This window comes from Miscanthus floridulus, chromosome 8 (genome assembly GCF_019320115.1).
Source record: "Miscanthus floridulus cultivar M001 chromosome 8, ASM1932011v1, whole genome shotgun sequence".
Taxonomy (NCBI): Eukaryota; Viridiplantae; Streptophyta; class Magnoliopsida; order Poales; family Poaceae; genus Miscanthus; species Miscanthus floridulus.
In genome coordinates, this window is record NC_089587.1 from 194,334,631 (window position 1) to 194,406,719 (window position 72,089).

At 45.2% G+C, this 72,089-nt stretch overlaps 2 protein-coding genes, 1 long non-coding RNA gene and 2 pseudogenes across 3 annotated transcripts; 1 reads left to right on the plus strand and 4 right to left on the minus strand.

Annotated features, from left to right (window-relative positions):
- Nucleotides 1-8,904: 8,904 nt before the first annotated feature.
- On the minus strand, nt 8,905-9,563 carry LOC136470437 (uncharacterized). Its single transcript, XM_066468286.1, has 2 exons — nt 9,230-9,563; nt 8,905-9,134 (listed from the first exon to the last, which is right to left on the minus strand). Exons 1-2 carry the CDS (start codon nt 9,561-9,563, stop codon nt 8,905-8,907), a joined length of 564 nt encoding a protein of 187 aa, XP_066324383.1.
- A 4,081-nt stretch (nt 9,564-13,644) lies between these two features.
- On the plus strand, nt 13,645-16,110 carry LOC136477823 (cold-responsive protein kinase 1-like; annotated as a pseudogene).
- Nucleotides 16,111-18,036: 1,926 nt separating this feature from the next.
- Nucleotides 18,037-26,529, minus strand: LOC136477824 (uncharacterized). Its single transcript, XM_066476084.1, has 3 exons — nt 25,108-26,529; nt 19,358-19,504; nt 18,037-18,314 (listed from the first exon to the last, which is right to left on the minus strand). The coding sequence occupies exons 1-3, from the start codon at nt 26,306-26,308 to the stop codon at nt 18,253-18,255; spliced, it is 1,410 nt and encodes a 469-aa protein (XP_066332181.1). The 5' UTR covers nt 26,309-26,529; the 3' UTR covers nt 18,037-18,252.
- A 2,068-nt stretch (nt 26,530-28,597) lies between these two features.
- On the minus strand, nt 28,598-30,883 carry LOC136477825 (uncharacterized). The gene is made up of 2 exons (XR_010764119.1): nt 29,918-30,883; nt 28,598-28,875 (listed from the first exon to the last, which is right to left on the minus strand). It is a non-coding gene; the product is annotated as an uncharacterized lncRNA (long non-coding RNA).
- A 10,766-nt stretch (nt 30,884-41,649) lies between these two features.
- LOC136474421 (cold-responsive protein kinase 1-like) lies at nt 41,650-44,074 on the minus strand (annotated as a pseudogene).
- Nucleotides 44,075-72,089: the final 28,015 nt, after the last annotated feature.

Sequence of the window (72,089 nt, forward strand, 5' to 3'; positions counted from 1 at the left end):
TGCGCCTACGGCCGACCCCTTCCTCTCGGCCCTCGCCCAGCGACTCCTACACCATCGCTGGCCTGTCCCCGCTGAAGGGTCGAGATGGCGGACTAGAGGGGGGGGGAGGGTGAATAGTCTTTTCTAAAACTTAATCGCGTCGGCTAACCGATACAAATACGGAATTAAAACTATCGGTCTAGCCAAGACAATACCCCACTATATATGTTCACTAGCACCTTGCAAAGATAACAATTATGCAACAAAGGTGTCGGGCTAGCTAGAGCTCTCCTAACCAATTCTAGGAGCAAGGTCACACAAACCTATGCCACTAGTACTTTAAGCAACAAGGGAGCTCCTACACATGCTAGTAAGCTAAAGCACAAAGCCAACTAAGCTCACTAGCAAAGCTCAATAACAAGGCAACCAATGCCTAATTAGAGAGCGCAAATACTTAGCTACACAAACTAAGCAATGTGACTAACAAGGTTACTAAAACCAAATTAGCCACGCAAGGGAGCTACTTCTATGCTACACAAGCAAGAAGGTAATTAGCAAGCTACACAAGCTATCTAATTACAAGAGCAACTACACAAGCTTAATATGTATAAAAGTAATTGCAAGCTTGTGTAATGGGGATGCAAACCAACGGGAAGAACAAGGTTGACACGATGATTTTTCTCCCGAGGTTCACGTGTTTGCCAACACGCTAGTCCCCGTTGTGTCGACCGCTCACTTGGTGGTTCGGCGGCTAATTAGCATCACCCGCTAAGCCCGCACGTCGGGCGCCGCAAGAACCTACCCCTTGAGTGAGGGTAGCTCAATGACACGCTTTACTAATGTTGCTCTTCGCGACTCCCGCGGGGCGAGCACAAGTGCCCCTCACAAGCACTTCTCCGGAGCGCCGCACAAGCTTCTTGCGCGCTTCGACGGAGACCACCACCAAGCCGTCTAGGAGGTGGCAACCTCCAAGAGTAACAAGCACCACCGGCTCGCAACTCGATCACCTAGTGCCACTCGATGCAACCTCACGATGCAATCGCACTAGAATCGCTCACTCACACAATCGGATGATCGCTATCAAGTATGTGTGTGATGGAGGGCTCCCAAGCACTCATAAGCATGGACACTAAGTCCCTTGAGGTGCTCCGCACCAGCCATGGCCGAGGGCCACTTCTATTTATAGCCCCAAGGGCTAAACTAGCCGTTACCCCTTCACTGGGCAACGGTCGGGACGACCGGACGCTCCGGTCGTGTTGACCGGACGCTGGACCTCAGCGTCCGGTCGCCCGCAGACGACCACGTGTCCCGATTCCAATGGTCACTTGACCTGACCGGACGCAGCAGCTTCAACTGACCGGACGCTGGACCCTCAGCATCCGGTCGTTTCCAGTAAGCTCCCGAGCATGATCGGACGCGTCCGGTCGAACGCGATCGGACGCAGCACCAGCGTCCGGTCACTCTCCAGCTACTGCTACACTCCACGTCAGTGCGACCGGACGCAGCCTGCCAGCGTCCGGTGCATTCAGATCTAGCGTCCGGTCAGTTGACCGACGCCAGCATCTTTGCGACCAACTCGTTTTCACTTCTAACTTCTTCACCCTTGCTCCAATGAGCTAACCACCAAGAATTTGCATCCGGCGCAGTAGAAAGTAGGCATTCCATTGTAAATGTGCCAACACCACCAAGTGTACACCACCATGTGTATGTGTGTTAGCATTTCACAATCATTTCCCAAAGGATGTTAGCCACTCAACTTGCCACGCCACTCGATCCTAGCGACAATGCAAAGTTAGATCACTCGAGTGGCACTAGATGACCGATATGCAAACAAGTTTGCCCCTCTTGATAGTACGGCCATCTATCCTAAACCCGGTCATAAACTTCTCTACACACCTATGATCGATGAAATGAAATGCCCTAGGTTATACCTTTGCCTTGCGCATTCCATTCCATCTCCTTCAATGTCGATGCAACACATGCACCAACACGATCAACAATGATATGATCCACTTCATATCATCACATGATCATATTGGTTCATCGATCTTGACTCTACTTGCTCTTCACCTTTGCCATCGTCCATCGGCGCCAAGTCTTGCTCAAGCTTCACCGCCACGCGGTCCATCACTCCAAAGCCTTCGACTTGCCCTTCACGTTTGCAACTGGTCCATTAAGCCAAGTCATGTCTTGATCTTCTCCACCTTGATCACATGACTCAATGTCATGTCTCATGTGCAATAAGCTCCTTCATCATCACATGTGTGAGCTTTGCAACATCTCCAAGCCATTTTCACCTTCATGGCATATGTTGCTCACACACATGTACCTGTGGACTAATCACCTGTGTATCTCACATAAACACAATTAGTCCACCTAGGTTGTCACTCAATTACCAAAACCAACAAGGACCTTTCACCCGCCCCCGTCCGCTCACCTCTAGAAGGGGCCGCGATGGAGCTACCCTCCGCCTGCCCATCCCCTGCTTGCGCTGCGTCGTACGGAAGAAGAAGGGTGAAAAACACATGTTGCAAGTGTGGCGGGTATAACCCTAGGTACCCATGGCAATGGACATGGGCCGCACCATCAAAGGTGGCCCAGCCCACAAGATCATGGTGTGCACCGCAAGACTACATAAAGATGTGATTTATTGTATAATACTAAATATGATATTTTCCTTGTAACCCTACCCCTCCAGAGTATATAAGGAGGGGCAGGGTCCCCTAGACGGGATATCGAATTTGATACACAATCAATACAAAATAACAGAGTACAGGATGTAGGGTGTTACGTCAAGTTGACGGCCTGAACCTGTATAAATCTTGTATCTTGTGTTTCTATTACCATCTGGTTCGTATCACGCGCACCTCCATCGATTCATCTACTACCGTGGGTATACCCCTCGGTAGACTGCCAACCAGATTTCATCAACAGTGGCACGCCAGGTAGGATATGTGCGTACTGATTCTATGATGAACCATATGGGAATCTTTTCTTCAACCAATGTCGCCGGCAACTCAACATTCGGTGGCAACTTGACGTTGGCATGCAGCGGATCACTTTCCTCGGTGAATGGCCGCACGTGCTGGAGTCCGACGCCTTGCCATGCGCCTCCAACAGACGCAACACATGACAACAAGATCGGAGTCAAGCAATCCAAGAAAGCTAAGTCAAGTCGCTTCCAAATTAAATATTGTTATTATACTTCTAGATATATTCGTATGTCTGCATGATTTCGGTTCGGAGAAACCTAATCACATCTTGTTGTTGCTCGTGATTTCTGATCGGATATGTAAGATTGTTTTCATGGATCACTACAACCAGCAATTAGGAAAGGCGCCCGGCGATAATGTGATGTGGAGTAGTGTTTCCACCAAAGATGTTGGTCGGCCATACAAGCTAATTGGAGTAGTTAAAGAGATATACAAGCACATATGCATCTGGATCTACACCACCATGCAGGCAACCTCACGTATCTTAGGCATGCAAGGAAGATCTTGGACTGCGCCCATGCCTCGGTCAGACATGCTCAAGGACTTCGCCTCCCCACGCAGATTGACTCTGTCACGCTCCGATTATGTCCGTTCACCTATGACTCCGCGTACCTGTCCGAGCAGTCAAACGAACCGTCCGAGCCATCAAGCGAGCCGCTAAGCAAGCTGACCGGACTACTCGTTCTGATCGCCTACAGCATCACAATTATCACCGCGAAGAACGGCGTTATAACGACCACGACCGCCGCCATGACGATAGGCTAGAAAGCTCGAGGGCCAGGCAATTTCATCGCCACTGACCAGACGTTATGTCTAAAGATAAGTACCTTTTTATATATGAATATTTAATAAAGTTTTTGCCATGATGTTTCTTCATACTATTCTCTACATGATTATTCTCTAAACGACTTTTCTCCATGTATACTGTCGGTGTTTCGAACAGTTGACTAGTAAATTTGTATATTGCACGTCTGACCCGGATGGTGTGCTAAGAGGACACAAGGATTATACTAGTTCGGGCCAAATGTCCTTACGTCTAGTTTTGGGTTGCTCGTGTTACTAGCATTGAGTTTGTAATAGGGGGTTATAAACTGGCGAGAGAGGGAGGAGCTCTCAAGTCTCTGTGGTTTGATTGCTCATTGCTTCTACTGCTCGATCTATCGATCGATTGATCTGAACAGTGCCCTACCTTCCCTTTTATAGACCAAGGGGAGAGAACAGGATACCAAAGACCGAGAGAAGGGAAGAGGGAAAAAAGAAAGAGAAAATAAGGCTCCTAGGAGTGTGCCATCCTCCTCTTCACGTGGGTCCCACTGACCCTATAGATCATGTTGGCAGCGGCGTCGTACCGAGGTCCTGTTGGCCATTGAAGCATACATGCGGGTATCGTGCGTCGTTCTTGTCTTCCATCACATCTGAGGGGACGGAATGGTCAAAGGGTCCCTTGACAGAGGCCATATGGGGGCTAGCGATACAGTGCTAGTCAACTGACAGCCAGTCTACTAACGTTGGACAGTGGTCAGGCAGGGAGTTGGTAGCACAGTGCTGGCCTATTGACGTGGTGGGCGACGTGAGTCTCCCTGCATGGCCTGATATGACCGCCAGTCGCATCAGGACACTACCCTAGACGTGCTCCCAGGTGTGCTCTCCACGCCATAGTGGTTGAAGAGGTTTTGGTCCCACCCTGGGGCCACTGCTTTTGTCCAGTGGCAAATTCGACCCCCAGGGAACATGCGAGGTGGAAATCCTGCCCTAGGGGCCGGGCGAGACGGAATTCAGGCCCTCAGGGGTTCGAACGAGGCAGAGCCCTCCCTATGGGACCGGATGAGTCAGAGCCCGCACCCTGAGGTTCGGACGAGGCAGAAACCTCGTCCTCAGAGTCAGAGCCCACACCTTGGGGTCGGATGAGGTGAAAACCTCATCCTCGGAGTCGGACGAGGTGTGGCCCGACCCCTGGGGGTCGAACGAGGCCGTAGTTGCGTCCTTAACCATCAGATGAGCCGACGTGACACTCATTAATCATTTGGCTCAGATACCCGAATATAGATATCCTGACATATACCATCTTAAAGATGACATATGCTTTTGCCTCAACAGCTCCTCGAACAGCCACATTTATGCTTGTGCTCTCTAGAGATGGCCCTGTCTCTGGCTTCTCCCTACACATGCATGAGCGCGTACCCTCTGCGTTATGGGTGGTCAGTAGTGGCTCCTCAGTGATGCTTGTCTTCCTACACGTACACGAGCTCCGGCGCTCCGCATTACGGTTTACGGGCTAGCCAGGGCTTGGGGGCTCAACCAACAAACTAATGGCTCGAGGCAGTTTATATTTAATATAAACACATCTCCAAAAGACAACTTAATGTTTACAATATATTTAAGATATTCTTTATCAACTCACCGACCAGCCACGTTCTCACTTGCGTTACCAGAAACAGCCCTGTTCTCGATCTCACTCCTACACTGTGCACGAGCGCCAGCCCTCTGTGTTATGAGTGGTCAGCAGTGGCTCCTCGGCGACGCCTGTGCTCTTATGCGTAAATGAGTGCTAAGCATTCTACGCTATGGAGTATGGGCCAATCGGGGCTGGTGATGCGATACAGAACCAACTGGCTAGAAGTTACTCATATTTAAAATATGAACACTTCATACAAACATAATGTCTATCTATTCCGCTCTGCTGCCTTCATCGCTGAGTTCATATATTTATTTTTACATCATGTACTACTCATTCTACATATTTATTATAGGATCATCGTCTAAGTGGTCGCACCACCTAGCCTTCGGTCTTCTCTGCCAATCAACTGGTTAGGACCTCTAGGTTCATAGACTTCGTCACCAGCCAGTTGGTCGGACTGTTCAGCGCTCACTTCTACTTGGCGCCCACTTCACCGCCGACCAGTTAGTTGGGCTGCTCGGTTCTTGATTCTTTGCCAACCAACTGGTCGGATTGTCCGTCGCTTCATCGTCAGCCATGCTGGGGGCTCGCTAGCTAAGCTAGGGACTCCTCGGTGTTCGGATTGTTCATCGCTTTGTCGTCCACTACACTAGGGGCTCACCAGCTAAGCTGGAGACTCCTCAGCATTTGGATTATTCGTCGCTTCATCGCTAGCTAAGCTAGGGACTCAGCGTTTGGATTCTTCGTGCAAGAGTCGCTAGCTAAGCTGGGGACTCCCTTGGCGGTCAGATCTTACTATGTATCATCGGTGTGCTATCGCTTGCTCCATGCTATTCGGATCAGGGTGCTGATCTTGGGCAGCACGTTTGGGTCTTGATACGCACATGTCACATGATGTCGACAAGCTTTCAGATTTATTTTCTTTGACCCTGCTAAAGATTCATTCTTCATCTTCCAGCAGGCTCAGGGGACTAAGTGGCTACACTTCACCCTGACGGTGAATGTAGTGCTTATTTCCTAATTTACCATCCTTATTGACTAAGTTACGGATGATATGACCTCGTAAACAGAGTCTAAGTGGCTACACTTCGCCTAAGGTGGAGAATTTTCAAATTTTTATCTTGAGCACCTTACATCCTTCTGGCAAGCCTTACTTGGTTAAGTCCGAGATCTATGTACTAGTTAAACCGGTCAGCTTCGACTTTCACCACTCAGTTCACCAGTTAAACTGGTCGGCTTCGACTTCCACCGCTTGAATCACCGATTAAACTGATCGGTTTCACATTAAACTGCTCGGACCTGCTCAAGACGGCGTTGCTCAGTGGATACAAGATGCTCGGGGACTAGCTGTGGGGTGTATAACCCTAGGTATCCATGGCATGGACATAGACCACACCATCAAAGGTGGCCCAGCCCACAAGATCAAGGCGTGCACCGCAAGACTATATGAAGATGCGATTTATTGTATAATATCAAATATGATATTTTTCTTGTAACCCTATCCCTACAGAGTATATAAGGAGAGGCACGGGGCCCCTAGATGGGATGTCGAATATGATACACAATCAATACAAAATAACAGAGCATACGATGTAGGGTGTTACGTTAAGTTGATGGCATGAACCTGTATAAATCTTGTGTCTTGTGTCTTTGTTACCATCTGGTTCATATCACGCGCACCTCCACCGATTCATCTACTACCGTGGGTATACCCCTCGGTAGACTGTCAACCAGATTTCGTCGACAGCAAGCCTATGCTTCAGATGTTTCATAGGTATATTTCAAATATTTCATAAGAATGTTGCAAAAGCATATCAGGATATTGTATATGTTGCAATAGTTGTACACAGTATGTTGCAAGCTTATGTTCCCAATATTTCATCTATTTTTAGATGTATGTTGCAAGTGTATTTATTTAGATGTTGCATATGTTTCACACATATGTTTCAAGAGTTTTATCTGGATGTTGTGTATGTTTTAAAATGGTTTTGAGGTGTTTTTGCAAATATTTCAGATGCATGTTTCAAGTGTTTCATCTGTCTTAAGACGTATGTTGTAAGTGTTGCATCTGGATATTTTAAAAGTAGATCGGGTGTTGAATCTTGCTCCCTTTTCGTCCTTTCGGCTACCTCGCCTTGGTGTCTCCACCTTCTCTTGGCGCCTGCTGGTCATCTGAGCCATCTGAACCAGAGGCACAGGTGGGTGCTGCCCCCTCCCCTTCTTCTCGATGCTAGCGGCTCGCCGTGGGATGGTGGCGTGGTGGGGGACAACTTCTCCAATACTGCTAACTTTTAGCATGGATAACCCCACATGATATTCTCCCATAATCTTAAAATGTGTGCAAGAGCTTAGCTCTTAAAGAAGAGTTAGCTTTTCTCTCTCTTCTATTAAAATATGGAAAAAATGCTTAGAGCTAGCTTAAGAGTCAATAGTTGGAGCTGTCCTAATACATAATGAGGGAGGTGACTTCATTTTTTTTGCCACAAACATTACTTATTAGTAGATTAATTTTAAGTCAAAACCTTGTCTAATTGTAATGAAGCACGCCATGTAATTCCAAACAAAGGGAGTATTGTTAGGGCCTCTTTGGTATGGATTTCCTGGATCTCGCTCCTATTGACATAACTAATGTAGAGTCACTGTAGATTAAATCTATTTCTCTCTCTCTCATCTCCTCCTCTCTCACTGACACGCAATGAGCTCTAGTGAATAGTAACACTCTAGTGAAAATTGTGAGCCTGTTCGGCTGGTATTATCAGCCTGGAAACGACTGCTGCTAAAAACCAGCTGCTACAGGAAAAACCAGCCAACCAACCATCTCCATCCAGCCAATAGCTACAGCTGCCAGCCAGCAGCCAAAACATCAGCCATGTAATGCCATTTGCTCATTTCAAAAAAATGGTGCCAACACCACATCCATTCAACTGATGGCGTCAAACCACAAGCCATTCAAATTATAGTACAACATAATTCAATACAACAGCTGAAATAACAGTTTGTTAGGGGCTACTAGCCGTCCATTAGAAGCTAGTCAACTAGCAGTTCAGTACACATAACATGTTCCTACAAGCCATTACGAATACAGTCACATACAATAGTTCAAATTACATACAACAGTTCAAATTACACTTCTTTACAAACATGACAACTTCTTTACAAACATGGCAACTCCCATGCAACAGGCACTTACCCAGCCATGTTTGGGTCATGCCATCCACCAATGCAAATTAGTCCTCTCCTCCACCACACGGCCTTACCTACACTAGTAGAACACAGTCACACCGTGCATGCACACATGCATGGGACGACTATCTTTAATTGAAGTACTTGGCATCTTAATTTTAATCACCTTTGCTGCATCATTGTCCCTAGAGAGCCACAGATATGTACTCCCTCACAGCGGACATAGTGCAATTAACATTGATCTGAACCCAATACGACGGTGGGTATGTAGGCGAACCAACTCCAATCTCACGATTCCGTAAAAAATTGTGCATTGCAAAGCATGACATAATAATCATCTTTTGTTTTTCCCTATGGCAGAACTGGTACCCCATCCAATATGTGCCAACGGCCTTTGAGAACCCCAAATGTCCTTTCGACGATATTGTGGAGGCTCGAATGAGTGAAGTTCAATTTCTCCTGTCGAGATAATGTCTCCATGTCTATACCCCTAAAATCGTCCAGATGGTACCTTGTATTTTTGAATGAACCCATGTAGCCAGTCTCCAGCGCATATCCAACGTCCACCAAATAGTAGCATCCTGCAACACATGCACCATTTCCACAATTCATTTTCAGTTATCTTCAAAAGCAAGTACAAAGATGGTTCAACTATTGCATGGCACTAATCACTAACCTTGTGGTGGATGCGGGAAGGTTGGTTCCCGCCAACATTCTCTTAGTATGGCCATGTCATGCACTGACCCCGCCATCCTGGCCCCGACAAACGTGAAGCGCATATCCATGTCCACAATGGCACAAACATTAATTGTTACATCTCCTTTCCTGTTTATGTAGTCACGTTTGGCATCCTTGTTCACCGAAACTTTAATATGAGTGCCATCCAATGCCCCAATGCAGCCATCAAAAAATGGTGCATATGTTAAAAACTGAGCGTGCACTCTAGCATAGCTTCTATCAGTTGAAACTAGAATACTGTATGTCCCATCTACAAATAACCTCGGCCACATGAGTAACCTCCCTACTAACTGTATCTAAAGACCGTTCAAATCTATCCCTTTTCCTTCTAGCTGCCCCGTTGTGAGCACAAGCCCACACATATAATCCTAAAGTTTCTATGGATACTATCTGTTGTGTACCCTTCAATCCATACTCAAGTAAATTGTTGTGCAAATGCAGGAAAGCATCAGGAGACATACGCAAGTTTTCTTTGCACTTTTGTTCGTTTTGTAGATTCAGTTGCATCCACTGTCGCCCGCTCATCTTTGGGAAGGGGAGGGCAGGGTTCACCACTGGAGCCGCATTGGCCACTACTGCTTTTAACCTTGCAACGAGGACAACAGCAACCGCAATGTTGTAAATTTGCGTTCCTTCGCTGGAGTTTGTCACTGATGTAGGAGTCCTCAGAGTAGCTCATCTGCAAGAGCATGAATTAGTACTAAATTCAGTCCGGCTACTTTGTGAGCAAATGAGTTTATCAGGTATGACATATGAACCTTCAAATTCATTGGGTCCAAAGAAAGGTTCTGCAGTTGGTGCTGAACCAAGAATACCAATTAATAGAGTCTACTTAAGTTCTAGATCTACTCTGTTACAAGGATGCAAACAAAATGAAAAGAGTTGTTCAAAATGATAAAGCCACAAATATCTTAGTCTGCCACTATATGCACTTCAAATTCTAATAAAAAAATAGATGGGCGGGATGCAAATGTGATAAGAAAGAGGATGATATATCATGCGCCAAGACGGATTTTGCAGTCAAACAGTAAATCATAATTATACATGGGTCAGAAGCATACCCCAAGAAGAGTGACTATAATCCGTGCACCACTGCAGCCGATAGGATGGCCTAGAGAAATAGCACCACCACTTAAGTTTAGCTTTCCCTGAATGTATAGAGATATTTATTGGATCATGCAGAGACAAATAGAAATACTGACTACTGAATTGTATATACAAGTAAAAATCAGTGACTCACAAAAGGGATACCAAGAAGCCTCTGATTAGCTACATCAACAACCTGGCAATATCCATAAGTACAGTTAAGTCTAGAGTTGTGCTTCAGCTGTAAGTACTATTGAAACTAGAAGACCAAGAACTTACAGAGAAAGCCTCATTTAGTTCATAATAATCAATCTGTGAAGTTTGAAGAGCTGCATTTGATATAGCCTTTGGAATAGCAAGAGCTGGACCTGTCGTAAACAGCTATGGTGCCTACATTAGAGAGTGCACACAACAGAGATAAAATGATGCTCAGTGTGATAAGTCGCAATAAGCGAGATTTCAAGGTAACCTAGAACACCAATTAATAGAGTCTTGTCTTGTTAGGAAATGTAGGATCAACCTACAACCAAGATATGTACATTATAGAACACAATTTATTTCGATTAGGAAAAAACAACGAGCACACAAAGTTCAGGCCACATGCCACAACACATCGATGCAACTTAACCAAACAAGTGTCCAGGGAACATTACAATGATAACTTCAAACGAAACGAACATAGGGCAAAGATACATCCTCAACATGCATAGTTCGAACATAAAACTAGATAAACTGCCGCAGAAGGAATGTTGGTTGGGATAACGACTACTTCGATCTGGCTCTCAGAACCTCCCAGCAGGCCTCAATCAAGTTCATGCGGCCCTCTTTCGTTTCCATGCTCAGAAAGTTCCTATGGTCCACTGTGTTCTTGAGAACAACTAAAGCATGAGCAAACGCAGGATCAGACTCGGGCAAACCATCTTGTTTCAAAATCTGCTTCACTTTAGGCCATCTCCTCGTAGTGCTTGCTTGACCCGGCCTTCTGCTGCCTATGGTATTTAATGAACTGGGTTAGGTCATTAAGGCAGTCGTCAATGGAAACAGTCTTCTTACTGGGAGGGTTGTTGACAGAATGTTCTCTAGTGGATCTCTTGGAGGACTGGCCGACACTGTGTGTACCTATGGGCTCTTGGGACATGTCGTGTTGAGTTTCATTGCTAGGAGTACTCGGTGTCCTCTCACGATGATGTCCACCAGAAGCGAGCAATGTGCCCCTTTCAAGGGGAGGGGGTGTCCCCAAAGAGTGACCAGTAGGTCAAGTCATTTGGGAACTTTGGTCTGCTGCGCAGCCGATTGGCTATTTTCCTGCACGTGTGCCATAGTTCCACATGTTAGGCTGAATAGAATGGGACCATCCCTAGTACTTGGTAGTCAGCGGGTTAGAAAGAAAATAGGTGGAAGGTAGTACCCCATTGCCACCCTAAAAAAATAAGGGGTCAACTAGGATGCCTCCTGTATTCGGGTCACGGACCTAGGCCAGTGTGGGTTTGAAGGTCGCGCCAAGCGAAATATGTCCGCTTCATCTCGTTCAACTTGTTCTACAGCTGTTTCTTGTCATAACCCAACTTCAGTTTTCTTTTCGAATGCTGGATACAGATTTGACCACCCGACGGTTGTGAGGCCTCTCTGGTTCTAGTGCAGGAGGTTTTTCTATTCTATGACTAGTTCTAGAAAGGTCCTCAAGGTGGCGTCAGTCCCTAGTTAGCACGATCAGTGGACATCTGTTGCCAGCATACAAAATGTATGGCATGATGTATGCAGCATACAAGAAAAAGTGCAACACTTGTAAGAGTAACAAACAGGGGAGTTAGGGCGTAAGAGATGGGGACATGCCTTGCCAAAAGGCTTCGCGTGTTTTGAACGGTGGATGTAGTGCCTGCCTTCAGGAGAGGAGCAAGACGAATTGGACGACGCTGCTAGTGTGGCGGATCCGGCGAGAAGGCAGGCGATTCCGGCGAACTGAGAGGCGGATCCGTTGGCGGTGGTCGGGCATACCTGCAATAGGAGCACGTGGGGGTCAGATCCAGAGGGGGGGTGGATGACGGTGGCGTCAGGATCCGGAAGGTGGGGACGACGACGACGTCAGATAAGGTGGGGAGGGAGGGAGGTGAACTCGGATCCGAGGGTACCTTGTTGCCAGGTGGACGGGCGTCGATGTCGGCGGGTTGAAGGGAGGGATGCGGCGCTCTAGTTCGACAAACGTGAGGCTTTCGACGGCGCCGGGGCAGGCACGGAGAAGCGGAGCTCACGCCCACGGCGGCCCGCGCGGCAAAAACCCTAGACGTGTGGGGCGCGGGGGACGGAGTGAGGGAGGGAGGAGAACGTGGCCGCCAGGTTGGCTTTAACCTCCAGCCGTTCGGCTGGACTTGGGCCGCTGAACAGAGCCCAGCCAAAAATAGCCCAGCCAGCCATTTTAGCCTAGCCGAACAGCCCCTGCAATGGGAGCCGGAGATGCTAGAATCTAAGGGCTTAATTTTTTAGATGAAAGGACAATTCCTGGGCACTCTAGTAGCGTTACAACCCTGGCTGGTTATCTTGGCAACTGAATCCTGTGTTGAACATTTATGCTACGAAATCCGGTCCAATCAATCCCATCTTGTTATTATTAACGATCACAATCATCAATCAGCAATGAAGTTAAACTATGACACTGTGTGGAGTGTGGACGGAAGAATCGAACGTACTAGTCGAAATAAAATTTTAAGATGAACATGTAAAACCCTCTCATACTCTTATATGGTATAGCAACACCCCTGCTAATCTTTTTTTTTAAAGATGAACATGCATAAGAGTACTGTTTATTTCGTTCCAGGGATTGTGGTGTGACAGTCAATCAAGAGTTGACCAAAAATAATATAAAAAAGGGGTGATCAACCAAAAAAAACCTTTGCGGCTCGTGCTTTGGTTTCTCGCCTACGCAACATGCTAGATGTGGTGAGGGTCCAGCGCGCCTTCTGTCGATCACTCACTCACTCCGTGCTCGACTCCTCGGCGTCGACCGTCGACTACTCGCTCACCTCGGACTGTTCCTCCGACGCCGACGCCGACGCCTCATGGCCAGTTGTCCACCCAGCCATCTGTCAGTAATTCAGTCGCTTCTCTCAGCGACACGTCCAGATTCCAGAAGAAGCAACAAGCCAGCAAACGATTCCCAGCTGAAACCCAGCTGCGTGGCGCTCGCTCGCCGAACTTTTTGAGCCACTGCCCCCGGTGCCCCCACCACCACACTCTTTGGCTTTGCCGCCATAAATTCTGGATTGGCCCCTGTCAGTGCAGCTGCGGTGCAGAAGACGAAGGACCCTGCGTTGGCCGCCGCCGCCGCCGGTACGGACGGACATACACTGCAGGTGTCGAACACCGCTACAGCTACAGTCTACAGTAGGTTGCTGCACGGCGCTTTCCTCTCGCTCCCAACCATGCCGATTTAATGCCTCCGGTCCGGGCTGCCGCGCCGTGCTAGGGAACCCATCTTCTCCCCGGCGCTGCCTGCTCGAAGCTTGAAGATGGCGCTGGTGAGGCGGTGCCTCTGTGGATCCGAGGAAGACTTCAGAGGTGCGTAATCCTGACTGCCTGCTTCTCGCCTGTTCGCTTGCTCGTAAACGATCGTAAATTTTTAGTCGGGAACAGTGTTTTTCTCTCACACCAAACCAGCCAGCAGTGAATAATCCACGATACGATACGGCCTCCCGAACAGGCTGTTCATCGATGATGCTTTGCCGTTTGCCAATATCTTCTCTTCCTGCGGTTCTGTTAATGGAAGTTCAGGAATCCAAATTAAGCTGACTTAGTTTTCTGAACAGCGCTTTTAGGCATGGAAAATCTCAGGCTGTTCTCCTACGGGGAGATCAGAGCAGCTACAAACAACTTCGATCAGAGTAACAAGCTTGGCCGAGGTGGTTTTGGAACTGTGTACAAGGTAAAAAGACCCAGGATATTTTATTCTTTCCAAATTTACCTACAACTAGCTAGATCAGAGCAACAAGGTTTCAGCTGAAACAAATGTGCCTGTTTTTGCGACAGGGGGTTTTGAGAGACGGCACTGAATTTGCCGCGAAGGTTTTGTCCTCGGAATCCGAGCAGGGGATCAAGGAATTCCTCGCTGAAATCGAGAGCATCTCTGAAGTGAAGCACGCGAACCTCGTCAGGCTGCTGGGCTGCTGCGTGCAGAGGAAGAACAGGATCCTGGTGTACGAATACCTTGCGAACAACAGCCTCGATCATGCACTCAAAGGTAAGTGAACCATACAATACAGCCCTTGTTTAGTTCCACCCCAATTTCCAAAAAGTTGCTACAGTACCTGTCACATCGAATGTTTGCGGTCCGTGCATGGAGCATTAAATGTAGACGAAAAGAAAAACTAATTGCACAGTTTGGTGGAAAATTGCGAGACGAACGTTTTGAGCCTAATTAGTCCATGTTTGAACCCTATTTGCCAAATAAAAACGAACGTGCTACAGTAGCCCCAAAATCCAAATTTCGCGAACTAAACAATGGCACAATCTGGAACCACTGCTACTACAGATGTACACCCATCGCCATCGGAAGCTGGAGCCGCATTATTCTCCTCACAAGATGCGCTTATGTATATCTTAGCTTTAGGTTCAGGGAACGGAGCCGCAGCAAATCTGCCCTGGAGCAGGAGGTCGGACATCTGCGTGGGCACCGCCAAGGGACTGAGCTACCTGCACGAGGAGCACGAGCCCAACATCGTGCACAGAGACATCAAAGCCAGCAATGTTCTTCTCGACCGAGACTACATGCCAAAGATCGGAGATTTCGGGCTCGCAAAGCTGTTCCCAGACAACGTCACCCACATCAGCACAGGAGTGGTCGGAACCAAGTATGCTGTTTGTTTGAGTGAAGCTGTTACCGACACTTGCTTCGAAATCGAAACAAACAATCTAATTTACTAACTACTGACAGTGATTAGTCTAACTCTCTGGCTGCAGTGGATACTTGGCACCTGAATATTTCGTGCATGGGCAGCTGACCAAGAAAGCCGACGTCTACAGCTTCGGAGTGCTTGTCCTTGAGATCGTCAGCGGGAGGAGGATCTCGCAAACGATCCAGTCGGACATGTTCCTGGTGCGAGAGGTCAGGCGTCCTTCCTTCGTTCCCTGAACTCTCGTCTCGGTTCTCCGTTCACGTTACCGGCTTTTCTGTACTGACGAATCTCTCGCGTCATTCGTGTGCTTTTTTTTACAGGCATGGGTGCTATACCAGCAAGGCAGGCTGCTAGACATTGTGGACGCGAGCATGGGGAGCTACCCGGAGAAGGAGGTGCTCCGGTACATCAAGGTGGGGCTGGCGTGCACGCAGGCGACGCCCAGCAGCCGCCCCACCATGCGCCAGGTGCTGGACTTGCTGTCGCGTCCCGTCGCGCTGCCCGAGACGGAGATGTGTCCGCCGAGCTTCGCCGAGCACCGCGGCCACCACACGGCCCCGGGAGGTCTGCCCGCCGGTCCGCTAGTTCTTGCGTCGCCGAAGGCGAGGTGGCCGGCGGCGGTGGCGGCGGCGGCAGCAGCAGCGCCCAAGTGCTCTGTCTCGTTCACGTACAGCGAGGTGGCTCCGCGGTAGCCAGCAGTGGTGGACTGGTGCTCAGAGCAGGCGCGCGACCGGCAATCCGGCATGTAACTGAACTGATAGGACCGTGTGAGGCGGCGTTCGTTGTCCGTCGTGTAATCGCGCGACCGACAAAGATTAGTATATCAACGTACTGATAATAAGTGATACTAATACTGTCAAGTACTCAATTCTGCGCTACAGTACATTTTACAACTTTCCTAAATACGTTGGAGTGGAGGTAATAAAACTGGCTACCTGCTAAGACCCCGAGCTACAGGGGGTTTAACTTTCACCTGAACCAGAGCAAGGGAAGAAAAAATTGTCTAACTACAGCACCGCTCTTTGATACATGGAATGAAATGGAGCTGCGTGCCTGCATCAACCCCTGGTTCAACCATTAAGGGCTTGTTTGCTTGAACTTATCAGTCGGTTTATCAGCTAGAATCTATAGTATTTTTCACTCACAATAAAACAGCTACAACCGGCTTATCAGCCGGCTTTAATGACATCCGAATAGATTATGCCAAGTTGATAACATGGGGCAACACTGGTGAGTGGCAATGAAATTCTGCATGAAGTTATGGCCACCATTAATACTTCACAGTTTCTTGGCCCTTCCGTAAATATATTCGTCGGTACTCTCATGTCAAGTGGCGGCCTATGACGACCCATTGGATAACGAACGGTCACCCGATTGGAATTGAGAGAGGGATATTCCGACACGCTACGGTTCTTTTTTAGGAAAAAACTAATTTCCGCCTGTTTCTCTTGTTGGACGTGCGCCCAGCCCATTATTTTTCCGCACTGTTTTTCTCTTTTGGCAAGCTCAGACGCACTAGCGAACGACGCGGAAAATGAAATCTGTGCTGTGACGTCATCTGACACAAGCTACGAAAAAGCAAAACATTTATTTTAGATTGCTATAACTTTTGAACGGTGTATATATTTTTTTAAGTCTGTCTGCACCGATGTGTTCTACGTAACGAGACGAACAAAACTAGACATACTTGCATATGTTTGAAAGAATTTTATTCTAGTACGAATTTATAAGTACTAACTTAGAACATATAGTTTATATACAAATAAAACACAACTTTGTACAGAAGTTATTAAACATAAAGGAACGAATTAACTTATAACTTATGCCAAAACTTGAAAAATACAAAATTTATTAAACCCAAAAGAATGAATTAACTTATAACTAATACACAAACTTAGAAACACAAAAGCTATGAAACACAACTTATATACAAATGTTATCAAACTCAACTTGTGTATATAAGTTATTTTATACAGTTTGTGTACATAAGTTATTCTTTACATCTTGACAACGCTACCAAACAGAAATTAAAAAGAAAATATATGTTTTATAGCTTAATTTGTGTTTCATAACTTTTGTGTTTACAAGCTATGTAGTATAAGTTAATACACATAAATTGCTACTAGAATAAAAGTTCGAAACATATGCAAGTGGGTCTAGTTTTATTCGTGTCGTCGCATAGAACACATCGGTGCTGACGGAATTAAAAATAGATACACCGAAGTTATAGCATTTTTAAAGTAAATATTTTTCTTTTTTCCAGCCTGCGTCAGCAGTGACATCACAGCCAGGGAAAGGAGCGGGGGAGGGGGCTCGAGAATGAAATTTCGGACGTCGCCGCGTCAGTCTGTGTACCTTAGGGAGACGGAAAAGGAAAGGGAAACACGACAGAAAAGGAAAGAGAGCAGTCGCGCCGCACGCGGTCTGATAGTTCACCCAATTCCAAAAGCGCGATCGACCGCTAAAATGGAATTGGGGTGAAAACCCCTTCTTCTAGTTTGCCAAGGCCTGAGTGGGCGGCGGCGGGTGGCGGAATCCACGGCCACAACGTTAAGGGAGCCGTCATCTGCATAGAGCAACCGAATATGGGGGCGTGGGTGCTTATGAGGCGCGGGCAACATGTGTAACAGAACCGACCAATTATACGAAATTAAGTAAGAAAATCATCCGCCAGCGCAGACGCTTTAGCAAACTTAAGCCCGTATAACCCGGTAGTCCGTGAAATCACGAAGGATTTCAAACCAACTCATGTCCCAGCCATGATCGTAATAAGTTTAGCGGTCACCAATCACATATTACATAAAAGTTTGCATAACAGATACATCAGAGTTTAAACATAGTTATTACAAAACAAGTTCGAATAAAAAGTAGCGGAAGTCATTTGTTTAAAACCACACACACTCACACGGAGTTCAAATATAGTGCCAGCGAATGATCATCTCCAACAAAAGCATCAGATGAGACGTAAGGAATGACCATGCCCATGGTCCTAAGCATCACCCATCGCAGGATACAGGCAGTTGATACAGTAGCCATAGTACATCTGCCCATCTGCAACAAGTGGGAATAAAACCCTGAGTACGAGAAGGTACTCAGCCAGACTTACCCGACATAACCGAAAATAAATGACACCAAGGATTATGAAGGGCTTTATAGTGGGGTAGCTGACTCATTTGCAAAAGAAGCATTTTTAGCATTTCAAGAACCTTTCTAAAAGCATTATTGCCAAGTTAATTATTATTAACCTGTCCACTAGATTTGCACCTATACTAGAGTAAACATGTGATTAAGCAGATAATGATAACCAATGATCATTAAGCAACTTCCATACCGTCATATTCATTATAACTGTCCAAGTGTTCCATAACATTTACTACGATGAAGTCACTCAAGTCAAGTGCTCACTATCCAGGAGCGATGGCGATTCGAATCGATTCCTAACCAGCTGGTGATTTATTCCTTACACAAACCTCACTCACCCGCTAAAGTGAGATATTGATCACCGAGCCAACTTTCCAGGTATCTCGAGTTTGCCAGGAACCACATGTACCCGGGGGCCGACCGACTGCACTTTGGTCTTATCATCTCGCCCCCGTGTCCTACCACACCTGCTCCGGCACAGTGCGCTGCGGGCAATCTACTCGGCCCGAAAAATCTCCCAGCTTCGCGGTCGGAAGGTACTTTATCCGGCCAGCTAAATGTAAGGCATGCGTTCAACATGACTCGAGGCCCAACAACGGTCGGTCCTTAATCGACACAGACGGAAACACTACAGTTCAAAACTCTGCAAGTCTCCGTCCGGTCTCCACTTCATTTAACACCTAGTTATACCATGACTTCATAGTCATCCAAGCAGATCCAGGTAACCACCTATAGCTCGCAGGTGACAGGAAATCACCCGACTTCTACCGGTCTAAGCCAGCTAAGCATTGACTCGACTGCGGATACCAGGGTAACAAGGATATAGTATAACAAAGGTAAACAAGGTATAATGCAGCAACGGTTGCAAACAACTCCTGAACGTAATGCATCAATTAAAGTAAAGCATTTAATTAATTAATTGCAAACCGGGAGAAAAATGCTCCGGGGCTTGCCTCTCTCGAAGGAGCTCGGACGGTGATCGGGGCACTCCGGAAGTTCCTCAACGTCCTCCTCGTCGGCTTCTGGCACTTCCTGCTGCTGCACCTCGAGCTGCTCCTCTGGCTCCTCGGGTATGACGACCGGGTTCTCGGTTTGCGATCCTGTATGATGCAATGCGCGTAAATGATTATGCAAACGGTGCATCGAAGGAGATGAATGCAATGGATATGTTGAAATGCAAGGTAGTCAACATCATCTAAGAACTATACTACAAGCACATGTCATCTACTGCATTCTCTTCTACTACTAATATGTTAAGTTAACCTATCTTATGAAATGCTTCAAAGATACACCAAAGCTTTACGACTTTCTTAATCACACTTAAAGCGACACTGGCTTAAACCCTAGTTAATAATAGGTTTGAATAGCAACCTATATTTCTGATGCTCCTAAAAATCTGAGAAAATTGCAGTAGCATACTACTACCCTAAACAGACTACCATAAAAATTTCATGGCATTTGGATAAGTAAACCATCCTACACAAAAATGACAAGCTATAGCATGAAAATGAGCATGAAATTACTTTGTACTATGAAAAGTGTCAAACAACAGAATTAATATTTTTCCTAGGTTCTTCATAGCATATAATGACTGTACAAAAATTACCACATGCATGTTTTATACAAAGTTTGCTCTCTATCAAAAATAACAAAAATCAGCCCTTAAAGGCACTTGAACTACACCTCCAAAGTTTTCCACAGCACATGCCTGAAACATATTTTCCTTAGGAAGTACATGACATAAGAAGATTAACAAACTTGGAATCATATTTTTCTGAAGCCTATATATTTTTCTACATATTTTTCAAGTTATCAGCAATATTCAAGATTAAATAAAATCCTATAGAAAAGTATATCAAACATGACATGCAATAATTTTCCCAAGTAGATCTGGTAATAAGGAACCTAGAAAAATTTGTTTCAACAAATTTGGAGCAACTTTGAGTATCCAAATATTTTGCAAACCATTTCTGTTTTCAAATAAGAATGAATAAATTGAAAACAATTCTTCAAAACTCTACTGGGCCGGCCCGAAGGGAACAGCTGGCCCATGGCCATCACCGGCCTGCGCGGCCCGAGCGCGAGGGAGGGGGAAACGGCCCAACAGGCGTCAGCCCCCGGCCTGGCTCGGCCTGGCCAGCCGAGGCGAGGTGCCTCGCCGGGGCGCGCGCTGGCGCGGCGGCGCGGCTCGGCCAGCGGCCAGCGGCCGTCTCCGGCCACGGCAACGCCAGCGAGCGAGCGCAGGAGACGTGCGAGGAGAAAGCGAGCTCGGTAAGGGTAGCTATGCGAGGCTGGAGAGGGAAAGGAAAACGAATTCCATGGCGGCCGAGCACAGCGGCGCCATGGCCGTCGGCGGCGAGACGCGGGGAGGCCCGACCTGTGCTCGGAAGGCGGAGCAAGTTCGAGCACGACTTCGAGGAAGGCGAGGCGGAGCTCGGGGCACGAGGAATTGGAGAATGGCGCGGTGGTGCGGGAGTTGGACGCCGGCGGAGCTCGAGCGCGGCGATGGCGGAGCTCGGGGCTCGCGGCTTTGGAGGAGAAGGGGAGGAAGTGCGGGCGCGAGTGAGCGAGTGCGCGGGCACCAGCAGGTGAAGGCGGGCGCGTGGGCGCAGTGCCAGGCCACGGCTGCCGCGCGGCGGGCGACGCCAGCGCAGGGCGGCCACGCGGCGGGCAAGCTCTGCCGCGGTCGGGACGCGCGGCGCGGCGCGTCAGCGAGCAGGCGCGCGGAGGCAGGCCAGCGCGGCGCTGGGCTGGGCCGGGGCGCGGTGGAAGCGCGAGGCGCGCGGGGGCTTCGCTGGGCCGGCTTGCGGGGCTGGGCCGGAAAGGAGGCGGCGGCCCGCGAAAACAGAAACATTCTTTTCAAATTTCCATTTTCAATAAATTTTCAAATAACAGTTTTCAAATATTATTTTGAGCAAGAAAATGACCTCTTTTGAAAATGTACCAAAAATGAAAGTTGCTTAGAATTTAATTCCCTACAACTTTGCTTTTATGACCAAAGTCCAATTCTATCTAGATTTTAAATTATAGAATCAAAGTTAAATTTTAACTCAAAACCCTAATTTTTGGGAATTTACTTTGGAAGCAAAATTTTGAATTAATTTAAATACAAACCTTGCTCCAAAAATTGTGCTAAACAATTCTAGATGATTTACAAGCATAACCAACAATTTCTACTCAACTAGCAAGCAAGAATCAGAGCAAAACAACTCTAATAAGTGTATGCATCATTTTCTTTTCACAAACATGTTTCGTATGTTTCGAAGTAATGTTTCAGTTGTTATATGCAAGATCATGCATGTAGGATTAGGATGCTTGATGATGCACGATATGTATGATTAGCAATGCCTAAATGCAGGCATAACACCGGGGTGTTACAGCCCTCCCCCCTTATAAAAATCTCGTCCCGAGATTTGGGTTACGAACCATTTGTTATAAAATTCTTCATAAGCCTTTTGTAGATACTCTCCTGTTTCCCAAGTTGCATCTCCCTCATCATGATGATCCCACTGTATCTTGTAAGTTTTCACCACACTATTCCGAGTAGCACGTTCCTTAGTGTCTAACACTCGGACTGGTTGTTCACGATACACCAAATCTGATTTGAGTTGAATACCTCGAGGTTCTATTCTTTCCTCCGGAACACGCAAACATTTCTTGAGATGTGATACATGGAAAACTGGGAAAACTGTACTCATTGTCTCAGGTAACTCTAACTTGTAGGCTACCGGACCTCTTTGTTCCAAGATCTTGTATGGTCCTACGAATCTTGCGGCAAGCTTTCTTCGGATTCCAAACCTTTTCTTCTTCATTGGTGTGACTTTCAGATAAACATAGTCACCAACTTCAAACACAAGGGGTCTCCTCCTTTTGTCCGCATAGCTTTTCTGACGTGATTGGGCAGCTTTCATATTCTGCTGAATAATCTGAACTCTCTTCTCGGCTTCTTCTACAAAGTCAATGCCATAATACCTTCTATCTCCAGGTTCGACCCAATTCAATGGTGTTCTACATTTTCTGCCATATAAAGCTTCGAATGGGGCCATCTTGATGCTTTCTTGATAACTATTATTATAAGAAAACTCAGCTAACGGTAACCATGACTCCCATGATCCCTTGGAAGACAATACACAGGCTCTCAACATATCCTCCAAAACAGCATTTACTCGTTCAGTCTGACCATCTGTCTGAGGATGATAAGCGGTACTGCGAATCAAACTAGTTCCTAAGCCTTTGTGTAAATGTTCCCAAAAATGAGCCGTGAACTGTGAGCCTCTATCAGATATTATGGTCTTTGGTATACCATGCAACCTCACAATTTCTGCGACGTACTTTTCGGCATATTGAGGTGGTCGATAAGTGGTTTTGACAGGTAGGAAATGAGCGGTCTTTGTAAGACGATCCACAATTACCCAAATTGAATCATGTCCTTTTTGAGTAGTGGGCAAACCCGTGATAAAATCCATACTGATATCGTCCCACTTCCAACTAGGGACTGATAAGGGTTGCAACATACCGGCAGGTTTCATGTGAATGGCTTTCACTCGACAACATGTGTCACATCTGGCAACATATGCTGTAATTTCTTTCTTCATTTTGGTCCACCAATAGCGAGATCTTAGTTCTTGATACATCTTACTACTTCCAGGATGGATAGATAGCTTAGACAGGTGAGCTTCATCCATGAGTTTATTCCTAAGCTCTCGATCCTTGGGAACCACAAGACGGTTGTCAAACCACAACACGCCCTGTTCATCCACTTTAAAGTGTTGAGACGGCTTTTCTTTTATTTTCTCTTTGATGTGGAATATCCCCTTGTCAGTTTTCTGGCCTTCTATTATCTTACTCTCCAACGAGCAACTAATCTGAATACTATGTAACACAGCAGGATGCATTAGATCGAATCCATCTTCAAGTAATGGCTGCACAGTCAAGTAATGTGACTTTCTGCTCAAAGCATCTGCCACTACATTGGCTTTACCAGGATGATATTGCACATTCAAGTTGTAATCCTTGATCAATTCCAACCATCTACGCTGTCTCATGTTTAGCTCTGGTTGGGTAAAGATATACTTAAGACTCTTGTGATCCGTGAAAATATTGCACACATTACCAAGTAGATAATGTCTCCAAATTTTTAGGGCGTGCACAACTGCAGCAAGTTCAAGATCATGTGTTGGATAGTTGACCTCGTGCTTTCTCAATTGACGTGATGCATAAGCTATGACTCTTCTTTCTTGCATAAGAACACAACCCAATCCAGTCTTTGATGCGTCGCAAAACACATCAAATGGTTTCTCAATATCTGGTTGTGCTAGAACAGGAGCAGTGGTCAACAGTTTCCGCAAAGTGTGGAAAGCTGCTTCACACTCCTCTGTCCACACAAACTTGTGATCCTTCTGTAGGAGACTCGTCATCGGTTTGGCGATCTTTGAGAAATCCGGTATAAAGCGACGGTAATAACCCGCTAGTCCTAAGAAACTTCTAATCTCAGGAACTGAGGTCGGTGCTTTCCAATTCATAACTTCTTGCACCTTACTTGGATCGACTGAAACTCCATTCTCTGACAGAATGTGACCAAGGAAAGGAACTTCCTTCAACCAGAATTCGCATTTGCTAAACTTAGCATACAATTGATGGTCTCTAAGTCTGGTCAAGACAGTTCTCAGATGCTCTTCGTGATCTCTCTCATTCTCGGAGTACACCAGAATGTCATCGATGAATACTACCACAAACTTATCCAATTCTGGCATGAAAACTGTATTCATCAAGAACATAAAATATGCGGGAGCATTTGTCAAGCCAAAAGACATGACAAGATACTCATACAACCCGTATCTGGTGGAAAATGCAGTTTTTGGTATATCCTGTGGCCTAATCTTAATCTGATGATAACCGGATCTCAAATCTATTTTTGAGAACACCTTGGCCTTGGATAATTGGTCAAACAGAACATCAATATGTGGCAAGGGATATTTATTCTTGACGGTCACAGCATTGAGTGGCCTATAATCTACGCACATTCTCAACGTGCCCTCTTTCTTTTTCTTCACAAACAAAGCTGGACATCCCCATTCAGACTTGCTTGGCCGAATAAACCCCTTTTTCGACAAATCTTCTAATTGCTTCTTTAGCTCAGCTAACTCATCGGGAGGCATCCGATAGGGCCTTCTTGAAATCGGAGCTGTTCCGGGGACTAACTCAATTCCAAACTCAATCTCCCTATCTGGCGGAAGACCAGGTAGCTCATCCGGGAATACGTCCGGGAATTCACACACTACCGGAATCTGATGAATAGGAATGACTGCCGTAGCGCATGTAACACTTATAAGGTCTGTTCTTCGAGGCAATGGTACTTGGAAAGTACCCTCACCTAGGGGATCCTTAAGGGTAAGTACTCGACCTCCAGTATCTATGACTGCTCCCCAATCCTTCATCCAATTCATTCCTATAATGACATCCAAGACTAACCCAGGCATAACTATCAAGTTCACTCGGAACTTCCTGCTACCTAATTCAAGGGTTGCCCCTCGAACCATCTGGTTGGTCAAAACATCAGCCCCTGCTGAACTTATACGGTAACCATAGCCCAATTCTGTGCATAGTTGTTCATGTTTCTGTGCAAATGCTTGACTCATAAAAGAATGCGATGATCCAGAATCAAATAGAACAACTGCAGGGTTTTCATTGACAGTAAACTTACCAGCAGTGACGGGCTCTCCCTCTGGAATTTCATCCACTGTTGTACTGTGCACTCTAGCATTATAAGTCTGCTGCTTCTTCTTGGGCGGGTATGGACAAAACCTCGAGAAATGACCGGGTTGATCACAGTTATAGCAGGGTCCTCTCACTGTCCCGGCAGATCCCACAGCTCCCTTGGAACTGCCTTGTACCGCAGTTGCGGCTGCTTTGTTGGGCTGTACTGCCATCTTGTACGGCTTTTGAGGTCCACGGAAATTTTGGCTTCTTGGCTGAGGTGGCCTGAATCTAGCGCCAGGTGCCGATGGGCGATAAGGAGGACGACCTCCCATAGGTGCTCTAGCTTGAGACGGCCCACCTTCGAAGGCTCTCTTGCGTGTCTTGGCTGCGGTGCTGGCGTTGTTATTCTTCTCCTGCTTCAGACAGTCACTGATGAAGTCGTTGAATCTGACGCGGTTGTTGGTACCAACATGCTTCATCATTTTTGGATTGAGACCCCTCTTAAAACTGGCTATCCTTTTGGCATCTGTGTCAACCATGTCGGGAGCATAGCGACACAAGTTGTTGAAGGCATGCAGGTATTGCGTCACGGTTTTGGTACCCTGGTTCAATGCCAGAAACTCTCCCAACTTCATTTCAGTCAGCCCGGGTGGAATATAGACTCCACGGAAGGCCTCAGCAAACTCTCTCCAAGAAATCTGAGCATTTGGAGGGAAGGTGGTGCGATGGTGCTTCCACCACATTCCCGCCGGTCCTTGCAATTGAAGTGCAGCATACTCCGTTTTCAGCACCTCAGTCATTCTCAACACACGGAATTTATCTTCCATCGTGTTGATCCATTCCTCAGCGTCGAGTGGCTCTGTTGCTTCCTTGAATACGGGCGGCCTGGTGTCCATGAAATCTTTGAAGCTGCTGTACTGGTTTACTCCCATGCCACCGCCTTGATTGTTACCACGTTGCACGTTGTTGGCTATGGTGCGCAGAAAATCTTCCATGTTCTTCTGGGATTGTTCCGCATTGCGCTGACTCCCGAGCAGCTGTGCGAGAAACATCTCGGGGGTAAACGGGGGAGGAGGTGGCAAATGCGGTTCATGGGGAGGCTCATTGTTGTTGCCATGATTTCCTCCACCACCACCAGTCCCTGAACCGTTAGCACCGGGCTCAGCGGCTTCATACGTGGTTCGGCGAGTGTTTGTCATCTGCATATTTCAGCAACAAGTAATGATTGAGTGGAGCTGTAATAATTGCGAGTGAAGGAAAAATTATGCCGTACTGAATTTACTGGAGAGAATAAATTCATACAATAAAACAGAGGCACAACAATCGCAATTCCAATTAAAACAACAGCACTTAATCGGATTACTTAAACGGCAAACATCGCGTCCATACAATCACATTGCCAGCATACATACACTGGACTTTTTATGCGTTCAGATATCGCATTCGAAAATCAAGTTCCAAACACATGCCAATTCTCATACGTTCGAAGCAACATACGATAGATTACATGCCAACAAAAGAAAGGTCATCGCGACAAGACCTAGATACTAGCGCAAGGCAACTAGCCTACTCCTCGGGGCCATCGTCGGGATCGGAGACGTCACCATCGCCTCCAGGTGAAACTGCAGGCTCATCCTGGTCGTCGTCGTCGATGTCCATGCCAGCGGCATTCGGTGGAGCATATGGGCCAACCCCATTGTAGAGCGCGTGAAACTCCTCGTGCAGGTTGCCGTTGTATTCCTCTAGCTCATCGACTCTCTGCAACAGAAGGTTTCTTGCGTTCCAGGCTTCATTCCTTTCCTGAACCAACTGTCCAATCATGCGGTCTGCATTGTTGTTGGCTTGAGTCAACGTATGCACTCGCTGCATAGCTCTATCACCTCTCTCAACCGCCTGATCTCGCTGTAAGTTCATATCAGCCAACTGCTCCTGCAAGCTAGCTATGGCTCGTGCCTGTCTCTTCTTCTGCTTCTTCCCTTTGAGCTTATCCTCACTACGCAAGCCAGTCAAAGTCCAGTAGGTACTCTCGAGACCCTCATACGCTCTGATGGCGGCGAACATAGCACTCATTGCCTGGTTGTCGCTAGCCTGTCCCTCAGCTGGACCTCTGACTAATGCGCTTCCTTGAGGCTGAACCCAAATGGCATCACGAGGATCATCCCTAGGAAAAGTACCAGCTAAAGCTGCTGCAAGCTCACTGGGAAATCTGCTCATAATGTCCCTGATGACACGGAAGGCTGCTCCCTCTGCACCCTCAGCTGGAGTGCGACCCTCAAACTCCAAATGCCAACCATCCCAATCTGGAGCATCACCAAGAGCAGGAACCGTGATCTCCACCACTGCAAGTCCATCATCTGCTAACTGGCTCTCATTCCAAGAGTACACCGGCTCTTGACCCTCTGGGTACCCCACATCATGGAGCACTCTCCAAAGCAAAGTTGGCATGCCAAACTCGCTCAAGAAGGTGTCCATGGTGCGGTGCTCCCTCAGGGCCAACGGACGTCGGGGTGCTCTTCCTCCGGTGGACTTACGGGCGGTCTGCTTCGTGCGGGCCATCTGTAGCAAAAGTTCTCTTATTACTTCGGGGAAACATATTTTAGGTGATACAACTTTTATCAAAATGAGATAATCAATTTATAAGGGGAGGTATGCATGAGATGAATGAGATGCACAAGTAACATGATGTATGTACGGGTCGTACGTTCTCACAAACTTAGGAAATAAATAATTTCTAACGACTAAGTCGGTGGCATACAACGATCTCTCAATACGTAGCTAATACGTTCTACACGATAGCGTTGTTATGTACCTGCAGAAGATTCATTTCAGCCCCATTCCCAATGAATGCATAAAAGCAGTAAAGTTTTATCTACACGCTCTACACGAATCCCCAGATACGTGTACAACGGTAGTAACTACCCGAACCATCGTCCTATTGACGGCATCGCCTCCACAGACGGAAGACCCATACATGAGATACCTTTGTAAAACATGCGTAGAACATGTAATTACTCCAGCATCATATAAGCATTCACCCTAGATCGGCGGTGTATCCGATCATGCTCTCACAACTCACACTTACCGAGGCGTAGAGGCAAATGATCCATTCATTACCACTCAAACAAGTGGCACTCATACAATAGCACGCCGTATGAGCGACGAAAGAGAAATATGATGCAAGAACCCCAGTCAGTACTTAATTAAGCCACCTAAAGTCCTTAACTGGGCATAAAGGATCTGATCACTGGCACACTTTATAGTTTTAAAATCACGTTTTCCAATGCCTTTTTGTTTTAAATACACTTGTGAACAGTAACACGCTAAACCATGCTCTGATGCCAGCTGTAACAGAACCGACCAATTATACGAAATTAAGTAAGAAAATCATCCGCCAGCGCAGACGCTTTAGCAAACTTAAGCCCGTATAACCCGGTAGTCCGTGAAATCACGAAGGATTTCAAACCAACTCATGTCCCAGCCATGATCGTAATAAGTTTAGCGGTCACCAATCACATATTACATAAAAGTTTGCATAACAGATACATCAGAGTTTAAACATAGTTATTACAAAACAAGTTCGAATAAAAAGTAGCGGAAGTCATTTGTTTAAAACCACACACACTCACACGGAGTTCAAATATAGTGCCAGCGAATGATCATCTCCAACAAAAGCATCAGATGAGACGTAAGGAATGACCATGCCCATGGTCCTAAGCATCACCCATCGCAGGATACAGGCAGTTGATACAGTAGCCATAGTACATCTGCCCATCTGCAACAAGTGGGAATAAAACCCTGAGTACGAGAAGGTACTCAGCCAGACTTACCCGACATAACCGAAAATAAATGACACCAAGGATTATGAAGGGCTTTATAGTAGGGTAGCTGACTCATTTGCAAAAGAAGCATTTTAGCATTTCAAGAACCTTTCTAAAAGCATTATTGCCAAGTTAATTATTATTAACCTGTCCACTAGATTTGCACCTATACTAGAGTAAACATGTGATTAAGCAGATAATGATAACCAATGATCATTAAGCAACTTCCATACCGTCATATTCATTATAACTGTCCAAGTGTTCCATAACATTTACTACGATGAAGTCACTCAAGTCAAGTGCTCACTATCCAGGAGCGATGGCGATTCGAATCGATTCCTAACCAGCTGGTGATTTATTCCTTACACAAACCTCACTCACCCGCTAAAGTGAGATATTGATCACCGAGCCAACTTTCCAGGTATCTCGAGTTTGCCAGGAACCACATGTACCCGGGGGCCGACCGACTGCACTTTGGTCTTATCATCTCGCCCCCGTGTCCTACCACACCTGCTCCGGCACAGTGCGCTGCGGGCAATCTACTCGGCCCGAAAAATCTCCCAGCTTCGCGGTCGGAAGGTACTTTATCCGGCCAGCTAAATGTAAGGCATGCGTTCAACATGACTCGAGGCCCAACAACGGTCGGTCCTTAATCGACACAGACGGAAACACTACAGTTCAAAACTCTGCAAGTCTCCGTCCGGTCTCAACTTCATTTAACACTTAGTTATACCATGACTTCATAGTCATCCAAGCAGATCCAGGTAACCACCTATAGCTCGCAGGTGACAGGAAATCACCCGACTTCTACCGGTCTAAGCCAGCTAAGCATTGACTCGACTGCGGATACCAGGGTAACAAGGATATAGTATAACAAAGGTAAACAAGGTATAATGCAGCAACGGTTGCAAACAACTCCTGAACGTAATGCATCAATTAAAGTAAAGCATTTAATTAATTAATTGCAAACCGGGAGAAAAATGCTCCGGGGCTTGCCTCTCTCGAAGGAGCTCGGACGGTGATCGGGGCACTCCGGAAGTTCCTCAACGTCCTCCTCGTCGGCTTCTGGCACTTCCTGCTGCTGCACCTCGAGCTGCTCCTCTGGCTCCTCGGGTATGACGACCGGGTTCTCGGTTTGTGATCCTGTATGATGCAATGCGCGTAAATGATTATGCAAACGGTGCATCGAAGGAGATGGATGCAATGGATATGTTGAAATGCAAGGTAGTCAACATCATCTAAGAACTATACTACAAGCACATGTCATCTACTGCATTCTCTTCTACTACTAATATGTTAAGTTAACCTATCTTATGAAATGCTTCAAAGATACACCAAAGCTTTACGACTTTCTTAATCACACTTAAAGCGACACTGGCTTAAACCCTAGTTAATAATAGGTTTGAATAGCAACCTATATTTCTGATGCTCCTAAAAATCTGAGAAAATTGCAGTAGCATACTACTACCCTAAACAGACTACCATAAAAATTTCATGGCATTTGGATAAGTAAACCATCCTACACAAAAATGACAAGCTATAGCATGAAAATGAGCATGAAATTACTTTGTACTATGAAAAGTGTCAAACAACAGAATTAATATTTTTCCTAGGTTCTTCATAGCATATAATGACTGTACAAAAATTACCACATGCATGTTTTATACAAAGTTTGCTCTCTATCAAAAATAACAAAAATCAGCCCTTAAAGGCACTTGAACTACACCTCCAAAGTTTTCCACAGCACATGCCTGAAACATATTTTCCTTAGGAAGTACATGACATAAGAAGATTAACAAACTTGGAATCATATTTTTCTGAAGCCTATATATTTTTCTACATATTTTTCAAGTTATCAGCAATATTCAAGATTAAATAAAATCCTATAGAAAAGTATATCAAACATGACATGCAATAATTTTCCCAAGTAGATCTGGTAATAAGGAACCTAGAAAAATTTGTTTCAACCAATTTGGAGCAACTTTGAGTATCCAAATATTTTGCAAACCATTTCTATTTTCAAATAAGAATGAATAAATTGAAAACAATTCTTCAAAACTCTACTGGGCCGGCCCGAAGGGAACAGCTGGCCCATGGCCATCACCGGCCTGCGCGGCCCGAGCGCGAGGGAGGGGGAAACGGCCCAACAGGAGTCAGCCCCCGGCCTGGCTCGGCCTGGCCAGCCGAGGCGAGGTGCCTCGCCGGGGCGCGCGCTGGCGCGGCGGCGCGGCTCGGCCAGCGGCCAGCGGCCGTCTCCGGCCACGGCAACGCCAGCGAACGAGCGCAGGAGACGTGCGAGGAGAAAGCGAGCTCGGTAAGGTAGCTATGCGAGGCTGGAGGGGGAAAGGAAAACGAATTCCATGGCGGCCGAGCATAGCGGCGCCATGGCCGTCGGCGGCGAGACGCGGGGAGGCCCGACCTGTGCTCGGAAGGCGGAGCAAGTTCAAGCACGACTTCGAGGAAGGCGAGGCGGAGCTCGGGGCACGAGGAATTGGAGAATGGCGCGGTGGTGCGGGAGTTGGACGCCGGCGGAGCTCGAGCGCGGCGATGGCGGAGCTCGGGGCTCGCGGCTTTGGAGGAGAAGGGGAGGAAGTGCGGGCGCGAGTGAGCGAGTGCGCGGGCACCAGCAGGTGAAGGCGGGCGCGTGGGCGCAGTGCCAGGCCACGGCTGCCGCGCGGCGGGCGACGCCAGCGCAGGGCGGCCACGCGGCGGGCGAGCTCTGCCGCGGTCGGGACGCGCGGCGCGGCGCGTCAGCGAGCAGGCGCGCGGAGGCAGGCCAGCGCGGCGCTGGGCTGGGCCGGGGCGCGGTGGAACCGTGAGGCGCGCGGGGGCTTCGCTGGGCCGGCTTGCGGGGCTGGGCCGGAAAGGAGGCGGCGGCCCGCGAAAACAGAAACATTCTTTTCAAATTTCCATTTTCAATAAATTTTCAAATAACAGTTTTCAAATATTATTTTGAGCAAGAAAATGACCTCTTTTGAAAATGTACCAAAAATGAAAGTTGCTTAGAATTTAATTCCCTACAACTTTGCTTTTATGACCAAAGTCCAATTCTATCTAGATTTTAAATTATAGAATCAAAGTTAAATTTTAACTCAAAACCCTAATTTTTGGGAATTTACTTTGGAAGCAAAATTTTGAATTAATTTAAATACAAACCTTGCTCCAAAAATTGTGCTAAACAATTCTAGATGATTTACAAGCATAACCAACAATTTCTACTCAACTAGCAAGCAAGAATCAGAGCAAAACAACTCTAATAAGTGTATGCATCATTTTCTTTTCACAAACATGTTTCGTATGTTTCGAAGTAATGTTTCAGTTGTTATATGCAAGATCATGCATGTAGGATTAGGATGCTTGATGATGCATGACATGTATGATTAGCAGTGCCTAGATGCAGGCATAACACCGGGGTGTTACAACATGGTTGGAGAAATAGGGGAGGGCAACACACCATGTGAAGAGGGGAGGAGAGCGCGTTACTAGGCATGCAACCTGTGCAATCCGTTGTGGCACTTACTTAACTGAGCACATCGACGACGTTGGCCATCGGAGCCCGGCAATGGGAGCCGACAGGAAACAATGTGGGTGGAGTGGATCCTTGTGGAGAACCCCTAAAAGCTTTGTTTTTGTTCCAAATGTAAATTCCGGAAAAAAAATATGGAAGTTACTTGATCGATGCCATCAAAGTTGATATCTGAGCTAGAATTCTGATTGCTTTGCGATCCACTGGTCATCTTGGAACCTTCCCTGGAGTTGGCTCATCTGAACCTCTTTTTGAGCCGTTTAGTTGTTTCTTTTTCTGGCATGTAGTTTTCTGGTCGCTTTGGTCAAGAGAAAAGTCTAGCACCCTCATGGGTCTATCTTTTCACATTGCGTTTTGGGTGCATCATAGTCAGATGTGGCGGGAGTGCAGTGCTAATCAGTCATATTGTCTTTGCTTTCACTGAAGAGGAAGAAACCTCCCTCTCTTCAAAACTAGCAACTTTTGAGCTGCAGAAAATCATTCTTATGTTGGTGTTGGTGCACGGGTTTATCTTTGATATGTGCTCCAGTTTGTGATGTTAGGCCTGATGTTGTGCTCACATTAAATTCATTCTTTGATTTTGCTGTTACTATGTGCACTCTAAAGCATACAAAGCCAAGGTTTGCTGCAGTGCAACATAGCTCTCCTTCATAGTCATCTTCTTCATATCCATCTTCTGCACCACATCCTTAACACTAGACACTTGAAGCTCAAGCGCTTTCACTTTCTCCTCTGCACAGGAGCCTCCATTCCATGTACCTCTAGCGCTCTGAAAGGGTACATTGTCTTAGTTTGGAGCCTGATATTATGCACATGCCTAGGAGCTCAAAGGACTACAAGGTTGTCTTCCAAATCAGTAAATTCGTAGGTAGAAGTTTGTACCTTGCACACCTTGGGTTACCCTTACGCTGATTGTCTCCATGGTCACTCCTGTGACATGGGTAAGATTCAACTACTTATGGTAGAGCTCGTACTATGTCGTACATAGGTGGTCGTGGAATTTGCAATCAATAGTCCAAGATGATGTTGAAGACTGAAGTAATGAAGCCTGTCATGCACGTCATCAAAATCGATTAGGACTGAAGTAATGAAGCTTGTCCCTGCGGTGCACGTGCAGAGGGAGCGAGCGAGAGAGAGGACCGATGTGAACTATGCACGGCCTAGAGATAAGTGGGCCGAGGGCCCAGTTGTCGGCGCCGCTGTACCGCAAGGACGAGGCGATTTCACCGAGCCAGAGTGATACGAGGACATCATTGGTTATTTTTTAGGTGTAGAGATTTGAGAAGCAGATATGTTAGTCGGCCATAAATCAATTCTCATAGTTCCCAGAAATGAAGAATTGGCTTTCACCAACAAGATGTGCGACATATGTCTATCCGACTAATTTTTCTCCACAGCTGTTTTCAGAGCATTTACATCGGAAGCTGTTTTCGACAATCTTTGCTTCCGATTTTGGATCTGTTCGGCTGCACTAAATTGCGATAAGCACACCAGCAACTAAACACTGCACGTCGCATGCCTAGGGCTTTAGTGCATCTTTTTATCCACTAGTGGCCATGCACGTGTCTATAATAAGACATACTCGTATCTAAACGTGTGATTAAAAAAGCGTCCGATGGTTATCTTGATAAGGTAAAAACATTTCATAATATGAGTGATATGTAATAAAATTCTATGTCCAATTATTAGATCAAAACTATTTATAATGAGGTGAGATAAAACTAATTGAGTACGCGCATGTTCTGTAGTATCTCCCAGAAAAAATGACAGATTCCAAATCCCTCGCATTTTGGACGGACGGTGAGACAAAGGTAGTAGCATTGTAGTATCAATGGTAGAAATTTATAATTTGAGAAAATGATTATTGACATTGTGTTTAAATATTTCGGAAGCCTGAAAGACATGGAAACTACATATCCATACAACTATTAATATGATACAAATAAACTAAAATCTCTTGTAAATAGAGCACAATATAACATACAAAGAGTCGTCAATTTGAACTAACCGATGAAAAAGGTCAAATCCCTCAATAAAGATAGATGAAACTACATCTCACCATATGAGAAGCCAAACCTACAGAAAAGGTAAATTAGTTTATTACTTGTATGGAAATATTTGGAGCATGTTTCTCCAATATTGCAGCCGTCTGAACCACATTGCTCCAAAGGCAACATTCTGGAAATTTAAATGGTAAGGAAATAGCTACAAAACTAAACATTTTTTTCTATACAATCTGAAAGCATAACTTTTAAGAGCTGGAAGGCCCGTGATGTTTCTCCGGATTTTGATTTTTAGTTCAAAATCATGGTTTCAAACTTATAAAGTTAGCATAAAATTAACTGATCAGAACAATTCTATGAGGCAATTGCAACATTTATTATCCAAATTCTAATGAGCTGAAAAAAATCGAACCTCAAACCAAACCAATGTCGCCTTATATTTTTTTACACCAAGTCACTGTCAAGATGTTTGGTACATCTACATCCCCAGCCCATGATCAATTTCTCTTGCTATTCAACCAGACAACCAGGTGAATGCCATCCTTCCTTCTGTTAAGAAATCGCAGACAACCTATTCACAGCAAAGCGAATCAATACTTTTTAGATGCAAACGCAAGTAGAGTAATAGAAAAAACAAGATTTCATGGCAAGTCATGGCCATTTCCTCTTGGCTGCAGCTTGCCATGTGAATTGCAAGATTAGGATAGGAGATTTAGATAAGTTGGATCTGATTTTAAAGTAGATCTAAGGGATTCTAAGTGAAAAGCCTAAGGGCGAAGCTAAATAAAAAGGCTAAAGGCTCAAAACTTCGACCCTCTAAAAATACGCGAGGGCGAAGCTAAATGAAAAGCCTACGGGCTCAAAACTTTGATCCTCCAAAAATATGCGAGGATGAAGCTAAATGAAAAGTCTAAGGGCTCAAAACTTGGACCCTCCAAAAATACGCGAGGGTGAACCAATCCGAAAAGCGTAAGGGCTCAAAATTTAGACACTCCGTAAATATGCGAGGGCGAGGCAAACCGAAAAGTCTAAGGACTCAAGACTTCAACCCTAAAAAATACATGAGGGCTAAGCTGAATGAAAAGCTTAAGGGCTCAAGACTTCGACCTTCAAAAAAATACGCGAGGACGAAGCTAAATGAAAAGCCTAAGGGTTCAAGACTTCGGCCCTCAAAAAATACGCGAGGGCGAAGCTAAATGAAGAGTCTGAGGGCTCAAGACTTTGATCCTCCAAAAAAAAGAGGCGAAGCTAAACAGAAAGCATAAGGGCTCAAGACTTCGACTCTCCAAATATTCCCGAGGGCGAAGCCAAATGAAAATGTTTTCCTATTTCTTTTTATATGTGTGAATGCATCAATCATATGTATCTTATTCATTCATAACCTCCATTCACCACTTGAGCACTTCACATGAGCTGAAAAGAGCATCTTAGCATCGTAAGGCTCCCCGATATTAGCAAAAACATGTTTAATGACATCAAAACTGGTCAGCAGTCGCAAATTGCGCATGCATCCTTTTTTATTTCTATGCATAGGACAATATGAAAAGAGCTAAGAGATTTCATGTTGCCAAAAATACGAGCATCTAAAGCAGAATGATTCGATAGAGCTCGGTAACCTCGCGTCGCCAAGAATACATATAACATAACCAAAATGTGAATCTATGTTTTACAAACTTTGTCTTAATTTTGCAATCAGTGGTAGCGTCATCAACTAAGCATTCACCAACATCACGACGAAGGGCTTCGCCGTCGGCGACTTTGACTATAGGTTGGCGAAAAAGTAATCTAAAAAATAGGATGGGTTCATTCCGCGACTCTTCGCCCAAAGACAAAATGTTTGGGGGCGGGGGGTTTCGCGAAGGGGCTTGTTCCGCCGCTTCTAGCCCCCTCTGCTAAAAAAGGATAGGGTTTGTGCCAAAGTAATCAAAAAGTCGATGGGCTCATTTCGCGGCTCTCCACCCCATGTCAAAATGTTTGGGGGTTGTTTCACCGAGGGGCTTGTTTTGCTGTTTCTAGCCCCCTCGCCCCAAAAGGTATGGGGTTTGGCACCAAACTAATCTAAAAAGCACCGAGGGGCTCATCTTGCCACTTCTCGCCCCCTCAACTAAAAAAGGTACAGGGCTGACACCAAAGTGATCTGGAAAAGTCGAGTATTTCTCTTCGTTGCCTCTCCTTGTTTTTGCAAAAAAGGCAGGACACCAAAGTGGTCATAAAAGGACTAAAGCATTGGATCCCATTAGAGCATTCTCCAAGAATTCTATCACCAGCTCTCGCTTTTGCTCCCCACTTGATCTTTCAAAGTTCCACAACTCACTATCTGAGTATTTGGTCGAGTTATGGCAAGGACCCACGCCACCGATCTAGATGTCACTAACAACACCTTTGCAAACATATCAATGAGCAACTTGACCATCGACTTAGGCTAACTCGTTGCGACCCACGCAAACCTATCGGTGAGGGATTTCACCCCGATTTCGACATCATCCACTATGCCTTAGCCACCAATTCAAGCACTGTCGACTATGCATCCATCAATGTCTCGATAAGGGGCATCGCCAACAACTTCGGCGTCATCGCCAATGTTTTGGCTAGGAGCTTCACCATCGTCTTTGGCATCCTGGACTTTGCTTTAGCCAACCTTTTGACGAGGGACTTTGCCACCAACTCTAGGACTATCGACGATGCCTTCATCGGCGTTTTGGAAGGGGATTCACCAACGATGACGGCATCACCGACAATGCCTTGTATAGACTAGAGTCATGTGCAGGCTCTTTTCTCCATGCCCTTTTTTCCCACTAGGTTTTTGGGATGGAGTTTTTAATGAGGCACACACGCGTAGGTAGCAAAAGGTGATCTTCGTGACTAGGGTTCGAGTTCTATTTGCGCCTCATCTTGTATGAGCATCTATTAGGTCATGTTGTACCATCCATAGCCCAAAAGTTGAGGGGCTACTGTTGTGGGAGCCCATGAGGTATATGGGCCAATTCTCCCCTAGAAGAGGCCCAACTAGCAGCTAGCATAGTGTCACGTGAAATTCAAACCCACCAAGAGGCCACTTGTAAGTAGCCATTTGCTATATAAGTGCCTAAGGGAATGAGGGCAAGGGACCTCACCTCCCTCTCATTTCCACTTGTTCAAAACCCTAGTGCGTCCAAATTGTTGTACAATGTCATTGTACACAATTCTTTTCTTGTTTTCCCCATCATAATTTTCTTCTATTTCTTTATCCATATAGAACTTTCTTATCATTTCTTGTTTTTAGTCTCACATAATCAAGGAAGGGAATAAACTAAAATCCAGTCAAATCTCTCCTATAAAAGAAATATTACTATTCCTTAGTAATGTATAAGAAGAAGGGGTCATCTTTTTTAGATAGGAAAATCTCGTCTATACGGTTCATTCTATATATATAGAATCTTTATTTTGTTTTTTTAGTTAGGCTCTACTGTCGAGCTCTCTCCTCCCTCTCTCTCCTGTTCAAAACAATTAATAGTTCCAATGCATTATTTAACGTCAAGAGGCACAACAAAGCGCTATAACATCTTGAATAAGTTGACTCATAAATCACATGTTGAACCAAGTAAGGATGAATGTGTTTAAATTTTTGGCCCACCAACACATTATAATTAAGATGTTTTCAGCTGTTTTGCTAACTGCATAAAGTGTTTTACAGCTCTATTCAGATATTTAGCAAGCCAAGGACAAAAACTTACTCGTACCTCCAAACACCTTTTTGGGATAGTGACCTCCACTTGAGCGTCTAGGTCAGCCTCTCGAACCTACCATGGCAGATAGGGATTGAACCACATCCTCGGGGTAGATGGTACACCCAAGAACTTCTGCCGAATAAAATTTTTTGAGAATAAGTCTTAGTTACTACTATGCAATATAACAAAATACTTTGCATTTATCACATATCAGCTCCTTTTGGTCCTGTGGGGACTCCTTGTAGCTGATCTCGATATTCTGCGCTACCTGAATGGGCCAAAACAAATCCTGCAGATTGGTATGGCTCCACTCGAATACTAGAAATGAGGGCAAAGACATCTTGAGCACATCAAAGTGATTTTTCACCACCAAAGTCGCTTTGTAAGAATCAAATTTTAGATACAAATGCTTGTTTCCTCTCCCATCACTAATGAAATGCATACAGTGGACACTGGCAAGGGGATACAAATCTCCAGATCACATAGGCGACCTAGCTCGCCGAAGTCGTCTGAAAATCACCGAAGTCCACCACCCTAAGAGTCTTAAGTTCGACCATCTAAAAAATCATTATATTTGTTAGGGTTTAGCAAAAATTCATGTTTTACATTAAGGTACACATAATAACAACAAATGAATTCACTCCGACTAATGGAATATTCAATCAACTATGCATGAAAGAGAAGCTATCAAGCCAGGTTAGTCTTTGCCAAGGTCGCCAATCAATGGCAATTTACCCCAAATTACTGGCAAATAGGCAATGTCATTGTCAACCAAGTGATGCCATGGGAATTCTAGAATCAGATATCGATTTTGATGACGTGCATGACAAGCTTCATTATTTCAGTCTTCAACATCATCTTGGACTATTGATTGCAAATTCCACGACCACCTATGTACGACATAGTACGAGCTCTACCATAAGTAGTTGAATCTTACCCATGTCACAGGAGTGACCATGGAGACAATCAGCATAAGGGTAACCCAAGGTGTGCAAGGTACAAACTTCTTCCTACGAATTTGCTAATTTGGAAGACAACCTTGGAGTCCTTTGAGCTCCTGGGCATGTGCATAATATCAGGCTCCAAACTAAGACAATGTACCCTTTCAGAGCGCTAGAGGTACATGGAATGGAGGCTCCTGTGCAGAGGAGAAAGTGAAAGCGCTTGAGCTTCAAGTGTCTAGTGTTAAGGATGTGGTGCAGAAGATGGATACATGTATGAAGAAGATGACTATGAAGGAGAGCTATGTTGCACTGCAGCAAACCTTGGCTTTGTATGCTTTAGAGTGCACATAGTAATAGCAAAATCAAAGAATGAATTTAATGTGAGCACAACATCAGGCCTAACATCATGAACTGGAGCACATATCAAAGATAAACCCGTGCACCAACACCAACATAAGAATGATTTTCTGCAGCTCAAAAGTTTCCAGTTTTGAAGAGAGGGAGGTTTCTTCCTCTTCAGTGAAAGCAAAGACAATATGACTGATTAGCACTGCACTCCTGCCACATCTGACTATGATGCACCCAAAACGCAATGTGAAAAGATAGACCCATGAGGGTGCTAGACTTTTCTCTTGACCAAAGCGACCAGAAAACTACATGCCAGAAAAAAGAAACAACTGAACGGCTAAAAAAAGAGGTTCAGATGAGATGAACTCCAGGGAAGGTTCCAAGATGACCAGTGGATCGCAAAGCAATCATAATTCTAGCTCAGATATCAACTTTGATGGCATCGATCAAGTAACTTCCATTTTTTTTTCTGGAATTTACATTTGGAACAAAAACAAAGCTTTTAGGGGTTCTCCACAAGGATCCACTCCACCCACATTGTTTCCTGTCGGCTCCCATTGCTGGGCTCGATGGCCAACGTTGTCGATGTGCTCAGTTAAGTAAGTGCCACAACGGATTGCACAGGTTGCATGCCTAGTAACGCGCTCTCCTCCCCTCTTCACATGGCGTGTTGCCCTCCCCTATTTCTCCAACCATGTTGCCCGCGCCTCATAAGCACCCACACCCCCATATTCGGTTGCTCTATGCAGATGACGGCTCCCTTAACGTTGTGGCCGTGGATTCCGCCACCCGCCGCCGCCCACTCAGGCCTTGGCAAACTAGAAGAAGGGGTTTTCACCCCAATTCCATTTCAGCGATCGGTCGCGCTTTTGGAATTGGGTGAACTATCAGACCGCGTGCGGCGCGACTGCTCTCTTTCCTTTTCTGTCGTGTTTCCTTTTCCTTTTCCGTCTCCCTAAGGTACACAGACTGACGCGGCGACGCCCGAAATTTCGTTCTCGAGCCCCCTCCCCCGCTCCTTTCCCTGGCTGTGATGTCACTGTTGACGCAGGCTGGAAAAAAGAAAAATATTTACTTTAAAAATGCTATAACTTATATACACAAGTTGAGTTTGATAACATTTGTATATAAGTTATGTTTCATAGCTTTTGTGTTTCTAAGTTTGTGTATTAGTTATAAGTTAATTCATTCTTTTGGGTTTAATAAATTTTGTATTTTTCAAATTTTGGCATAAGTTATAAGTTAATTCGTTTCTTTATGTTTAATAACTTCTATACAAAGTTGTGTTTTATTTGTATATAAACTATATGTTCTAAGTTAGTACACATAAATTCTTACTAAAATAAAATTCTTTCAAACATATGCAAGTATGTCTAGTTTTGTTCGTCTTGTCACGTAGAACACATCGGTGCAGACAGACTTAATATATATATATATATATACACCGCTCAAAAGTTATAGCAATCTGAAATAAATGTTTTGCTTTTTCGTAGCTTGTGTCAGATGACGTCACAGCACAGATTTCATTTTCCGCGTCGTTCGCTAGCGCGTCTGAGCTTGCCAAAAGAGAAAAACAGTGCGAAAAAATAATGGGCTGGGCACCCGTCCAACAAGAGAAACAGGCGGAAATTATTTTTTCCTAAAAAAGAACCGTAGCGTGTCGGAATATCCCTCTCTCAATTCCAATCGGGTGACCGTTCGTTATCCAATGGGTCGTCATAGGCCGCCACTTGACATGAGAGTACCGACGAATATATTTACGGAAGGGCCAAGAAACTGTGAAGTATTAATGGTGGCCATAACTTCATGCAGAATTTCATTGCCACTCACCAGTGTTGCCCCATGTTATCAACTTGGCATAATCTATTCGGATGTCATTAAAGCCGGCTGATAAGCCGGTTGTAGCTGTTTTATTGTGAGTGAAAAATACTATAGATTCTACCTGATAAACCGGCTGATAAGTTCAAGCAAACAAGCCCTTAATGGTTGAACCAGGGGTTGATGCAGGCACGCAGCTCCATTTCATTCCATGTATCAAAGAGCGGTGCTGTAGTTAGACAATTTTTTCTTCCCTTGCTCTGGCTCAGGTGAAAGTTAAACCCCCTGTAGCTCGGGGTCTTAGCAGGTAGCCAGTTTTATTACCTCCACTCCAACGTATTTAGGAAAGCTGTAAAATGTACTGTAGCGCAGAATTGAGTACTTGACAGTATTAGTATCACTTATTATCAGTACGTTGATATACTCGCGCGATTACACGACGGACAACGAACGCCGCCTCACACGGTCCTATCAGTTCAGTTACATGCCGGATTGCCGGTCGCGCGCCTGCTCTGAGCACCAGTCCACCACTGCTGGCTACCGCGGAGCCACCTCGCTGTACGTGAACGAGACAGAGCACTTGGGCGCTGCTGCTGCTGCCGCCGCCGCCGCCGCCGCCGGTCACCTCGCCCTCGGCGACGCACGAACTAGCGGACCGGCGGGCAGACCTCCCGGGGCCGTGTGGTGGCCGCGGTGCTCGGCGAAGCTCGGCGGACACATCTCCGTCTCGGGCAGCGCGACGGGACGCGACAGCAAGTCCAGCACCTGGCGCATGGTGGGGCGGCTGCTGGGCGTCGCCTGCGTGCACGCCAGCCCCACCTTGATGTACCGGAGCACCTCCTTCTCCGGGTAGCTCCCCATGCTCGCGTCCACAATGTCTAGCAGCCTGCCTTGCTGGTATAGCACCCATGCCTGTAAAAAAAAGCACACGAATGACGCGAGAGATTCGTCAGTACAGAAAAGCCGGTAACGTGAACGGAGAACCGAGACGAGAGTTCAGGGAACGAAGGAAGGACGCCTGACCTCTCGCACCAGGAACATGTCCGACTGGATCGTTTGCGAGATCCTCCTCCCGCTGACGATCTCAAGGACAAGCACTCCGAAGCTGTAGACGTCGGCTTTCTTGGTCAGCTGCCCATGCACGAAATATTCAGGTGCCAAGTATCCACTGCAGCCAGAGAGTTAGACTAATCACTGTCAGTAGTTAGTAAATTAGATTGTTTGTTTCGATTTCGAAGCAAGTGTCGGTAAAAGCTTCACTCAAACAAACAGCATACTAGGTTCCGACCACTCCTGTGCTGATGTGGGTGACGTTGTCTGGGAACAGCTTTGCGAGCCCGAAATCTCCGATCTTTGGCATGTAGTCTCGGTCGAGAAGAACATTGCTGGCTTTGATGTCTCTGTGCACGATGTTGGGCTCGTGCTCCGCGTGCAGGTAGCTCAGTCCCTTGGCGGTGCCCACGCAGATGTCCGACCTCCTGCTCCAGGGCAGATTTGCTGCGGCTCCGTTCCCTGAACCTAAAGCTAAGATATACATAAGCGCATCTTGTGAGGAGAATAATGCGGCTCCAGCTTCCGATGGCGATGGGTGTAGCAGTGGTTCCAGATTGTATTGTATGATTCACTTACCTTTGAGTGCATGATCGAGGCTGTTGTTCGCAAGGTATTCGTACACCAGGATCCTGTTCTTCCTCTGCACGCAGCAGCCCAGCAGCCTGACGAGGTTCGCGTGCTTCACTTCAGAGATGCTCTCGATTTCAGCGAGGAATTCCTTGATCCCCTGCTCGGATTCCGAGGACAAAACCTTCGCGGCAAATTCAGTGCCGTCTCTCAAAACCCCCTGTCGCAAAAACAGGCACATTTGTTTCAGCCCTTGTTAGTTCGCGAAAAGTTTCCCAAAAAGTGCTACAGTATTCATTACATCGAATCTTGCAATACGTGCATGGAGCATTAAATGTAGATGAAAAAAAATTAATTACACAGTTTGGTTGGAAATTACGAGACGAACGTTTTGAGCCTAATTAGTCCATAATTGAATACTAATTGCCAAATAAAAACGAAAGTGTTACCGTAGCCAAATTTCCAACTTTCCACCAACTAAACACGGGCTCAGCTGAAACCTTGTTGCTCTGATCTAGCTAGTTGTAGGTAGATTTGGAAAGAATAAAATATCCTGGGTCTTTTTACCTTGTAGACAATTCCAAAACCACCTCGGCCAAGCTTGTTACTCTGATCGAAGTTGTTTGTAGCTGCTCTGATCTCCCCGTAGGAGAACAGCCTGAGATTTTCCATGCCTAAAAGCGCTGTTCAGAAAACTAAGTCAGCTTAATTTGGATTCCTGAACTTCCATTAACAGAACCGCAGGAAGAGAAGATATTGGGAAACGGCAAAGCATCATCGATGAAGCAGGCAGTCAGGATTACGCACCTCTGAAGTCTTCCTCGGATCCACAGAGGCACCGCCTCACCAGCGCCATCTTCAAGCTTCGAGCAGGCAGCGCTGGGGAGAAGATGGGTTCCCTAGCACAGCGAAGCGCAGCGCGGCAGCCCGGATCGGAGGCATTAAATCGGCATGGTTGGGAGCGAGAGGAAAGCGCCGTGCAGCAACCTACTGTAGACTGTAGCTGCAGTGGTGTTCGACACCTGCAGTGTATGTCCGTCCGTACCGGCGGCGGCGGCCAACGCAGGGTCCTTCGTCTTCTGCGCCGCAGCTGCACTGACAGGGGCCAATCCAGAATTTATGGCGGCAAAGCCAAAGAGTGTGGTGGTGGGGGCACCGGGGGTAGTGGCTCGGGTGATAAGCAATTGATGAAAGTGCTGCTGGCTGATTTAATTTGGTGTAAGAGAATAGTTGGCTGAAAAAGTTCGACGAGCGAACAGGGCCTAGGTGGGCGGCAATGAGTGTTGAGTGGTGAACGGGACGGGACAGGACGCGCGGCCGTGGACGAGCCGGCGTCAGGAGGGCGAGTGGGCGACGACGTTGTTGGCTGCAACGCAGCTGGGTTTCAGCTGGGAATCGTTTGCTGGCTTGTTGCTTCTTCTAGAATCTGGACGTGTCGCTGAGAGAAGCGACGAATTACTGATAGATGGCTGGGTGGACAACTGGCCATGAGGCGTCGGCGTCGGAGGAACAGTCCGAGGTGAGCGAGTAGTCGACGGTCGACGCCGAGGAGTCGAGCACGGAGTGAGTGAGTGAGTGATCGACAGAAGGCGCGCTGGACCCTCACCACATCTAGCATGTTGCGTTAGGCGAGAAACCAAAAGCACGTTTGGATCGCGCCGAAATTCCCAGCCGCAAAGATTTTTTTGGTTGATCACCCCTTTTTTATATTATTTTTGGTCAACTCTTGATTGACTGTCACACCACAATCCCTGGAACGAAATAAATAGTACTCCTATGCATGTTCATCTTTTAAAAAAAAAGATTAGCAGGGGTGTTGCTATACCATATAAGAGTAAGAGAATTTTACATGTTAATCTTAAAATTTTATTTCGACTAGTACGTTCGATTCTTCCGTCCACACAGTGTCATAGTTTAACTTCATTGCTGATTGCTGATTTTCGTAGCATAAATGTTCAACACATGATTCAGTTGGCAAGATAACCAGCCAGGGTTGAAACGCTACTAGAGTGCCCAGGAATTGTCCTTTCATCTGAAAAATTAAGCCCTTAGATTCTAGCATCTCCGGCTCCCATTGCAATTTTCACTAGAGCGTTACTATTCACTAGAGCTCATTGCGTGTCAGTGAGAGAGGAGGAGATGAGAGAGAAAAATAGATTTAATCTACAGTCACTCTACATTAGTTATGTCAGTAGGAGACAGATCCAGGAAATCCATACTAAGAGGCCCTAACAATACCCCCTTTGTTTGAAATTACATGGGGTGCTTCATTACAATTAGACAAGGTTTTGACTTAAAATTAATCTACTAATATATAATGTTTGTGGCAAAAAAATGAAGTCACCTCCCTCATTATGTATTAGGGCAGCTCCATGGGCACAGACGGGCCCTTATATCTTATCGTTAGATGTTTATTTTAATTCCGCTGTTTAAATTCCGCACTCTGAACTTAGTATTGTAATAATGTATTTTCGAGAACTCTTGTTGTATGAAATGGACTAAGTATTGTAAACTCGTTCTCATTATTGGATTCTGGATGAAAAACATAGATTGTTCGAGTTCTCCCTTGGGGTGTGCTCGACGGAACCGCCTGGTGTAGCTTACTTTCAGGGTGCTTAAAGTCTAGTGGAAGACAAACGCCCCCGAAGGTGTGTTATTTTAAACGGTTCTGCCACAATATGGTCAACAGTTAGTGCCTAAGAACACTCACCTAGAAGAAGAGATAACACAGTTAAACATGCATATAGTACGCCAACCTCAAAATGGTAGTCTGAAGGTGCAACCAACTCTAGAGGAAGCAATTAAGAAGGCACAACATACGGATAAAGATCTGATGAAGATTCGTCAGCAAACTAGAGAAAATAAAGCTTCGTACTTTAGAATGGATGACAAAGGAACCTTGTGGTATAAAAATAGGATCTGTGTGCCCAAGGTAGGAAAGTTTCAAGAACTGATCCTTGATGAAGCCCATAACTCAGCCTACTCTATCCACCCTGGTGCCCCAAGATGTATATGGACCTAAAAGAAAGATATTGGTGGAATGGCATGAAAGCTGATGTAGCACGATTTGTTGCACAATGTGATGTGTGCCAAAGGGTTAAAGCAGAGCATAAAAAACCAGCAGGTTTGTTCCAGCCATTGCCTATTCCAGTTTGGAAATGGAACGAGATATGCATGAATTTTGTGAATGGATTATCCAAAACTCAGAAAGGGAATGATTCAATATGGGTAATAGTGGACCGCCTTACCAATGTTGGTCACTTCATACCTGTGCGCACCAAGTATAGTGGGGACAAGCTAGCACAGTTATATGTGGATAATATAGTCAAGCTGCATGGTGTGCTAAGTAGGATTGTATCCGACCGAGGTACCCAATTCACCTTTAAGTTTTGGAAAAGATTGCATGAAGTTATGGGAATCAAGCTAGATTTTAGCTCAGCTTATCACCCTCAGATAGATGATCAGACTGAAAGAATAAATCAGATCATGGAGGATATGCTAAGAGCATGTGTTCTTACCTATGGTAAAGATTGGGAGAAAAGCCTGACTTATGCAGAATTCTCATTGAAAGCTCTAGTTTGGTTTTGGTGAATTGATGAAACCTCTAAGTGCTAACCTAGTTTATCACAGTGATTATGAGATAGGTGGCACTACTCCAAGTAATGAAGAAATTGTGAAGATCATGATGATGGTGATGCCATGGTGATGATCAAGCACTTGGACTTGAAAAGAAGAAAGAGAAAAACAAAAAGCTCAAGGCAAAGGTATAAATGGTAGGAGCTATTTTATTTTGGTGATTCAAGACACTTAGAGAGTGTGATCACATTTAGGTTCGATAGCCTATACTATTAAGAGGGGTGAAACTCGTATCAGAATACGGTTATCAAAGTGCCACTAGATGCTCTAACTCATTGCATATGCATTTAGGATCTAGTGGAGTGCTAACACCCTTGAAAATGTTTGTAAAAATATGCTAACACATGTGCACAAGGTGATACACTTTGTGGTTGGCATATTTGAGCAAGGGTGAAGAAGATAGAGTTAGAAAGGAGTTAGTCACACTGGTCATGAAGTGACCGGACGCTAGTCTCAGTGGGACCGATGCGTCCTGGTCAATGATACAGCAAAGACGCTGGCGTCGATCATCGACCAGGACGCTGGGTCACTTAGTGACCGGACGCTGACAGGGTGCGTCCGGTCCTGCTGAATGTGGCAGCGCACAGAAGAGTCACCATGTGACCGGACGCGTTCAGTCAAGCTTGACCGGACTCACCCTGCGTCCGATCATGAAAAGTCGTCTCTGGATGCTTATTGGAAACTGACCGGACGCTGGGCTCAGCGTCCGGTCACTTTGAGCCTGCTGCATCCGGTCATCACTTGACCGTTGGGATCGAGCAGCTCAATATTTGAAGAGAGGGGACACGTGGCGTGCATCGCACGACCTGACTGCTGGGGTGCAGCGTCCTAGTCGATATGACCAGGAGCGTCCGGTCACCCCGTGTTGTGCCCTAGTGAAGGGGTACAACGGCTCTATTTCGTAGGGGGCTTCTATTTTAAGCCCTATGGCTGGCTCAAGCATATACTCTTGTCCATTTTGCATTAACATAGAAACCATGTGAGCTTAGCCAAAGCGCTCCCACTCATCTCCATCATTAATTCATCATCTTTGTGAGATTGGGAGAGAATCCAAATGCATTGCTTGAGTGTTTGCATCTAGAGGCACTTGGTGTTCGTGTTTCGCTAGCGGGATTCACTTGTTACTCTTGGTGGTTGCCGCCACCTAGACGGCTTGGAGCAGCGAGGATCGTAGAGCGGAGGTTGGTGATTGTCTTCAGCTCCGATCAGTGGTGATTGTGAGGGGGTTCTTGACCTTTCCTCGGCAGGAGAGCCAAAAGATACTCTAGTAGATTGCTCGTGGCTTGTGTGATCCTCATCTTGTGTTGGTTGTGCGGCACCCTATTGAGGGTTTGGCAGTGTGATGCCAATTAGCGCGTGAACCTCCAAGTGAGTGAATCGCCACAACGAGGACTAGCTTGCCGGTAAGCAAGTAAACCTCGGTAAAAAAATCATTATGTCATCATTTGATTCTAAGGTGATTGGTATTCATTGTTATTTATTCTTGTGATTGATTGGCTCCTTCCTCGACACGGCGGTATAACCATCTTGCTCACTCTCTTTACATTACCGCAAACTAGTTGTCATGCTCTTTAGTGTAGCTAGTTGTGAGAGCTTGTTAGTTTGGTTAGTGTGGCTCTTTAGTTAGCTTTCGAGAGCACACTTAACTTAGTGTAGTGACATAGTTATTGTGAGGATAGAAACTACATAAACTAGAATTGTGGTAGGTGGCTTGCATTTTTAGTAGACTAGCACAACACTCGCTTCGCCTCATAATTGTCTAATCGGTTTGTTAAGTGTTGTTGTAGAATTTTTTTAGTAGGCTATTTACCCCCCCCCCTCTAGCCATTAGGACCTTTTAAGTGGTATCAGAGCTGAGGTCACCGTGTTTTGAGGCTTAACAACCTTCAGTGTAAAAATGGCTCAAATCAACAACACCATGAAGCCACCCCAATTTGATGGTTTGGAAAGCTAAGATGGCAACTTATATCAAGTCAATCAATAGGAAGGTTTGGAAGATGGTAGAGACAAAGATTGAGATTGAAGATGAAGAGGCTCTCACCGCCGCCGAAGAAATACTACTCTAAAATAATGATATTGCTCTTAGTGCAATCTATGATGCTTTGGATGAGAGAACATTTTAGTAAATCAAGAACATTGAGAGAGCTCATGAGGCATGGAAGAAATTAGAGGAATCATTTGAGGGCACCCAAGCCGTGAAGGGTGCAAAGGCATACATTCTCAAAGAGAAGTTTGCAAGATTCAAGATGAAGGAGGATGAGAGTGTGCCAGAGATATTTCATAGGCTTCAAGTGCTTGTCAATGATCTCGAAGCACTTGGAGAAGAGGTGAAGGACAAGATCTTCTCCCACTAAGTTCTTGAGATGTTTGCCTTCAAGATTTGGCACATTGGTCACTATTCTAGTGAGTGGTTTGGACATCATGACACCAAACCAAGTGTTGGAAGATATAATGACCGATAATACATATAGAGATGATGATGAGAAGGAAGAAAGAAGGAGAAGAAAGATGAGAAAAAGAAGAGCGTGGCATTCAAGGCCACATCATCCAAGGGTAAGGCAAAGCTAGATACATCAAGTGAAGATGATGGTTCATGGGATGATAATGATGATGAGAAGATGGTTCTCTTTGTCAAGAAATTTGACAAATTCATGATAAAGAAAGGGTACCATGCTAGAAGAAAGAAATCTACATCCAAGAACAAGGAAGAGTCAAGAAGGTGCTTTAAATGTGGAAGCAAAGATCATCTTGTTGCTCAATGTCCATACAATAGCGACAATGATGATGACAACAAGAAAAACAGAAGAAGGATAAGAAGGAAAAGAAAGAGAAGAAGGACAAGATGACCTTCAAGAAGAAGAAGGGTGGTTCATATATGGTCACTTGAGATAGTGATGCTTCCTCAAGTGATGATGATGATAGTGATGATGACAAGACCACCAAGAAGGCACTTGCAAGCATTGCAATCAATGAGAAGTCCTTCTCTCTTCGATACTCCATCATGCTTCATGGCTAAGGCCACTAAGGTACAAATTTGTGATGATGGAAGTGATGAGGAACTTGATAATGAAATAAAATGAAAATGAAAGTGATAGTGATGATGATGAACCTACTAAGGATGAACTATTTAACATGCTAGAAGATGCTAAAGAACACTTTGACATCAAGAGAAGGGAATGCAAAAGCTTGCGTAAGGAACTAAAAGCCCTTAAGCAAGCCTTTTATGAGCTCAATGCATCTCATGAGAGGCTAGAGGAAGCCCATGAGAAGCTTAGCAAGGCTCACAAAAAGCTTGAAAAGGCTCATTCCTCTTTGCTTGATGAGCAAAATAAAAAGAAGCATGTTAAAACTTGCAATGTAGGCTTAACTTGTGATATAATTGATGAATCATTATCTATTCCTATCATTGTTCCTCCCACTAACCCTTCTTGTAGTACTTATACTTCCACCTCATCTAGTAGTGATGGTTCCACTTGTGATGTCCTCACTAATGGTTGAGAATGAGAACCTCAAGAAGGAGGTCAATAAGCTCAATCACACCTTGGCTAAGGCCTATGGTGGTGAAGATCGCTTGCTTATGTGCTTGGGTAGCCAAAGAGCTTCTCTCTACAAAGAGGGATCCCAAGAAAGGCAAGGCAGCCTTTGCTCCTCACAAGACTAGTTTTGTAAGAACAATGGTCGATTTTGCACTAGTTGCAAGCAAGTTGGTCATGAAGGAGCATGAGTGCAAGAACAAGAGCTAAAAATGCTAATATATCCTCCATTAAGCTTGATTCTTTCTATGTACTTACAAAGGGTACAAATGGTGTGAAGGCTAAGTTCATTGGTAAACCATGGATGGGCTCAAAGAAGAAAGCTATTTGGGTACCAAAGAGCTTAGTGACTAACCTTCAAGGACCCAAGCAAGTTTGGGTACCTAAAAAGAATTGATCTTCTTTTATAGGTCAATTACAAAGCTAGAGGAAGGCATTAGCTTCTTGATAGTGGGTGCACTCAACACATGACTCGGTGATGCAAGAATGTTTAACTCAATCAACACCAATGGCAATGATGGTTATGATAGTATCACATTTAGTGACAATGGCAAAGGCAATGGTCAAAGGGCTTGGTAAGATTGTAATATCCAATGACATGAGCATATCCAATGTATTGCTAGTAGAGAGCTTGAACTTCAATTTGCTATCCGTGGCTCAATTGTGTGATCTTGGATTCAAATGCATATTTGGGGTAGATGATGTAGAGATCATAAGTGTAGATGGCTCTAATTTGATCTTCAAAGGCTTTAGATATGATAATCTATACTTGGTTGATTTCAATGCTAGTGAAGCTAAATTATCTACATGCTTGTTCACTAAGTCTAGCATGGGTTGGTTATGGCATAGAAGGCTCGGTCATGTTGGAATGAAACAATTGAATAGATTGGTTAAGCATGACTTGGTTAGAGGCTTGAAAAGATGTTGTGTTTGAAAAGGATAAGCTTTGTAGCTCTTGTCAAGCCAGGAAAACAAGTTGGAAACACCCATCCTAAGAAAAGCATGATGAGCACTAGTAAAGCATTTGAGTTATTGCACATGGACTTGTTTGGGCCAACTCAATACACTAGCATTGGTGGTAACAAATATGGCTTTGTGATAGTGGATGATTATATTAGATATACTTGGGTATTCTTTCTAGTGGACAAAAGTGATGTGTTTGCAACATTCAAATCATTTGTCAAGGGCATCCACAATGAGTTTGAAACAACCATTAAGAGAGTTAGAAGTGACAATGGTAGTGAGTTCAAGAACACTAGAATTGATGAGTTGTGTGATGAGTTTGGAATTAGACATCAATTCTCAGCCAAGTACACTCCACAATCAAATGGCCTTATTGAGAGGATGAATAGAACACCCATTGATATGGTAAGGTCTATGCTTAGTGAGTATAATGTGAGTCAATCTTTTTGGGCCAAAGCTATCAACATGGCTTGTTATTGTAGCAACTGTCTCTATTATCATCCATTGAAAGAGAAGACACCATATGAGCTCTTGAATGGTAGAAAGCCCAACATTGCATATTTTTGGGTCTTTGGTTGCAAATGCTATATCTTGAAGAAAGGCACTAGATTGGGCAAGTTTGACAAGAAATGTGATGAAGGATTCCTACTTGGATATTCAACCACAAGCAAAGCATATAGAGTTTGGAATTTAGATAGTGGTACTCTTGAGGAAGTTCATGATGTTGAATTTGATGAAACCAAGGGTTCACAAGTAGAGAATAAGAACTTAGAAGATGTTAGAGGTATTCAACTTTCAAATGCCATGAAGAACATAGATGTTGGTGAATTGAGGCCTAGGCAAGTAAACTGATGATGAAGATGATCAAGTGCAAGTGCTCTCTAACTCAAATATGCAAGATGATACAAATCAAGCTAGTACAAGTGGCTCTCATGACAATAAACAAGATCAAGTGGCTAGCACATCATCTCAACCAAATGATCAAGTAAATACAAGCAATCAAGTTCCAATGCTCCAACCAACTAATATTGCAAGGGATCATCCATTGGACACTATAATTGGTGATATTTCTAGATGTGTACAAACAAGATCAAGATTAGCTTCATTTTGTGAGCATTTATCATTTGTGTCATCCATTGAACCAAAGAAGATAGATGAAGCATTGAAGGATGTTGATTGGGTGAATGCTATGCATGAAGAATTGAATAACTTCACAAGAAATCAAGTATGGGAATTAGTAGAGAGACCAAAGAGACACAATGTAATTGGAACCAAATGGGTCTTTAGAAACAAGCAAGATCAAGATGGGATAGTAGTAAGGAACAAAGCAAGATTAGTAGCACAAAGCTATACATAAGTTGAAGGTCTTGACTTTAGAGAAACATATGCCCCGGTTGCTAGATTGGAAGCAATTAGGATCTTGCTAGCCTATGCTTATGCCCACAACATCAAGCTCTATCAAATGGATGTTAAGAGTGCATTTCTCAATGGTTACATCAATGAAGAAGTATATGTTGAGCAACCTCCCTGGCTTTGAAGATGATAAGAAGCCCGACCATGTGTATAAGTTGAAGAAGGCATTGTATGGCTTGAAGCAAGTACCTAGAGCATGGTATGAGAGATTGAGGGACTTCCTACTCTCTAAAGGGTTTATGATGGGCAAGGTTGACACCACTCTTTTCATCAAGAAGATTGGAAAAGATTTATTTGTGTTGCAAATCTATGTTGATGACATTATATTTGGATCAACCAATCAAGACTTTTGTGATGAGTTTGGAAAGATGATGGCTAGTGAGTTTGAGATATCCATGATTAGAGAGTTAAGTTACTTCCTTAGTCTTCAAATCAAGCAATTGAAGAATGGTACATTTGTGAGTCAAGGCAAGTATATCAAGGACATGATCAAGAAGTTTGGCATGAGTGATTAGTAAAGTCATTAACACACCAATGGGAATAAATAGGCAACTTGGATAGTGATGCAAGTGGCAATATAGGTGGATCAAAAATTATATCGGTCTATGATTGGTAGCCTACTCTATGTGACCGCATCAAGACCATATGGCATAGTTTAGTGTATGCATGTGTGCAAGATTTCAAGCCTCACCAAGAGAAAGTCATTTGAAGGACTACAAAGAGAATATTGAGGTACTTGAAGCAGTACACAAAATATTGGTTTGTAGTATCCTAAAGGAACAAAGTTTGAGCTAGTTGGTTACTCCACCTCGGAATTATGCGGGATGCAAGGTTGAAAGAAAGAGCACCTCGGGCACATGTCAATTGTTGGGAAGATTACTTATTTTATGGTCATCAAAGAAGCAAAATAGTGTTGCATTATCAAGCACCGAAGCCAAATACATATCCGCCAGGTAGTTGTTGTGCACAAGTACTTTGGATGAGGGCCACTTTAAGTGGACTTTGGAATCAAGTTCGAGAAAGTGCCATTGCTATGTGATAATGAGAGTGCAATCAAGTTGACAAACAATCCGGTTCAACATGCAAGAACAAAGCACATTGATGTCCGACACCATTTCATAAGAGACCACTAACAAAAAGGGGACATTTGCATTGAGAGTGTAGGCACCAAAGATCAACTTGCCGATATATTCACCAAGCCATTGAATGAGAAAAGGTTTTGCAAGCTAAGAATGAGTTGAACATATTGGATTTCTCAAATATGTGTTGATGCACCCCTCACTTATATGACATGCCTCTCCTTCGAGCAATCCAAGGTAAAAGTTGATTGGCATGGCATACATCCTTGCTAAGGATATGTTTAGCGCATCTAGACATCCTTCACATTTAATAGGCCCATTCATGAAAATCAAATGAATTTGATGATTGTATGGTACCACTATTGCTTCTATGCTTATTTTGATCTAGTGATAGCATATGACATGTTTGTGGGCTTGTAAACCTAGTGTTTGATCTAGAAAATGAGTTCTAAGTGTTTAACTCAACATGGTATAAGATAATCCTTATTTGAAGGTGTAAAGAAGCTTGTCCTTGGATCAAACTGAGTTAAATATCTTTGGTAAATGATCTAGATTGGACCAAATTTAGGAAAATGATCCTCACCCCATTGATTAACATTGATAATCTCAACCTATCTATAATTTAAGCCTTTGTGGTCATTGATGACAAAGGAAGAGAAATAGTGCACAAAGATAGTGAAAAGACAACACAAAGGGGAGAGAAATAAAGATACAAGTGATAGAGGGAGAACTTGACATAAGGGGACAAATATGACAAAGGAAAGGGATCAATTAAAATTTTGAGCACACAAGTAGGGGAAGCAAGCTCATAAACTTGTATGATGCATTTGAATGTGCATTTCATATGTTTGCTTACATGGCATAAGTTTTAAATTTCAATATTCATGCTTGTGTGGTGTATGCTAGTTATAGGTTTGAATGATGAAATAAAAATCTAACATGCATAGGTTATCTAGTGATTTCATTTCTAAGTGTTTCCAAGTGGTATCAAGCTAACCATGGTGCTAAGGATGGTATAATAGGGCACTCCGATTGGTATCATACTTCAAAGGTCCATCTTTTATACCTTGGCATCATTTGGTAGATATTGTCTCCTATATTTCCTATCTAAGCATATGTGCAAGCTACAATCCAAACTCTTAGCACATATGTAGGGGGAGCAATTGCTACCATTTGGGGTTCATAAAACTTATCCATATCCTTTTACACATGGTAAATATGCTTGGGCAAGCAACATGGATTCAATTGAATTTCAATTCATATCTTTGTGAAAGGGTTGTCATCAATTATCAAAAAGAGGGAGATTGAAAGCTCTAGTTTGGTTTTGGTGAATTGTTGAAACCCTAAGTGCTAACCTAGTTTATCAAAGTGATTATGAGATAGGTGGCACTACTCCAAGTAATGAAAAAATTGTGAAGATCATGATGATGATGATGCCATGGTGATGATCAAGCACTTGGACTTGAAAAGAAGAAAGAGAAAAACAAAATGCTCAAGGCAATGGTATAAATGGTAGGAGCTATTTTGTTTTGGTGATCAAGACACTTAGAGAGTGTGACCACATTTAGGTTCGATAGTCATACTATTAAGAGGGGTAAAACTCGTATCAGAATGCGGTTATCAAAGTGCCACTAGATGCTCTAACTCATTGCATATGCATTTAGGATCTAGTGGAGTGCTAACACCCTTGAAAATATTTGTAAAAATATGCTAACACATGTGCACAAGGTGATACACATTGTGGTTGGCACATTTGAGCAAGGGTGAAGAAGATAGAGTTGGAAAGAAGTTAGTCACGCTGGTCATGAAGTGACCGAACGTTGGTCTTAGTGGGACCGGTGCGTCCAGTTAATGATACAGCAAAGACGCTGGCGTTGGTCTTCGACCGGATGCTAGGTCACTTGGTGACCGAACGCTGATAGGGTGCGTCCGGTCCTGCTGATGTGGCAGCACATAGAAGAGTCACCATGTGATCGGACGCTGGGTGAGTCCGGTCGAGCTTGACCGGACGCGTTTGGTCATGAAAAGTCGTCTCTGGATCCTTACTGGAAACGACCGGACGTTGGGGCTCAGCGTCCGATCATTTTGAGCTGCTGCGTCTGGTCATCACTTGACCGTTGGGATCGAGCGCTCAAAATTTGAAGAGAGGGGACACGTGGCGTGCATCGCACGACCGGACACTAGGGTGCAGCGTCCGATCGATATGACCGGAGCGTCCGGTCACCCCGTGTTGTGCCCAGTGAAGGGGTACAATGGCTCTATTTCATGGGGGCTTCTATTTTAAGCCCTATGGTTGGCTCAAGCATATACTCTTGGCCATTTTGCATTAACATAGCAACCTTGTGAGCTTAGCCAAAGCGCTCCCATTCATCTCCATCATTAATTCATCATCTTTGTGAGATTGGGAGAGAATCCAAGTGCATTGCTTGAGTGTTTGCATCTAGAGGCACTTGATGTTCGTGTTTTGCTGTGGGATTCGCTTGTTACTCTTAGTGGTTGCTGCCACCTAGATAGCTTAGAGCAGCGAGGATCATCGAGCGGAGGTTGGTGATTGTCTCCGGCTCTGATCGTGCTGATTATGAGGGGTTCTTGACCTTTCCCCGGTGGAGAGCCAAAAGGTACTCTAGTGGATTGCTCATGGCTTGTGTGATCCTCATCTTGTGTTGGTTGTGTAGCACTCTATTGAGGGTTTGGCATGTGATGCCAATTAGCGTGTGAACCTCTAAGTGAGTGAATCGCCACAACGAGAACTAGCTTGCCGGCAAGCAAGTGAACCTCGGTAAAAAATTATTGTGTCATCATTTGATTCCGATGTGATTGGTATTCATTGTTATTCATTCTTGTGATTGATTGGCTCCTTCCTCGACACGGCGGTATAACTATCTTGCTCACTCTCTTTATATTACCGCAAACTAGTTGTCATGCTCTTTAGTGTAGCTAGTTGTGAGAGCTTGTTAGTTTGGTTAGTGTGGCTCTTTAGTTAGCTTTCGAGAGTACACTAACTTAGTGTAGTGACATAGTTATTGTGAGGATAGAAACTACATAAACTAGAATTATGGTAGATGGCTTACATTTTTAGTAGGCTAGCGCAACACTCGCTTCGCCTCATAATTGTCTAACCGTTTTGTTAAGTGTTGTTGTAGAATTTTTTAATAGGCTATTTACCCCCTCTAGCCATTAGGACCTTTCACTCCTACAACAATAGCTACCAAACTGGTTTGGGCATGTTACCTTTTGAATCCCTCTATGGAAGAAAATGTAGGACTCCATTGATGTGGTCAGAAGTTGGAGAACGGACTTTGCTTGGACCGGCCTTCGTAAAGGAAGCAGAAGACCGTGTGGCTTATACGGACCTAAAAGAAAGATATTGATGGGATGGCATGAAAGCTGATGTAGCACAATTTGTTGAACAATGTGATGTGTGCCAAAGGGTTAAAGTAGAGCATAAAAAACTAGCAGGTTTGCTCCAGCCATTGCCTATTCTAGTTTGGAAATGGAATGAGATAGGCATGGATTTTGTGAATGGATTATCCAAAACTCAGAAAGGGAATGATTCAATATGGGTAATAGTAGACCACCTTACCAAGGTTTGTCACTTCATACCTATGCGCACCAAGTATAGTGGGGGCAAGCTAGCACAGTTATATGTGGATAATATAGTCAAGCTGCATGGTGTGCTAAGTAGGATTGTATCTGACCGAGGTACCCAATTCACCTTTAAGTTTTGAAAAAGATTGCATGAAGCTATGGGAATCAAGCTAGATTTTAGCTCAGCTTATCACCCTCAGATAGATGGTCAGACTAAAAGAATAAATTAGATCATGGAGGATATGCTAAGAGCATGTGTGCTTACCTATGGTAAAGATTGGGAGAAAAGCCTGACTTATGCAGAATTCTACTACAACAATAGCTACCAAGCCGGTTTGGGCATGTCACCTGTTGAAGCCCTCTATGAAAGAAAATGTAGGACTCCATTGATGTGGTCAGAAGTTGGAGAATGAACTTTGCTTGGACCGGCCTTCGTAAACGAAGCAGAAGACCGTGTGGCTGAAATCAAAGAAAAATTGAGAGAAGCACAATCACGCCAGAAGAGCTATTCTGATAAAAGAAGGGTGTTAAGTTTTGCCATTGGAGATTTTGTGTATCTCAAAGTTTCTTAGATTCGAGGGACACGAAGGTTCCAAGTCAGAGGCAAGCTAGCACCTCAGTATATTGGACCATATCAAGTGTTGCAAAGAACTGGAGCTATAGCTTACCATATTCGGCTACCTGAAGAAATGCCAGATATACACAATGTATTCCATGTCTTCCAATTGAAGAAATGCCTTAGAGTACCAGAGGAACAAACCAGAACAACAACCGTCCGAATTTATCGTGTTCAGTGGAGCAGGCACACGGAAGCAGAAGTAACATGGGAAAGAGAAAATGCCCTGAGAAAGGAGTTCCCTCATCTGTTTAGGAACCAGCCGAATCTTGAGGACCCGATTTCTTATAAGTGGGGTAGGTTTGTAACATCCCAAAAATTCACATTCAAAAATCACTCGCATTAAAAATTATTTTCAAAATACATCTCAAAAACTATAAATCATCTGAGCTCTATTATGTCCTTCCAACTCTTGTCCATCCTATATATCCATCATAGTTATCGATCTTCAATATTTATCCTGCACATTGTAGCATCGGCATCACCCGCTATCCCCCACATCTCTCGCTCGCTTCGCTCGCCCTCGCCCTTTCCCCAACAAAGGCGTGTGCGCCGACCCCACCACCACCACCACCACAGCGCACCAGCGCTCGGACCCCCCTCGCCGACTGCGGTAGCTCGCACGCCGCCACGGTAGAGGGTCCCACCTCCCACCTTTCTCTCTCTCTTTCTTCTCCGTGCATGGTGAAAGTATCTAGGCCCCTAGTTGGGGTTCGGTGGTTAATGACAATACAAGATTACTATGACTAACATATGTTTTGCAGAGGCAATTAAGTTAGGTCATGGTAATGGAGATCGATTGGGCAATCAAAGTTGTCATGCCCCTACGATGGAAATCGTTTTGGTTTTCAAAGGATGGACGACAAGGTTAAGGATGACTAGTTCTAAGTGTCGATTGGAGTTGGAGAGACACTTAGAGTAGTTTAGGACTTTGTTTTTCCTTTGACCGTACTATTAAGGGGGGTATGGACGGGTAGCTTGACCTAGGTGAGTCTAGTGAGTTAGGTGTGGTGCACACTTGTTAAAACTAGCTCTAGGTAGCTCCTATGAATACCTAAGATCCTTTGGAGCAAACTTCATTCACATATGATTGAGAGTTGGAAGTGAATGGAGAGTCAAATGCTGACTGGACGCTAGCTCCGGTGCGACCAGACGCTGACCACAGGGTCCGGTCAGTTCATTTGATCAAGCAGTCTATGTTCGGTGCGACCGGACGCTGGAAAGGTCATGTGACCGAACGCTGAGAAGAAGCGTCCGGTCGACTCCAGTAAGGTTCCAGAGAAGGGAATCTACGACCGGACGCGTCCGGTCAGTACTGATCGGACCCTGGGGGTTCAGCGTCCGGTCGAGTACAGTAAGGTTCCAGTAAGGGTTTAATGCGACCGAACACGTCCGGTCAGTGGTGACCGGACCCTGCCAGCGTCTGGTCAACACATTTTCACTAGTTCGCGGGTTGAACTGACCAGAGCGTCCGATCAGTACGACCGGAGCGTCCGGTCACCCCGCAGAAGCTCATAACGGTTCGTTTTTTAGGTTGCCTTATAAATAGAAGCTCCACTCGTGTGTGGAGTCACTTTTGCTCATTCCAACAGCTGAGAAACACGTTTGTGAGTGCCAAGAAGAGCAAGGTCCTAGTGAGGTGATTGAGATTTGAGAATCCAAGAGAGTAGCCTCATTAGTGAATCAAGAGTAGCCAAGTGTGCATCCATCTTCTCATTAGGCTTCGCGTGGTCAAGTGAGAGTTTGTGCTTGTTACTCTTGGTGATCGCCATCACCTAGATGGCTTGGTGGTGATTGGGAGCTTGGTGATCATCCGACAGAGCTTGTGGGTGACCCAACTCAAGTTGTGAGCGGCTTTAGGTGATTCGTCGCGACGGAGTGTCGAAGAATCAACCCGTAGAGAGCACTTGATCCTTGCGCGGATCAAGGGGGAGCTACACCCTTGCGTGGGTGCTCCAATGAGGACTAGTGGGGAGTGGCGACTCTTCGATACCTTGGCAAAACATCGCCGCGTTTCCCTCTCTATTTACTTTGAGCATTTACTTTGAGCAATTCAATACTTGTTCTTACATTTATAGAATTGCCATGCTAAAGTAAGTTTGAAACATAGGTTGCAAGTCCGTTGTGCGTTAGATTAATAGAAACACTTTTCTAGGCACAAGGGGTTAATTGGACTAACCGTAGGATTTGATTATTGCAAGGAAATTTAGAATTAGCCCAATTCCCCCCCCCTCTTAGGCATCTTGATCCTTTCACATGGCAGCATGCACCGCACTCAGTGTGCAAAGTTAGCACACGAGCACAAGCAAGTACCAGTAGCTCGTACACTCACCAGCGGCTCACAGAGCACGCACGTAGTAGCAACAAGCATACAAGCAAGCAAGTGCTAGCAGTGCACCCGCACACACGTACAGATAGCTCATGCATGCATGCAAAGCAAGCAAGGCCCAGCAGCATGCACGCACGTACTCGCATGCGTGCTGACCGCCATGCTAATTAGGCACCGGCCATGCATGCCAAGAATCCACCGTCCCCCGCTATGCGCCACCGTCTATTTGCATGCCGCTTACAATCACCATGGATGCTGTCATGTCGCTCCACCGCCCAAGCATCCAGCCACAGCCATTGAAGGCGAGCGAGCAAGCCGGTGGCACAGCCTCACTTCCTTGGCATATAAAAGAGCACGCCGAGGTGCTCTCCTCCACCACCTAGCAGCACGCTCAGCTCGCTCACTCGCTCTCGCTTCACTTTGCCTGCATATACCATATACGGCCGTACGCACGAGCCGGGCTCGACCGTCGTCGCAGGACAAGGTGAGCAGCTCATGAGCATCCCCTCGCTCTTCCCTCTCTCCCTGTGGTCTTCGCCTTGCTCCCCTCCGTCCAACCTGAGCTGCCCACGAGCTCCATGAGTTCGGCCATGGTGTCCATATGCATGAAGCAAAAAGAAGACTCATGCTAGCTTCTCTCTCTCCCTTCCCATGCATGTGTCTATGATGCGTGGGTCATGGGCAACATCACCATGCACTACCAGCCAAGGCAAATGCCCCACGTGAACACCCATTCCTTAATCGCGCATTAGTCTTCTCTCAGAAGCCGTTTTAAATATTGCATGTACGATATAGGTACGAGGTATTTTTGCTGCTTAGCTAAAACTCATTTGAATAGCCATCCTTAAATTGATATTACCTGATAATTGTCTTGTTCAAACTTAGGAACAAATAATATGCTATGGTAAAATATTGTTATTTAGTATGCTTAGGACTTGGTACTCATCATGAATACTCATCACTATGTTTTCTCAAATACCATGATTTTAAATGAAAAACTATGTGAGTTGTGATAATAAATTGTGGGTATTGTGAAAGGGTTAATGAACAAGTTATAGATGGTGATTACCCTAGAGATAGGGCGGATCGATGTTCCTTTTGTGGGATGCCATGGTGTTGGGGCTTGTACCTTTTGTGGTTAAGCATGAAGATATCCGCCTTGTCTCGATTAAGGACTGAGTTGATGATTCATCTTGCCTAACTCATTTTATCGTACAACCACTCGACCCTGTATGCGGTGGGGCTTAGTCTAAATCCCTCTAGTTGGTATGGCAATCACCTGGAGGCAGGTGTGCAATGGGACACTAAGAGATGTATGTGGAAATTGAGGAATTGTATGAAATGTAATGAGCTTTGTAAATTATTGTATTATGAGATGTGGCCTTTGTGTTCCCGTGGTGGGCGTCGTTACTTAGCTATGGAGGGTAATGGCTTTGATGGATCTGTGCTTGCATGAGGGTGTTAAGTTACGGTATCCTACTTGTGGGGAAAGTGTACAACCTCTGCATTGTGTAAAATTTATCCAGATAGCTGTGTCTGCGGTCTCGGACGGGTTATGGTTTGGTTTCAACAACTAGATGGGTTGGGGTGAGTGAAAATAGCAGAGTGAGTGTGATTTTGAAAATGAATGGTTGTCTGCCATGTGTTGTGGGAACAAGGGTTCAGCAACACTTAAAATTGTGACCAACCCCTTTTTCAGAAATACTATCATATATGGAAAATATATATCTTTTGTAAAGATATTTATAAATGAAACACTGCATGTGTAAAAAGATAGCTTTATGCAAATAAACCAAGCCTTATCCTTGATTTATCCATATGCATATACTGTTATCCCATTCCATAGGGTAAGGTTGGATTTGCTGAGTACTTTGTACTCACCCTTGCTTTGTTGAACAGAGGAAGATCCCGACTTCAACCCTGAAGTAGCATACGAATAAGGTCGTGTCTGCACCCAACTAAGCCCGTGGCATTGGGATTCGTCAGATGTGTACTAGCGAGCTTTGTTTCAAGGTCTGCTGGACCTATGTTATGTTATGGTTACTTTTAATCGTGGCATGCCTTCATTGTCCACGCTTATGGAGACTACTGCGCTGAGACTTATCTGATGTAATAAATGTGTTACTAGCCTCCTGGAACTAGTATTGTATCACATTTGAGTTCTTGGATGACCAGGGACGATTCACGTTGTCGAGGAAGACGTGGGCCCATGTCTCGTTGAGGTGGAGGAGCGCGGTGGTGGCCGGCGCGGGAGGTGAGTGTAGCTCGATGCTCCCATGTACGAAGAACAAAGCCACCACATCACCCTCCTACGCTTGTGCGACATGTGTCTGACCACCGTGCTTCGCCTATCGACAGTCCTTGGCCTAGTGTCCGGTCCTGCCACAGTTCTTGCAGGTGTCATCGTGAGTGGCCGTGCGCTCGCCGTCGGCGTCGTCAGGAGCGCTGCCACATGCCTTGTCCCATTTGTGCGGCTGGCGCTTGTGGCTACTCGACGAACCCGAGGCCTCCCCCTTCTTCCGCTCCAGCTGGCGGGTGAGCCTTTGCTCCTCGGTGAAGAGAAGCTTGCCACCCATGGTGACCGACTCTGAGGGTTGCTGCTCGCGGTGGTCAACGGCCTTGAGGTGGCCTATCACCTCCTCGATCGTGAGCTCAGAGATGTCCAGCAGCGTCTCGATCGATAGAGCCAGCTACGTTGGGGACGACGCGGAGGAACTTCTTGACGGCTCTCTCCTCGTCGATGTTGTCGTCGCCGTACCGTGCCAACTGCTGCATCAGGGTGTTGAGGCGGAGAGCAAAGTCATCGATGTCCTCGCCTGGCTTGAAAGCCAGGTTCTCCCAATGTAGCTTCTAAACCGTGGATCTACGGGCACGGTTGCTGTCGATGCGTGTCGCGGCGATGGCGTCCTAGGCGTCCTTGGTGGTCTCCTTGTTTGTGAGTGAGGAGTGCATCTCCATCGGAACAGCAACAAGAAGCGCCTCCAGCGCCCGCCGATCCTCATTGAAGTCGGCATCGCCATACCGTACCGCGTCCCACATGCGTCGCGCCTGCATCTTCACCTTCATCACCATGGACCACTCGGCGTAGTTGGTCTTGATGAGCATGGGCCATCCGCCGTCGGCGCCTATGTCCTTGACAACAGTCTGCATGACGGGAGGGGAGCTGGGGCAGCCACGACGACCATGGCGCTAGTCCAGGGAAGGGGAGGCACGCCGTCTGCGAGGGCTCTGCACATCAATGTCCCATCCACCAGTGGCGGGCTCAGGATTTTGAGGTCGGGTATTCAAAATGTAAAAGGATGTTAATTTTTTTTGACAACCAAAGCTTAATATTTAGCATCACAATTGATAATATCGTATATGCAAATTTTTTGTGAGGATACTGTATAGGTAAAGCAAGTTTTCATATATTTTTAGAATTTAAGCATAATTTAAAATTATTTTAATATCAATAGTTCAACATAGCAAAGCGACAAAATTTTAAATATACAGTCATATAGAGGAATAAGAAAACTTATACAGTTAAACTCAGCAAAAAAATGAGTCTATCTACTGTACACACGTGTGTTTTAACATAAGTCAACACATGGTTGTTGGCTGTATGTAAAACACATAGATTTCAACATAGGAAAAACCATGTATTTTTGGACTAGTTAGCACATGGTTGTTAGATGGCTAAGAAACACACGAATTGAAACACTAGAAAAAACGTGTGTTTTAAGAGAATGCAACACACAAATTCCATCAGGCAAACAAGGCACACAACTGTCATTCAGCCCAATAAAGACATGTCAAAGAGGCCCACTAAGACTGAGAGGCCCAATATCAGCAAAGAGTAGATCAGATAGCATCACACCAGTTTTCTCAAAGAGTGTGTTGCATAGAGAACGTACCTTCTACTTGAGACAACAGCAAAGGACTACTTCTATTGTTGGACGGTCCTTTGGATCAAACGCTAATAGATTTTCTAATAGTTTAAGTCCCAAAGGATCTGCACTGGGAAACTTCTGAGAAAATGGAATAGGGTCCTTTTTCTCATGCTGCTCAAGTACCTTCTTGCTTTCTCATTCCAAACCTGAAAATGAATAAAAAAACAAGTTCAACTTTGGTGTCACTGAGCCATGAGACGAAATAAAAATAGAGTTTCCTTGGTTATAGCACTATACCCGAGAAATTTTATCCATTGACGATGTGCCTAGAAGATCAATCAATCAAATCTAGCTAATGAACAACATTTTTACTAGGAAATAAAGGCTTCCCAGTCAATACCTCAGCAAATATGCATCCAATCCTCCAAATGTCAATAGCCGGTGTATACTGCATTATTTGGGGATAACAACGATTAAAAGCACATACAGATTATAGACAATTTGGCAATAATTTATATAAAAAGCAAGCATTCTTAATAGTAAGAAATGCTCATTTGATCATTGTAAAGCTGGAATTCAGCAGGTTATTGGTTCCTACTTTCTATTTGTGCATAATAGGGACAAAAAAGGTAAATATCAATCAGATTGATCCATGCATACAGAACCAAATTGCAGAAATTGCAACCTATTGTTCAAGCAAGCACAAATTGCAGAAGAAAATGCATCAATTAGTAGTTTCTAGAACTGCAATTCAGTTCTGCAAGCAACACCCTTTCGACACAGTATAATTGTAACATGAAATGTGCTTAGAAGCTATTAATTTGCCATAATAAAATAAGAGCATTTGCTTGTCATAATTTTAACATTCACTCTGTGTACCTAAAGAACAGAAATTATGCCACACGTAATGATTCATGAAGATATTTCTGATAGTTTAAAAAAGGATATGAGAGCGTAAAAGGGAACAATCCAGCAGCTATGAACTTTTCACCTCATATATGCACTTAGACAAATGCCACTGCCATTGTCAATTTGTTATTATGTTAACCACTGTCGATGTTTTACCACCGGCAACCCGTCACGGGAGTACTCGGGGCGGTGATTTATTCAGAGGGGTATCGACGTTTGTAGGAACTCGATGGTAAACGCAGGGAGACAACGATTTATACTGGTTCGGCGCGCCGAAAAGTCACGGTGCCCTACGTCCAGTGTGGTGTGGATAGTATATTGCGCCCTGCGCTATTTGTTATGTTGCGAGGTATGTTGGTTATGTGTGTCGCTCCTGATCTAGGGACCCCTGCCCTCCTTTATATAGTCTAGGAGAGGCGGGAGTCCTAGTCGGTTACAAAGTAGAGATCCTAGTAGGATTTAATCCAACTAGTTCTAGTAGGATTACATGTAGGGAATCCTAGTTGGACTAGGTCTTCTTCTCTCTTCTCCGTGGAAAACCCCATGGGTCCCGTATCGACAAGCCCCCGAGCATCTCATGGATGAGCTTCGGAAGCCTTCTTGTTCTTCTTGGTCTTCGTTGAGTTGTAAATCCGTTCGAGGTTCTTCTTGAAGTAAAACCTTGAGATGGTCTTCTTTGTCTTTTCTTCGGCTGATGTGCACTTTTGGATAAAAGTGCACTCAGTGAGTGTAGCCTCCGAGCCTCTTGCTTGTTGGGACAAGAAGCCAGAGGGTCCCTTTAGTCTTCTTGGTTGCTCCGAGTTCTTTTTCGGTGAGTGCAATGCTTTTGCTTGCAAAAGTTGAAGGGTCCAGATTCTTGTCTTCAAAAAAATTTTGGGGTTATGTATCCCGCAGCCCCCGAGCCTTCTCCAAGTACTTTCTTTAGAATAGAAATCGGATGAAGGGTCTTGATGTGTTGTTTTTGTTGTAGTCTTGAGTACTTGTATTCTTGGTCTTTCATCCTTGAATTCGAGCCCCCGAGCGTAGTTGAAGCGAATACCGAGCCCCCGAGCTAAGTTTTTTGACTAAACCGTGATGCTCTTCCGAGTTGTTTTTTATTCAACGAGGTCGTTTCTAGACTTCTCTGGTTCTTGATGTCCCTCTTCCAGGTTGTTTGCACTTCGTCCAGGTTCTTTCTGAATTTGTATGTACCTCATCCGGGTTGTTTTTTTATCAATCCGGGTTCTTTCTGAAATATTCTTCCAGGTTGTTTTTGATTCATCCGGGTTTTTTCTGATCCTGTCTTGGTTCTTGCCGCACCTCTTCCAGGTTGTTTGCACTTCGTCCAGGTTCTTTCTGAACTTGTATGTACATCATCCGGGTTGTTTTCTGATCAATCCGGGTTCTTTCTGAAATGTTCTTCCAGGTTGTTTTTTATTCATCCGGGTTCTTTCTAATCTTGTCTTGGTTCTTGCAGCACCTCTTCCAGGTTGTTTGCACTTCATCCAGGTCCTTTCTAAACTTGTATGTACCTCATCCGGGTTGTTTTCTGATCAATCCGGGTTCTTTCTGAATTTGTCTTGGTACTAGCAGCACCTCTTTGGGGTTGTTTGCGCTTCGTCCAGGTTCTTTCTGAACTTGTATGTACCTCATCCAGGTTGTTTTCTGATCAATCCGGGCTCTTTCTGAATTTGTCTTGGTACTTGTAGCATCTCTTCGGGGTTGTTTGCGCTTCGTCTAGGTTCTTTCTGAACTTGTATGTACCTCATCCGGGTTGTTTTCTAATCAATCCGGGTTCTTTCTGAATTTGTCTTGGTACTTGTAGCACCTCTTTGGGGTTGTTTGCGCTTTGTCCAGGTTCTTTCTGAATTTATATGTACCTCATCCGGGTTGTTTTCTGATCAATCCGGGTTGTTTCTGGACTAGGTCTTAGGAGCGTGTTTTCCTGATCTCATGGTACCGATGTAGCTCCCCTGCATGTTAAACATAAAAATATGTTGTAAATGACATTCCGGATATGAAGTGGGGAGCATGTCCCATATTTGAATAATCAATCAGGGGCGGGCCCCTGCATTATGAAATGCATATAAACTTTTTGCGTCTTGCTCTTGCTAGGCCATGCAAATTGCTCAGGTAGTGTCATGTTACGTTTAAGCACTTGAATCTCTGGCGTATGGTTCAGAGGTTCATGACGTGACCATGTGAGCCTGGCACTCGGTTCGTGACCGTCCATGTGAGTAGACAAGCTTCACGGATTAAGGCGTGTTCTACCTGAGGAATTCGGCGACCGTTAAGAGAAGACCTAGAGCACTATGTTCGCTCGCATGATGATTTTTTGTGTCTTCCCTTGCTAGGTCGGTTAATTTTCTGGGTAGTAGCCTGTTACGTTTAAGCACTTGAATCTCGCGTATGGTTCAGAGGTTCATTGACGTGACCACCCGTATGGTTCAGAGGTTCTTTGACATGACCATCTGTATGATTCAGAGGTTCATTGACGTGACCATCCAATCGAGAAAACAAGCTTCACGAATTAAGGCTTACTATCCGAATAAATTAACAGCCGTTAAGGGAAGGTGATATGGCCATAGAGGCATACGAATAATATCCGAAATGTATTTTAAAAATTAAAAGCGTCACTTAGCTTGGTTCATGGCCGAGTTGTGATCGGCGCGTCGTAGTAGCCGATGTTGGTGAAGTAAATCAGCCGGCTGATTGGCTCGTCGAGCATCCGAAACGTATCGCCAAGTACCCAGAAAGCCGTCGTCAAGTACCCAGAAGCCATCGTCGAGTACCCGAAACCTCGTGCACTCGGACGGAGTTGATGTAGTCGCCGATGTAGTCGGACAATCTTAAAGTAGCCGGACAGCCTGAACAGCAGACGGACAGCTTGGACGGCTTGATGCAATCGAACGGGTACGCGGAGCCATAGTGGAACAGGGGTAGTCGGCGCAGCAGAGTAGTCGGAGTAGCGGAGTAGTCGGTCACCGCAGCCAACTAGTCGGTTATTAGAGTCAGGCACCATCCAATAGTTGAACTCGGCGGTGTGAGACAGTTGCTTGTACGATCCGGTGCATATGTGCATGCAAATAGCTTCGATTGCTAGCTTGTTTGCGTCATCTGACATGCCTTAATGGTACGTGTATGCCTGATGCCCATATGCATGCACTCGAGCTTCATGAATACGTTGATTTTTGGAATTATCTTGCATGTCGTATCCGAGTAGAGTTCGTATCCAAGTGGATAGCGCCAGGACTTCTTGCCGTAGTTGATGCTGGCCGATCCAAATCTGGCTTTCTAAGAGATGCATTGGACTCGGATGGACTGCGGCGTGCTGTGCAGAGACTCTGGACCCGCGGAGGCGACGGTTGCATAGATACTGTTCGGTACTACCGCTGAGGCCTGGAACTCGAGCAGGATAGGGTCGTCGTCATCCCGCATGACTTCTGGCGTCCTGTTGCTAGTCGAGAGATGTGACGAGACATCGCGTTCCCTAGGAGATTATCATTGTTGTGATAATCCGAATTACCACGAACAACGCTGATGATGACCGTGAGAACGGCGAGTTGTCGACTAGGGCCGACGAGTGCTGCAACGAATCTTGATTTTGAGGTCCACCGAGCTCTCGAACACAAAGCGCCGAGGTCCCCTACCTGGCGCGCCAGCTGTCGATACGGGAATGTACGCATCATGTACGAGCCTTGATATGTACGTGCATGCACATACATAAATAGTGCACAAACGCCTTGGCCTTGCCTGCTTCTTTGGTCGTTCGTCTTGCTTCATGGTCAGTCCTCCGTATCCGAGTTGATCTTGATTTTGTACCATTCATGCTGAGGTCTTCGTATCCGAGTTCTTCTTAACTTTTTGCGTTCGTGCAGACTCGGTATACTTTTGTCTAGCCTACAACTTTGGGTTTTCTTGTGTGCCTTCCTCTTTTTGGCTTGGCTTTCGTATCCGAGTTGTTATGTAGATCGCGTGTTCTTCTTGCTTAAATCGTATCCGAGTACTCAGACTCCTCGGCCGAGTAGTCAGTCTTGGCTTGCTTGTTATCTGGCTTGATGTACGGTTGGACATCTTGTGTGTTCGAAGTAGTCGGACACTCGAACGGACAGGTTGCTATCTTTGGTCTCGGACGGCTTGCTACTCGTGGCTTGGTTCTGATTTGGCTTTGATATTTCAGAGTTGTAGATGTGATGACAGCTTGTATATGACTTGACGTGTGCTTGCACCTTGTTGGATCGTTCGTATCCCATCCTGATTTATGTGTCTAGTAAATTGATGGCTTCCTCATTTGCATGCATGCAGATCCGTATGTGCATGTGTATTCAGTGTATATATGCATATATCTTAATCTTTTGCTCGCTATTGCTTCCCGGACGTCATATGTGCATGTCGTGGTTGTACTCTGCCCTGTAAACAACTCTGTGCGTTATCCTGACGAAATCTCTCGATTTGTCGAGTACTTTTCTTTTCTTCCTCTTTTGTGATCCGTCGAGTGCTTTGTCCGCACTATGACTTGTTAGATATAGATCTTTGTGTTGACAACCTTTCGTCTGCGCTATGTAAAACGACTCGGCATAGAATGTTGCATTGATAAACTTCGGCATCCGAGTGCTTTCTTGAGTGGCACTTGTGCTTTTCTGGGGAAAAAGTATTCCTATCTGGATGTAGCCCCTGAGCCTCTTGCTTTTCGGAACGAAGAGCTGGAGGGTCTTTTTAAGCTTAATTTCGGTCGACTAGTTTTAGGTGTTAGCTTTTAGCTACCCTCATCGGTGGGCTCAAGCGTCTTTTCAGCTATTTTGCTCTCGGCCGGGATGCTCATGGGTCGACAACTTGCTTGATGTAGTCGAACAGCATGATGAAGTCGTCGGACAGCTCGTCCGAGTTGTTTGCTGATGAGTTTAACCAGACGAGTGACTGTTATGTCGAGTACTCGAAACAACTCGGAACGTGTTGCCGAGTTCCTAGAATTTGGTTGCTTGCTCGTGACTTGTCGGCTTGCTGTAGGTGGTCTTCTTTATTGACCGTATAGCTTGTATTTCTTGACCTTCTCTCGTATGAGCATGTCGTATGTATAAATCAATGCACAAACACCTTTGGCTTTGCTTGCTTGCTTCCTTTGTTAGCTTCTTGCATGTCCGTGATGTATTCGTATACGAAGTTGACTTGGAGACGGGGGTGTGCGCGTGTATGCACGGGTTGATCCATTAATTCCGTATATCCTGACTGACTTGCATGTCGTTATCCTTTTCTGTCCAATCTCATAGCTTGTATATCTCTTGGATGTGTTGCTTCATAATGGGCCCGCACGTTGTTGGCTTCGTGTGGGAGTAGGACTCTTCTTGTGTCGGAGTTGGACTTGAATCCGCATATAGCTGAGTTGTGATGGAGTCTGAGTTGCAGTCCGACTTGTACTTGTATCAGGCATGTTTGATGCTGGTTGGCGTGTAGTAGGAACGTGATACAGTCGCGCTTCTGCTAGGATCTCGCTGAGTTGACGAAGTCGGAGTAGATGTTGACGAAGAGGTCTCGTGCTGGCACGAATTGATGCCGATGCTGAACGTGAATATGGCAGGTTGTCGATGAGGCCGACGAGAGCCGCAACGAGTTGTCGCGGGTGCTGGATGAAAGTTGATCTTTGTCTGTGTATGTGTACTAGTTCACATATCCATCTTGTAGTCTTGTATGTGCCCAGTAATCAATTTGGATGGCTTCTGGTCTTGCTTGTACGTATATATACACATACGCCTTCCTTGTATTTGTTTGTTGTTGTGGCGTTATGGGATGTCTTGATGTAGTCAGATGTCTCCGGATATACAGAGTTGATTTTGGATGTCGCGTTCTTGGAGTTGAACTCGGATGTTCTCGGATAAATTCCAGTTGTCCTCCAATCCAGCTCCGTATCCGAGTTGATAACGCTGGGACGTACTCCTTGCCGAAGTTGATGCTAGCTGATCCAACATGTGGTGATGTCGGACTCTTCGTCGTGGCCGAGTAGTTGACTGACTCCTGAGTGGTGCCTTGAGTCTTCTACAAATTTGAACGTGCGGCTTCACTTGCTTGCTTGTTGAATTAGGACACCTTGGTCGTGCGCAGAGATTCGTAGCGAGTTGTTGATCGTGGTTGACGGGAATTGCAGCGTCTTGTTGACAAGGGCCGACGAGAACCGCGGCGAATTTTGATCTGAGGTCCACCGAGCTCTCGAACGCAAAGCGCCGAGAACCCCTAGTCTTCGTATCCGAGTTCTTAACTTTTTGCGTTCGTGCAGACTCGGTGTACTTTTGTCTAGCCTACAGCTTTGAGTTTTCTTGTGTGCCTTCCTCTTTTTGGCTTGGCTTCCGTATCCGAGTTGTTATGTAGATCGCGTGTTCTTCTTGCTTAAATCGTATCCGAGTACTCTTACCACCGACAACCAGTCACGGGGTACCCGGGACGGTGATTTGTTCGGAGGGGTATCGGCGTTTGCAGGAACTCGATGGTAAACGTAGGGAGACAACGATTTATACTGGTTCGGCGCACCGGAAAGTCACGGCGCCCTACGTCCAGTGTGGTGTGGATAGTATATTGCGCCCTGCGCTATTTGTTATGTTGCGAGGTATGTTGGTTATGTGTGTCGCTCCTGATCTAGGGACCCCTGCCCTCCTTTATATAGTCTAGGAGAGACGGGAGTCCTAGTCGGTTACAAAGTAGAGATCCTAGTAGGATTTAATCCAACTAGTTCTAGTAGGATTACATGTAGAGAATCCTAGTTGGACTAGGTCTTCTTCTCTCTTCTCCGTGGGAAACCCCATGGGTCCCGTATCGACAACCACACTATGCCTATGGCTATGAGACTATGGTAGAATGCGCCTATTAGTCAGCACTTAGTAGATATGACAAAAAGGCACAAAATGGAACAAACCCAAAGGAGAGTTCTGCATAAACCCCCCATGTGGTCACTTGGATTTTGAAAGGGTTCAACAGTAAAATGCAGAAATTTTCCTTTTTCTGATAATCTTTCTAGAACAGAATACAATGCAAAGAAACCAGGAAAGAGAGGGGGGGGGCTAACATATATGTCACACATGAATTAACTTATCAACTGCAATCTGCAATTGTATAACCATCAGGCCTTATCAGAATTCACTATTTCCTTAGCACGATAAAGAAAATCAACCAGACCAATCTCAAGGTATCCAGACTTATAGACTAGCAATATGAATTCTAGACAGCCTGAGACCCTCATTTTCACTTGGCACTCAATCATCATAGGAGGAACACATAACCCAACCATTCTCCCAGTACAATC

Excerpts from the sequence above, each read along its gene's own strand:
- LOC136470437 (XM_066468286.1), bottom strand. The coding sequence starts at position 9,563 with ATGTGGCCGAGGTTATTTGTAGATGGGACATACAGTATTCTAGTTTCA. Across the intron at positions 9,135-9,229 it reads CTTCCCGCATCCACCACAAG|GATGCTACTATTTGGTGGAC; the intron begins GTTAGTGATTAG and ends CATGTGTTGCAG.
- LOC136477824 (XM_066476084.1), bottom strand. The coding sequence starts at position 26,308 with ATGCAGATGACAAACACTCGCCGAACCACGTATGAAGCCGCTGAGCCC. Across the intron at positions 19,505-25,107 it reads GGGAGAGCCCGTCACTGCTG|GATCGCAAACCGAGAACCCG; the intron begins GTAAGTTTACTG and ends TGCATCATACAG. Across the intron at positions 18,315-19,357 it reads TCCGAGCTCCTTCGAGAGAG|ATGGGCAGATGTACTATGGC; the intron begins GCAAGCCCCGGA and ends CACTTGTTGCAG.